Here is a 72,089-nt window from a genome sequence, read left to right as displayed (position 1 = left end):
AAAATTGGAGTTAACTTGGTCTTCCTAGAGAATGAAAAGAACCATGAATGATATTGTAGCAAGGGTTGGTAGAATCAAGAAATTCCAAGAACAACTCATAAGGGCCCAACACGAAATGATTGATGAAGCAAGGAAGTTCCAAGTTGAATCCAGGGAACAGATGTCCAAGTTTATGAGCATGATGGTTATTGTAATATATGGGGAGAAATCATCAGAGGACCTTATTATGCAAGAAAATATGAAGACTTTGAATTATAATCTGAATAATAGTGGTGCAGCCAATGCGATGGCAGAAAATGATCAAGAACCTGTTAGGGGATATGGTAATTCAAATCAACTCAAAAAATCAAGTATGATTACAAAAAATATTACAAAGATCATACTGGGAGAAGCAGAAGTTAAGGGTGAAACTTCTAATACGAAAGTAGAGCTGGACTCAAGGAAGAGAGGCATAGAAAAGGTTCAAATGCCAGTAAAGATGGCCAAAAAGAATAAAAAGAAGAAGAAGAGGATACCTCTGATTCCGATTCCGATCTCATATTCAGACTTGTTACCCTTTCTTTTTGAAAGTGGGCTCTTAATGTCTATTCCTCCAAGGCCTAATACTTATTTACGTCTAGATTGGCAAGGTGTCAAAAATTCATGCGGCTATCATTCTGGAGAGTTTAGCCATTCTATGAAAAATTGTGCGACACTGAGATTAAAAGTTCAAAACCTTATCACGGAAGGATTGTTATGCTTTGAAAATGGAAAACCTAAGCTCCCCGGAAGCTCAAAACTTATCGATAAAGAGATATCTGCAAACCAATGTCTCTCCCAAGACGTTGGTCAAATGTTGAACCTTCAAAATGAACATCTCAATGATCAGTCACAAGGTCTTCAATATGGTCATAATAATGGCAAGGAGAAAGTTTTTTTAATATCATGTCGGAGCCCGATGACACTTTATCAAGAATTACAGCAACTTCAAGCGACAAGTCCCAGATCTTTTAACTCATGGAGTTATAAAGGAGGATGTTAATAATTAGTCTGTTTCGGTCAGATAATTGGGATTCAGCTCCCCGAATGGTGTTGATAAGGTAATAAATGAAGTGTAAACGGAAGAGGGCGTAAAAAGAGGAATGCGCAAAATCAAGGAAAGCAAGATATGTGAGGCAGAAATAAATGATCCAACTTTTGAGACCTCTCTGACACTGAAAAATGAGATAACTGTGGGAAATGACAAGAAGAAGCTAAAGGAGAGGTAATCCGAGACTGGCCGCAAAAGATGTCTTGGGTAAATACGACCCTCAAGGTTTTTCAAGTGCTCATTTCCAACTTGCTATTCCCTTTAATCAAGAATCAGTACCTCACTCCAAGGCTTTTAAGAGTGAAGACTAGTTCATCTGCTTATGGCTATGACCTGAATAGTGCTTGCGATTTTCATCTAGGGGCATTGGGCCATCATACTGACAAGTGTATACCATTGATGGAAGAGATAGAAAGGCTTGTTGATAATGGAGTCCTGACAAGAGAAATGATCAAGAAATGGGGGGTAAATGAGGAAAAGGACCCTGGGCCGATTATACACCCAACATTATAGGAGTAAGGTGGCATGATAGATAAATACATGGAAGTTATTATCTACCACTGTAGTACTTTCTATTTTCAGCATCTTGTTTGAACTTATTTTTTGTTCCTTTCTCAGCCTTTTTATGATAAATAAATTTGTGTTGCTTTTATGGTTATGAGAAATGAATCAATTTTGCAATCTTGCAATTCTTTGAATATCAACAGGATTAAAAACTCTTTATGATTAGAGTTACACATCTTTGACAAATTATCAAGATTGAAAACTGGTAAAATAAGGACCTTGACTTGACTTCTGATGAAATATACCCAAACATCGTACCCTTCTACAAACATGAGATAACCTTCTCCAGTGCAAAGAATTAGATAAAAGGCTTGGTATTTACATATAGGAGCGTACAACATGGGCCATCTTTTGTGTGACTTTGCGAAATTGTCTAGATTACTTTTTATTGATGACGTTCGATGATGAAATCTTCACAATTAGGTAAAGTCAGTTTCTTGGGAATTGAACTCTAACGATGATATTTTTTGATTTCCGCCAAAACACCTAGACTATAACAGGTTTTTCTTTACAAGCTTAAGAAATTGATCCGTGTACCCAGATTATATTATTATATATACAATAAAGCTTGAGTTGTCCCTCTTGAGCAATTGGTTAATAGCCTCGGCTTTATGGATAATATTTAGCTAGCTTATTATATTATATGTATACAATAAAGCTGAGATATTCCGCTAAGGCAATTGGTTATAGAGGAAACTCGAAAGCCCAGGCTTTATGAATAGATAATATTCAAACCATGACCTTGATCGGATACTTGGCAATTCAGTGTATGCCCCACTGTGATTGTCAAGTCGAAGACTTTGTGATGAGATGAACTCTTCAGCTAGCCCGATAAAGGCAAATTACAATAAAGCCGATCTCATCTAGCCATGCCATGGCAAATTTTATAAATAAAGAGTTTCGGTAAAGATGGACTAAGGGAGTTAAGGAACACATGTTATAGTCAACTACACAAGAGCACATAGAAATTTCATTTTTAGATTGATATTTTCACATTGCTTTGGTTGAAGGGAAGATTTTAGAGAAGTGAAATAGAGGTAATCTAGATGGTCTAGTAATTGACTATGCTAGTTGCGTCATTTTGTCTGCATCCGTTTAAAATACCAAGTCAAGAAAGTGAGGCATGTGGTAATGTTCACAAAGAGTGAGAGAGGAGTGACATTGTAACATCCGCAATACCGGGTTAGTGACCAAATTGTAAAGTTTCAGAAATTGGTGACTAAAGTATAAGAATGAAATAATTCAATGATTATTTGAATATATATTGAAGGTTATTTAGTAATTATTAAAGGAAATTAAGGGTATTATGGTCTTTTCCTTTAAAAGATATTATTCCCCCTTTTATGAGAGTGAAAAACGTGGGAATAGAGCTATCTGGAAGCTTTCTTCTTCTTGCTTTCTCTTCTTCACGTGGGGCTAGCTACAAAAGGTAAGTTTAATTTCAGTTGGTTAATTCTTGAGTTTTAAGTTTGGTTTTGATTCTTTGGGTATTAAATAAGCTTAAGGAAAGCTTATATGTGATTTAAACAATAAGATAAAGGAATTATGAAGGAATTTGCAATATGAGTTTTAAGATGAAATTTTGATATGGTATGGTTGTTGAAGTTTTATGGATGAATTTGACTTGTCATCAATCTAATTAAGAAGTATGAAGTGTTAGAATTGGAATTAGAACACATTGAAAATTTGGTATGATTTTTGAATCCCATATGGAAGATAGGATTTTGAGGTTTAAGATGAAATAAATGAATATAGATTGGTTTAAGTATGTGTACTAGAGTTAAGAATGAAAAGGGGATAATATATGAAGTGTTTGAGAGGAAATGAAGTAATTTTCGGGTTGAAAATATGATTTCTGGGCAAGGGGAATCGGTACCCATTCAAGGGGAACCGATACCCCTTCAAACGAACAACATTTCCAGAATGTCATTAGGGAATCGATAACCCCATAGTAGGGAACCGATTCCCCCTAAAGGAAAAATGGGAATATTGGTTTAATAAGTTCGTTTAAGTTGTTAGTATCTAATTACAAGGTGTAGGTATCTAATGATTGCCTCAAAATGTACATTTATGTAGATTCTGCGCGTAAAGCAGTTCCGGAATCATTGACAAGTAAGATCGATTAAGGGGAAAGATAAGAGATTGGAATTTGACTAGTGAGGCCAGGTGAGTGCATATTCAATAGTATATGATGTGCGATGGGAATTAGACTTGCGATGAGTCTATTTCCTGAAGTGTTACACATGAATTCATGATTAAAGGCATGAGTTGAATATGCATGTATGTATGCTTGATTATATGGATTGATCTGTTCTTTTATGTGTTAGGTGATAAAGTATAAGTGATTACATAATAAAGGTTATGAATTATATGAGATATAAACTATGTGATCATAGTAAAATATAATTATATTATTAAATGATAAGTGAAATAAGCTAGATAATATTGATCTATAGGATAATGTGAGAATAGTACACTAACTAGGAGATTTGAACATAAATGATAATATGAGCATATAAGATAAGCTAGATGGGAAAGATTCATATGTTTAAATAAAACTATAACACAGGGGTTGTATGATAGAAATTTATGAAGCTATATGAGAAGATTATAAGAGTTATATGAAATTGAATTAAGTAAACAGATTAGATTATATATATAAAGAAATAATAGAAGTGAGATGTGTTTATAAGTCTGACATAGATGAATATGAATATGAATTATAAGAGTGCTATATGATTTATATTAGGATAAATCTTGAGAATATATATATAGATAGATATGAAATGAAATGAGTTATATGAATACATAATTATGTGATGAAATGGTGGATTACCTGAACATGTGAATATATATATATGTCTAAGAGAAGGCATAAGATTAAGATATAAGCAATGTGACTATAAGTATATGTGCTCTAAGTGATATGACTTATAGGTATTTCTATTATAATGTTACATGATATGTTATGTATGTTAAATGAATTATGTGAGGGTATAAGAAATGATATGAAATATATATGTGAAAACAAGTATATGTTATGAGATAAGACCTATGACTATAAGCTACGTGAAGGTGTTCTAGGTGTTTCTATATGTTATATGAAGTATATGATCTTATGTGAACAAGATATGATAAGTATGTTTACATGAATAAATGTGATTGGGTGAGAAATGATAGAAATTATATGATAACATGATATATGTGACATGTGAATTATATGGAAATGATCTACGTGTAAGTGAACTACGTGACTATGTGATAATATGAAAAGAAGTTATGTGATACGTGATATGTGATACGTGAATTACAAGTTTATGTGAATATTTGAAATGAAATAAATAATAACGCCCATGTTATGTGTCATGAGAGCTAGGGGTATAGTTGGCATGCCAAGAGTCGAGGGTCTACGCGGTCCTTCGGGACATATGTATATTCTTTGGAACATATGTGAAGTCTTGAAAGACACATACTTGATCCCTAGTATATGTATATGATTCTTAAGGAATAATATGTGGTCCTTATGGACATCATTATATGGCACTACGGTGCAATTCTACGCGGTCCTTCGGGATATATATATATTCTGTGGAACATGTGTGAAGTCTTGAAAGACACATACTTGATCCCTAGTATATGTATATGATTCTTAAGGAATAATATGTGGTCCTTATGGACATTTTTATATGGCACTACGGTGCAATTCTACGCGGCACTTCGGTGCAATTATACGAGCTGTGGTGACAGCATTAGTGCACAACCTCTATAGACTCACATATCGATAGTTCTCACATATGTACATAGGCTAATCCAGAGATATGAACAAATATATGTTAGTGGTATGATAAATGTTATAGAAATGATATGATGTTGTGTGTGTATAGTGTTTGATTGAAAAGGTTAACCATAAAAGTATGTGATTACATGATAAACTGTTAATGATGAATTATGTGTATGTATGGATTTACTGCAATTGATCTGATATGATTTTATATGATACGAAGAATGCATGGAATTTATATAACATGATAGAACAGAACATGCATGTATTGATATATGTTATAAAGTGCATTATAAGTTGTTATGCCTCACTAAGTCTTCGACTTAGCGTGTGATTGTTTCACACGTAGGTTTCGAGAAGAGTAAAGAGTAATGCGGAGCAAGACAGGTCAGTTTTCCATACCAAATGTCAGATCAGAAAATATAGGTACTGTATATAGAGTGTAGTTGGCATGTAGTCTAAAGACATAAATTGTATGAACTCTTATATATATTTTGTAAATGTTTTGAATAAGTTAAATGTTATCAAAGTTTTTAAATTACTCACTATTTTATACGAATAAATGTTTGAAAAGTCAATGTGACACTTCGGACTCGTATCTGGATTGGATACGGGTTGGGGGTGTTACATATAATGGTATCAGAGCTATGGTTTAGCCGATTCTCGGCATAAACCGAAGTCCAAAGTGTCATAAAAGGTGTACATGCCAACATAGATTGAAAAATTTCTGATCTGATAGTGTAAGGAATATGTTGCCTTGCTAATAGAATAAGAATAGTTTAATACAGTAGAAATCCGATCGTGATAATTTTGAAGTAAGTGAAAGGTGATATTCCTGATTGTGATAGCTATTCACCTGCCTTGGCCAGGTAGGATAAAGAGCGGACACCTCAGGAAATGCCTAGTAAGATCAAAAGTTGATTTCAGAAAGCTGAAATCATATCGGTATAATGATAGAAAGTTTTCATCGTTTGGAATTGGAAAAAACGATATACAGTAGTTTTGCTATTATGTGGATAAGATAGAATATGGTGAACAGGTGTCACCATAAGAAGGTTAAAAAGATCTAAGGACGTGATGAGTACGTATAGAAGAACTCAAGGATAAGTGCATCAGTGACAAGTGTATAAGATGTATAAAGTCAGAGCTTATGAGTTTGAAACGAAGTGATAGTATTGCGCATAAACAAGAGTATGTTTATGATAAGGGTTTGCAGTTAAGATGGAAAGAGTTAGTATGGGCTAACTAGAGTATGTGATAAAAATGTACTGGAATTATAAGATTATAAGATATTGTCAGGATATGATAACCAGATCTGCAATGGATCTGGATATAGTTGCATATTTGGATCATAGTAATGTGGTATAGTAAAGGAAAATGAAGTAAGAATTGGTATATTTAAGTAAAGCTGAGGATGGATAAGAAGAGTTTGAGAATGTGTATATCGATGATCAGATTATAGGACACAGGAAGTCAGAATGTTGAGTTTGAGTAAAAGAAATTTCAGGATGTATGAGAATAGAGGTGAAATTGATAAGTTGAGTAAGCGAATGTTGAGATAATTTAGATTGGAAAGGATGTATATGATTGGTATAATAGGGCTTGTGCCTAGATTGAACAAAAATTATTATCTAGCTGTCAGAGTAAAGGTGCTAGAGTTATAAGATTGGAGGAAAGATATAGTGGAGGTAATTGATTATGATGTTAATTTGAATATAGTTATATATTCTGAGCAGATAGCTATGATGTAGAAACAGAGATAAGTATTTGCAAGGAACCTTCAGGAAGGAAAATACAAGTATAGGAAATGATAAAGAATGAAGTTATGTATAAGAAATGGGTTATCAGAGTAATGAGGATGCAATGAAGATTGATATATAAAGATGAGTATAAGTGATAAGACAAGAGTATGTGAACATGAAAGGAAATGTATGATTTATATATAAGGAATAAGGAATAAAGAAATGAAAGGGATTGATTTAAAGAATTAGATACGATAAATATGGGAGTACAGAGGACAATTTTGATATAGAAATAAGACAAGTGTGCAAGGTGATGTGAAAATATTGTTTGACTCCTTAAAGTATATGTTTAATCACATTGAAGAAGATTTAAAGTTGTGTTTTAGTCAAATGATGACGAAATACAAGTTTGGTATGGTTATAAGGTAATTAGAGAGTTATAAAGAAATAGATGGATTTATGATATAGAGATGAATGTATAACCGAAAAAGATAGTTGGAAAACTAAAGGATTGAAAAGTAAGTTTCTGATGATGACAAGAAAGAATAAGTCAGGGAAGCAACATAAGAACATTAGAAGATATGTTCTTATTAAGATGTGCAGTGAAAATTCGAGGACGAATATTCTTATAAGGAGGGGAGATTTGTAACATCCGCAATACCGGGTTAGTGACCAAATTGTAAAGTTTTAGAATTTGGTGACTAAAGTATAAGAATGAAATAATTCAATGATTATTTGAATATATATTGAAGGTTATTTAGTAATTATTAAAGGAAATTAAGGGTATTATGGTCTTTTCCTTTAAAAGATATTCTTCCCCCTTTTATAAGAGTGAAAAACGTGGGAAGAGAGCTATCTGGAAGCTTTCTTCTTCTTGCTTTCTCTTCTTCACGTGGGGCTAGCTATAAAAGGTAAGTTTAATTTCAGTTGGTTAATTCTTGAATTTTAAGTTTGGTTTTGATTCTTTGGGTATTAAATAAGCTTAAGGAAAGCTTATATGTGATTTAAACAATAAGATAAAGGAATTATGAAGGAATTTGCAATATGAGTTTTAAGATGAAATTTTGATATGGTATGGTTGTTGAAGTTTTATGGATGAATTTGACTTGTCATCAATCTAATTAAGAAGTATGAAGTGTTAGAATTGGAATTAGAACACATTGAAAATTTGGTATGATTTTTGAATCCCATATGGAAGATAGGATTTTGAGGTTTAAGATAAAATAAATGAATATAGATTGGTTTAAGTATGTGTACTAGAGTTAAGAATGAAAAGGGGATAATATATGAAGTGTTTGAGAGGAAATGAAGTAATTTTCGGGTTGAAAATATGATTTCTGGGCAAGGGGAATCGGTACCCATTCAAGGGGAACCGATACCCCTTCAAACGAACAACATTTCCAGAATGTCATTAGGGAATCGATACCCCCATAGTAGGGAACCGATTCCCCCTAAAGGAAAAATGGGAATATTGGTTTAATAAGTTCGTTTAAGTTGCTAGTATCTAATTACAAGGTGTAGGTATCTAATGATTGCCTCAAAATGTACATTTATGTAGATTCTACGCGTAAAGTAGTTCCGGAATCATTGACAAGTAAGATCGATCAAGGGGAAAGATAAGAGATTGGAATTTGACTAGTGAGGCCAGGTGAGTGCATATTCAATAGTATATGATGTGCGATGGGAATAAGACTTGCGATGAGTCTATTTCCTGAAGTGTTACACATGAATTCATGATTAAAGGCATGAGTTGAATATGCATGTATGTATGCTTGATTATATGGATTGATCTGTTCTTTTATGTGTTAGGTGATAAAGTATAAGTGATTACATAATAAAGGTTATGAATTATATGAGATATAAACTATGTGATCATAGTAAAATATAATCATATTATTAAATGATAAGTGAAATAAGCTAGATAATATTGATCTATAGGATAATGTGAGAATAGTACACTAACTAGGAGATTTGAACATAAAAGATAATATGAGCATATAAGATAAGCTATATGGGAAAGATTCATATGTTTAAATAAAACTATAACACAGGGGTTGTATGATAGAAATTTATGAAGCTATATGAGAAGATTATAAGAGTTATATGAAATTGAATTAAGTAAACAGATTAGATTATATATATATAAAGAAATAATATAAGTGAGATGTGTTTATAAGTCTGATATAGATGAATATGAATATGAATTATAAGAGTGCTATATGATTTATATTAGGATAAATCTTGAGAATATATATATATAGATAGATATAAAATGAAATGAGTTATATGAATACATAATTATGTGATGAAATGGTGGATTACCTGAACATGTGAATATATATATATGTCTAAGAGAAGGCATAAGATTAAGATATAAGCAATGTGACTATAAGTATATGTGCTCTAAGTGATATGACTTATAGGTATTTCTATTATAATGTTACATGATATGTTATGTATGTTAAATGAATTATGTGAGGGTATAAGAAATGATATGAAATATATATGTGAAAACAAGTATATGTTATGAGATAAGACCTATGACTATAAGCTACGTGAAGGTGTTCTAGATGTTTCTATATGTTATATGAAGTATATGATCTTATGTGAACAAGATATGATAAGTATGTTTACATGAATAAATGTGATTGGGTGAGAAATGATAGAAATTATATGATAACATGATATATGTGACATGTGAATTATATGGAAATGATCTACGTGTAAGTGAACTACGTGACTATGTGATAATATGAAAAGAAGCTATGTGATACGTGATATGTGATACGTGAATTACAAGTTTATGTGAATATTTGAAATGAAATAAATAATAACGCCCATGTTATGTGTCATGAGAGCTAGGGGTATAGTTGGCATGCCAAGAGTCGAGGGTCTACGCGATCCTTCGGGACAAATGTATATTCTTTGGAACATGTGTGAAGTCTTGAAAGACACATACTTGATCCCTAGTATATGTATATGATTCTTAAGGAATAATATGTGGTCCTTATGGACATCATTATATGGCACTACGCTGCAATTCTACGCGGTCCTTCGGGATATATATATATTCTGTGGAACATGTGTGAAGTCTTGAAAGACACATACTTGATCCCTAGTATATGTATATGATTCTTAAGGAATAATATGTGGTCCTTATGGACATTTTTATATGGCACTACGGTGCAATTCTACGCGGCACTTCGGTGCAATTATACGAGCTGTGGTGACAACATTAGTGCACAACCTCTATAGACTCACATATCGATAGTTCTCACATATGTACATGGGCTAATCCAGAGATATGAACAAATATATGTTAGTGGTATGATAAATGTTATAGAAATGATATGATGTTGTGTGTGTATAGTGTTTGATTGAAAAGGTTAACCATAAAAGTATGTGATTACATGATAAACTGTTAATGATTAATTATGTGTATGTATGGATTTACTGCAATTGATCTAATATGATTTTATATGATACGAAGAATGCATGGAATTGATATAACATGATAGAACAGAACATGCATGTATTGATATATGTTATAAAGTGCATTATAAGTTGTTATGCCTCACTAAGTCTTCGACTTAGCGTGTGATTGTTTCACACGTAGGTTTCGAGAAGAGTAAAGAGTAATGCGGAGCAAGACAGGTCAGTTTTCCTTACCAAATGTCAGATCAGAAAATATAGGTACTGTATATAGAGTGTAGTTGGCATGTAGTCTAAAGACATAAATTTTATGAACTCTGATATATATTTTGTAAACGTTTTGAATAAGTTAAATGTTATCAAAGTTTTTAAATTACTCACTATTTTATACGAATAAATGTTTGAAAAGTCAATGTGACACTTCGGACTCGTATCCGGATTGGATACGGGTTGGGGGTGTTACAGACATCTTTAATAGATGTAGCCATAGAAAATAGGAAAGTCAACCTAAAACTCACCAATAAATCTTGATACTTGTCAAACAACTATAACTTTAAAACATTAAAGAGTTGTTAATTCTTTTGATATTCTTTAAACTCATGCTTATGATTTGATTCTATTGTGAACCTGTAAGAAATAATACTTTACAAAATTCTTTTATTCTTTGATAAAGAAAGGAGGAAAACATTTTCAAACAGGACAATCTCAAATGAGAAAGGTTCTTGAAGCAAGTTGAGGACTGTTATGCCTCTATTTGAGAAAAAGAATGAGCGATGCCAAAATGAGGAAGCACTTCACATTCTTGAAAGCAAGTAGTCAGGAAGATCAGGAGGGCTGGAGGAGAGAACTTGTAACACTCTCTTGTGAAATTATCAGCAACCTGATAATAAGATGATGATTGTATCATTCGAAAAAATTAGCACATATCCCAGTATGTAGCAAAAAGGCAAGAATGCGACCAGTCAAGCAGAAGATAACCACCTTACTCAGAAGAAGAACATATCTCAGTCATTTCTATTAGAAAGATTGATCGCTTCTTAAGTTGGTGAAGATAATCCCTCGAAGTTACTTGACAACACTGTTGTTTAGTAATACCAGAATGATAGCATTCAAGATAAACAAATTTGGGAAAAAATAGAGACACAATGATCCACAAATAGGGGCATTATCAAAGTTGTAGCTTGTGAGAATCATGAGATTCAAATTCAATGGACATCGAGAATGAATCTTTTGACTTGAAGAATAGGGCATTTTGAAGGCCCATTTTAAACAGAAATGATCCATGTGGGGGCATATTGAAGGCTCACACTAGCATGAAAAGGTTGGGATATTTTAAAGGTCCATTTTAATCAGAAATAGAATGTTGGGGAATTTTAAAAGCCCATTTCAGAAAAAAAAATTATTCATGTGAGGGCATTTTGAAAGTACATTTTGAACTTTCATATCAGCAAATGTTTGGGCATACTGAAGGCCCATATCATCTTGTGTCAAGATCATTTATTTAAGCAAATATTTGCAATGAGATAAAAAGATACGAAGAATGAAAATGATAAATCAGAGACAGTGGAGCTAACTATACATAATTGCTTTGCTCATCATGAAGTTGTATTATTCTGGTGATTTGATGCTGGCAGTTAAAGTATCCCACTTGCGGTCTCACTAAGCTTTGTTCTTAAGTGACGTCCTACAAAAGCTCTAAACACTATGCAAAGAGCATCACTGATTGAGAAGCTACAGGAAATGATGAATGTGTTGTCAAATGCTTTACGAACTAGTGATTATGATGTTAAACGAATGTTGAGATCATATGGTGTTTCTATTTGTGGACTCAAGATGAAGTTTGTCTTCTTCAACCCCAAGGTTAGAAGTGAGATATGATGAAGATTTATTTCCACGAAAGAGGTGATAAAATCTTAACAACAAGAGACTGGTGATATCAACTAAGGCTGAAAGATGGGTTGTTGTTAAAAACGAGCCTCATGTGATGTGTGACTAGATGTGGTGACAAGAAAATATGGATAGATCCTCCTGATGTCGAGTTTCAAGAGTCAAATCAGAATTGACGCAACTCTCCCTTTGATCTTTACAGAGTTTGGCATAGTTATACGCATAGTCTCTGAAAATAGGGCAACACAGTCAAATTTCTGATCGTAACAAAAAGTTGAGAAAGAAAATGTTTTCTCCGAAATGAAGATAGAAAACGAAGACGACGAGAAGAGAGAAGAAGATTATATGGATCTTAAAAAATGCAAGTTGGAAATTATGAGTTGCTACATGAATATTTATGCAGACTTTGGGAAGAAGTGATCAAGTAGAAGAAGACCGATATGGCCATTTTGAAGTCAAATGAAGATTGCATCAACATTTTTTGCATTCATAAGAACATCATTTGCATATAAAAAAGTCATACATTACACCTACATGAATTTGCATCTTTGCATCAAATATTCATTCATAATAGTTGCATTCAGCTACATTTTTGCAGATCTTTCAAAAAAAATAAGAGTAAAAGACAACAAGACATCCTCAGCAAGAGGGAGGAATCATTTTCAGATTCAACATTTTCAAACAAATTTTGTCTCGCTTGAGACAGTCTCATTTAATACCAAAGATTTTATCTCACTCAAGATTGTTTTTCCTTGAAACAGAAGATTTTATCTCATTCAAGATTGCTTTTCCTTGAAATAGAAGATTTTATCTCGTTCAAGATTGCTTTTCCTTGAAACAGAAGATTTTATCTCGTTCAATATTGTTTTTCCTTGAAACAAAAGATTTTATCTCGCTCAAGATTGTTTTTCCTTGAAACAGAAGATTTTATCTCACTTAAGATTGTTTTTCCTTGAAACAGAAGATTTTATCTCACTCAAGATTGTTTTTCTTGAAACAGAAGATTTTATCTCACTCAAGATTGTTTTTCCTTGAAACAGAAGATTTTATCTCACTCAAGATTGTTTTTCCTTGAAACAGAAGATTTTATCTCACTCAAGATTGTTTTTCCTTGAAACAGAAGATTTTATCTCGCTTTAGATAGTTTCCCTTGAAACAAAAGATTTTATCTCGCTTGAGACAGTTTCCCTTGAAACAAATTTTGTCTCCCTTGAGATGGTTTTTCTTAAAACCAAATTCGTCTCGCTTGAGACAACTTTCCCTTGAAACAAGAAATTGAATCTCACTTGAGATGGTTTTTCTTAAAACTTACTTCGTCTTGCTTGAGATAATTTTCCTTCAAAATAAAATTTATCTCACTCGAGAGATCTTCTCTTAAAACAAGTGTCTTATTAATTTTTGTCTTGTGTTAAATTTCTGACAGGAATTCAAAGAGCCAACAAAGATTTTGTTTCACGATTTCAGCAAAGAATTAATCCATATTTTTCACCATTGAAAGAAATAGATCTTAACAAAGATTCGAGAACCTTTGGGTCAATACCTTCGGGTACTTCAAACACAATTATTACTGACACATGATAATCTTTTGCAGGTCTGAAAATTTTCAAAGAGAATATAAACAGATCAACATTTCCAGTACAGAGTTCATAATGAGAAGAACCCATCCAACAGAGGGAGAAGAAGTTCATAATGAGAAGAGCTTGTTCGACCTATCACTCGATTCATGACATTTCGAATCAGTGACACCTCACTTGAGGGATTGACATTTCCAATTGAGAGTTCATAATGAGAACACATCCGAAAGAGGGAGAAGAAGTTCATAATGAGAAGAGCTTGTTCGACCTATCACTCGATTCATGGCATTTCGAATAAGTGACACCTCACTTGAGGGATTGACATTTCCAATTGAGAGTTCATAATGAGAAGAACTCATCCGATAGAGGGAGAAGAAGTTCATAATGAGAAGAAATTGTTTGACCTATCACTCGATTCACGATATTTCGAATTAGTGACGCCTCACTTGAGGGATTGACATTTCCAATGGAGAGTTCATAATGAGAAGAACTTATCCGAAAGAGGAAGAAGAAGTTTATAATGAGAAGAGCTTGTTCGACCTATCACTCGATTCACGGAATTTCGAATCAGTGATGCCTCGCTTGAGGGATCGACATTTCCAATGAAGAGTTCATAATGAGAAGAACTCGTCCTAAAGGAGAAAGTTCAAAATGAGAAGAACTTGTTCCTTTCAAATTCACCACAAAAGGGGTGAACCAACATTTTCAGAAGGGTTCATAATGAGAAGAACTCGTCCTAAAGGAGAAAGTTCATAATGAGAAGAACGTGTTCCTTCCAAGTCCACTGCAGAAGGAGGTGACTCAAGATTTCCAGTGGAGGGTTCATAATGAGAAAGACTTGTCCAATGAGGGAGAATAAGTTCATAATGAGAAGAACTTGTTCAACCTTAGTTCAAGATTTCTAGTTGAAAGAAAAACTCATCCAACGAGGGAGAATGAGTTCATAATGAGAAGAATTGACATTCCCAGTGAGGAGTTCGCAGCATGACAAGAAGAGACAATGATAAAATTGGTGCTTTATATCTTTGCTCTATTCTGGTTTCACAACAATGAGCAAAGAGGGGCAGTTGTAAGCACCAATATTTTATCCCAAAAAAATCATAAAATAAAGTTCATGCACCTAACTAACTTTTGATTTTCCAATCGCATCAGAGGTTGCATTAGCTTACCAAGTGTACTATTTTTGTTGTCATCAAAATGGTCCACTAAATGATGTTAGGACTTAGCACACACATGATCTTTGGCCTCTTGTTTCTCCTTCGGACCACTGAGTGAGTAGTTTTCACTACTGAGTCAGACTTCCATATTTCAATCACTTCAACATTATTATACCCCACCTTTTATTTCGTGGTCTCAAAATTCAAAGCTTTATTATATTTAAAGCTTTGGTTCCTCCAAAATTACAATGTTGGTTGGCGCCGGTTGGATCATTTTGAAAGCTATGAGCAACATTTATTTCTTTAATCGACCCTACTCACCTAACCAACTTGTTGCCCAATTATTGCCGCCCACTGCTACAACCACAGGATAAGATGCACGTCAGGAAATCATCAAGCACACCACAAGTTGCTATTTTTATATGTAAATATATGTAAAAATTCATGTATAAAAACTCGAATGAATGTAAGAATGAGGGGGGGAACCAACAGGAACAACGGAGGGGGTTTTCTTCGACCAGATAAAAAAATGTACTTGGGGCTCCCAATAGTCAATAAACAAAAATGGTAAGCAAAGGATTTTGCTCTCTTCGTTTCTTGTAAATTAACAGAAAGTAATAGTAATTTTTAAAAGTATTTTGAATTCATTTTCGAGTCCTAGCGTGTGGTGTGTGTATTTTATTTTAAAACAGAAGCAATACAAGAGTCATATCATCTTTTATTCTTCAATTTTGAAAGAACCATAAGCAATAAAAAGAACCAACATTTTTAGATTCAAAATCATTTTGAAACTCAAGTCTTTTCCATTGTTATTTTGAGACAACTAAACTAAAAATATTTGAATCGTTTTATCATTTCTTGGCAGCCTTTCGATCAAAATAATTTTAAAGATTAAAATCAGAATCATTCGAACATAAAACTAAAGTGAAACATGGTATGTTTATCTTAAAGACTAGGGTCATTTCCAGTATGTGGCTTGTGTGGGTATGTGTGAGTGATTTCGAAATAAACAAAAGGGGTTTAGAGTCGATTTACCTGAGTGGTGCAAGTTCGATGGAGTCTCGTTGACTCCATTTTCATCTGTTCGAGTTCAGTAATCAGAGATGAAAAATGGGCGTTAATCTTGGTAAATAATTTTTTTTGAAACAAAACGGCAAAGAGCGAGATAAAGAAAACTTACCTTGGCTGCGAGACAAAGCGTCGGGATGTGAGCGATTTCGTTTGGTTTTCAAGAGGTTTAGGCCTTAGATTTAGAGATTGATCGGAGAGTAGTGTGACCACCATGATGCGGTGGCCAGTTCGGTGGCTTTGGTTTAGGCCATGGAGGCTGTTTTCTGTTAATTGGAAAGAAACAAAGTAGAGAGGAGAAGCAGAGCTGTTTTTTTTTTCTTGGTTATGGGTTTTGACCGAGGGAGTGAAAGAAGAGAGTGGGGAGGGAAGTGAAGAGCGGTTGAAGGGTTTAGTTTTAGTTTACAAATAGATTAAGTTTATTTTTAGGTTAGGTTTTATATTAAAGTATTTGGGAAAATTAGTTCTTTAGCCACCGAGTATTTAGGGCAAAACTGTAGTTCTGTCATCTAATGTTTAGCGCCTATTTACATTTTAGTTACTGGTAAGGGCTAATTTCGAATTTATCCATTTGTGTTTGTTTTACTTAGTTATTTTACAAATTTAGATTTTAGTTATTATTTTTTGGAGTTATTTGTGGTACGTGTCATCGTAATTTTCTGTATATTTCATTTAGGTCATCAAATCAATTTTTGTGGGTTTACAATTTGGTATTTTTATTTTGTGTATTTAATTTTAGTCCTAATTATTAATTTATTTAATTTTAGACATTTAACCTCTGAATTGTTGCATGTTTCTTTTTAGTTCTGTTTAGGGTTTATTCTAATTTTAGTCCTTTATGATGTTGATTTGCTTTAGTTTCAATATTTATTTTGGTGTAATATTCATATGTCCATTTCAATTAATATTTTGTTTGTATTTAAAATAGTGAAGTTTTGTAAATATATCATTTTAGTCCTTGTTTTAATTTGGTTTAATTATGATTTAGCCTTCAAGTTTTTGATTTGTTGCACTTTAGTTCTAAATTTCATTTTTGGATTATTTTCATTTTAGTACCTGTGTTATTTAATGTTTGTAATTTTTGATTTTTGGTTTATTAACCCTTTAAGTTTTTGTTCTAATTTTTTTGGTTCTTATAAGTTTAACTACTTATTTTATTTTATTTATTTTCTTTAAGTTATTAATTCGAAGCCAATTAATGAATATTTAATAAATAGATCATATTTTAACTTTATATTCAACTCATAAATTCCACTATTTACGACGATACGTAAGCTACACAGTACCAATTTTGGGCGTTGTGGGGGTGCTAATCCTTCCCCACGCGTAACCGACTCCCGAACCCGTTTTAATCGAATCTTTGTAAACGCATATCAGCTTTTTGTCTTAAAACGATTTTTCTTAAAATTGTTTTTAAAAGACGTTTTTAAGTATTCGACCTACTTAACCCAAAGGTTGATGGCGACTCCTTTTTAATTTAATTCTAATTAATCCAAAATCACTCATTTTCCAAAATTAAAGTCGTAAATGTTTTTAAAACAATTAAACGATTGTTATGCCGAAAAACGGTTACGACACTCCCGATCCCATGGTTCGATTATCTTCCTAAAATTTTATAAACTCGCTACTCTAACGTAAAATCTTACATCTGTTTCTGTAAATAACATTAATGCATTTGCAGATTAATACATGCAATGGCATGAGATGTGGGGAAACTTTCGGAGGCCCCAACTCACCCAACAAGTCTTCCATGTGGACAGAAGACTGGACTTCTCAATATCAAGTATACGGCGGAGAGCCATACGTAAGATCTGCAGAAGATATTGCGTTTCATGTAGCACTTTTCATAGCCAAGAATGGAAGTTACATCAACTACTACATGGTAAGCCTGGTATATTTTAATGATGCATGCATTTGAATCAACCCTAATCAATGATTTATGTATAATATAGTACCATGTTGGAACGAATTTCGGAAGGACGTCATCAGCGTATGTGATTACAAGTTACTATGATCAAGCTCCTCTCGATGAATACGGTGAAATGGATAACCTTTTCTATCTGTCATTGGTTGTCATTAAGAAGTGGAATTGACGTTTAAGTTGCAGGTTTGCTGAGACAGCCAAAATGGGCATCTTAAGGAGCTGCATGGTGTGGTAAAGAATTGTTCCACACCTTTGTTGCAAGGAGTGCTGACCAATTTCTCCATTGGTCCACTTCAGCAGGTGAGGAATGCCTTTTAACTCTCTGTACTCAGGGATTTAAATGACCATCTGTTATCACAACTACAATTCAAAACTATAGAATTCATTAATTGATTAGTGATGTTTTGCTTTGGATTAGGCTTATGTTTTTGAGGAAGGGAGGGGAGAATGTGCTGCTTTTCTTGTAAACGAAGACTCCACAAAAACGTTACGGTTCAATTCTGGGACAGGTCGTTTGAGTTGTTGCCAAAGTCGATCGGCATTCTACCAGACTGCCAAAACATGGTGTTCAACACTGCAGAGGTGAGGACGATGCCGAATAAGAGAATTGCAACAGTAATCAAAGTGTTTGATGAAGTGAGTAGCTGGGAAGAGTGGAAAGAAGACATCCCCAACTTTTTAGATACATCACTTCAATCCAATTCATTGTTGGAACAAATGACTACAACAAAGGACGTATCTGATTACCTTTGGTACACATTCAGCTTTCAACCCAATTCATCTTGCTCCCAACCAGTGCTTCACATTGAGTCCCTTGGACATGCTGCACATTCCTACATCAACAGCAAATTTGTAGGTGCAAATTTCTAATTCCAATAAACTCTTTTTTCTTTTTCTTTTTTTAAATAAAAAATTAAAATTCATTAACTGGTGATGATCTCTACTTTTGGCTCAGATTCTGGACATGGCAGCCATGATACCAAAGGATTTAGCATGGACGTTCCAATTAGCTTAAATGAGGGTATGAACAATGTATCAATACTGAGTGTTCTGGTTGGATTGCAGGTAATCTTGGCCATATAATAAAATATATACATAAGCAAATAATTACATGAACTAATAATGGCAGCTGTTTATTCTATTTGAAGGACTCGGGGGCTTATCTGGAGAGCAAATATACTGGGTTGAATAAAGTGAATATTCAATGTTCAGGATCAAACCCATACAACTTTACCAATTATACATGGGGATATCAGGTATTTACATTATTTATTTCAAGGGTGTTTTAACATTTTTCATTGTTTATTCTATTAATCTTAACCATAGCATTACTTTTTATTTATTTATTTTGTAGATTGGTTTGAAAGGGGAAAAGTTAGAAATATATAAAGAAGAAAATTTGGAAAAAGTGGAATGGAGTGAGATTGATGATTCTACAGATACGTTACTCACTTGGTACAAGGTGAGCTTCAAGCCTAATTTACATGGTTTTCTGGTTAGTACATAAATATATTAGATAATGCTCATTATGTATCTTTATCAGACCACGTTTGATGCAACCGTCGGTGATGATCCAGTTGCCTTGAACATGAGTTCAATGCAAAAAGGACAAGTTTGGGTGAATGAACAGAGTATTGGTCGCTATTGGGTTTCATTCCATACCCCTCAAGGAAATCCCTTGCAGATTTTGTAAGTAATCGACATACCCTCAATGTTAGAATCTTTTTCAATAGTTTAAGATGATTATAAAATAGTCTCTTCAATAATTTAAGATGATTACAAAATAATCTCTGCTCAAAATTTTCTTAATTTACAAAGCGCGCATGCTCTACAAGCGTAGTTGATTGAATCCAACATTTCTTTTTACCGCTTAATGATTTGTTTAGTTTAAAATTTTCTAGTGATAAATGGTTTGTTTGGTTAAAATTGTAGGTACCATGTGCCCCGCTCATTCCTCAAACCGTCTGGGAATGTACTAATAGTGCTTGAAGAGTTGAACGGGGATCCTCTTCAAATTTCTTTTAACACCATTTCAGTTGCTAACTTTAATTCTTACGATCACCTCCCTCAGTTAATATAACCCTTCATCAAACTGTACTCTTCCATATATCGTCTTCAATAAACCATTTACAATATCTGAATTTAGAGCAAAATTAATTACCTACAGCCTTCTTTACTTATATTTTTATTGGAAAGAAGTGGAGAGGAAGTATTAAGGATTGGGGCAGTAAGTTGATGAGAGTAAGCTGGTCATCTTTCACCCAACAATGATTCAAGAAGAGCAGCTTCCTCTTCCTGCCCAAAATATAAAAATAAAATGGCAGACGAACCAATTATTTTAAGTCATTTCAGCAACAAGAGTGAGAACAAGGTAATTATTAAGGTGTCATACCACTAAGGCATTGAACTCGGTTTCCTCATCAATGGCACTCATAATAGCAGGGTCCTCCAGGAGATCCTGTTCCCACATGATAAACACACTACTTAGGTTCATACCAGACATGTAAGTGTGGTCATATATAACCTTCTCTTTACGAAAGCTAATATAAAACGCCAAAATGAGGGATAACAATACCGATGCAACATCACTCCTCTCAAGTGAGGAAGCACTTTAAGCGTATACAATCTATATCTGTATCTATATCTATCTATCTTCTACATATATATATTAATCAATGTAGGTTATGCGATAAACCATCTTGTATACTAGTTAGTAGTCTAATATAACACCAACTCTTTGAAAGTTATACAAGGATAACTACTAGGTAGTTTACTTATAATAGAAGACTTAATCCTAACTTTGTGTATAAAGATGCACTTTTCTCTAATCAAATACAGTTGAGATGTTTCTCTTTTCAACTCTGTCAATTACCCTTTACCAAAATGATATTAGTTAGGTGAGCGGTTCATCTTTACCCTAGCTGATCAAATTTTTTTAACATAACCCTAGCTGCCAATCATGACTTCCGCCACTTCTACGTCAGATGTCACCTCAGAAATCCCTCTTCATTCGTCCAATTCAAATCTCTCCGATGTTTCTTCCGCCTCTATCATATGTTACCGATTGAATGGTGACAATTATATACATTGGTCCCAATTTGTCTGATTCTATATAACCAGTCGGCGTAAGCAAAAATATATTTTGGAAACCACACCGGTTCCTACTACTACAGATCCTAAATATTCGACTTGGCTTAGTGAAAATACCATGATTATGTCATGGCTCATCAATTCCATGCTTCCTGAAGTGGGGGAAAACTTCCTGTTGTATGAAACAACTGTGAAATTTAGAGTGCTGCCAAGGCAACATACTTGAATCTGGAAAATTCAACTACTCTCTTTGGAATTGAATGTCAACTTGCCAACCTCAAACAAGACAACCTGACCATTACTCAATATTTTACCTTCATGTCGCGCTTATGGAAACGACTTGATTTGTTCGAATCCCATGAACGGCGGTGTGTCGAAGATGGCCATTTATTCAAGAAGATTGTTGAACAGCGTCGGATATTCCAGTTTCTGTCTGGCTTGCATCGAGATCTTGATGAAGTTTGTGGACGTGTGTTGGGACTCAAACCACTTCCTTCAATCTGGGAAGTTCTCTCTGAAGTACGACGCGAAGAAAGTTGACACACGATTATGCTTCCCAACTCGCAACACGCTGAAGGATGTGCATTGCTCACTCACTCTCAACCTACTGCTCGACCAAAAACGGGGAGGCCTTAGTGTGAATATTGTAAGAAGGTTGGCCATGTGAGGGATTCTTGTTGGAAGTTACATGGCAAGCCTACTGATGGAAAGTCTTCAATACAACATCAACAACGTGATACTAAGGACATTGCGTTGTGAATACTTGCAGGGCTAAAAAACAAATGGAAGAATTGCAGTAGCTTTTTAGTTAATTGAATACTCCTTCCCAATTCACACTTGCCACTTCCTCTCCTTAAGGTAAAATTTCTTTTGCTACTTTGGCTAACAAATCTGCCACTCCTAATTGGATTGTGGATTCTAGTATCAGTAACCATATGACAGGTGATCTTCGGCTCTTTCACACTTTTCATGCTAACTCGTCTATCTCCCATATTTGAACCGCGGATGGCTCTCTTTCTGGTGTTGCCAATCATGGGTCTATTCAAATACATCCGAACATCCATTTGTCATGAGTTCTTTATGTTCCTAATCTCTAATGCAATCTCATCTTCATTCGCAAGTTACCTATCGATTTATGTTGTACCATGCAATTTAACTCTGATTTTTGTGAATTTGAGGATTCGAGCTCGGAGAAGATGATTGGTAGTGCTAGACGTTGTGGGGGGTATTTGATTCCGACAACCTTCTTTTCCCAACTATCTACTTCCTTCAATGTTATACAGCAATTTCCTTTACTTGAACCTTCAACCGATGTTATGTTATTACACTTTTGTTTAGGACATCACAGTTTCTTTTATCTTGCAAAGTTGTTCCCATATTTGTTTATCAATAAAAGCCCTAAATCTTTTTCTTATGTTATATGTCCACTTGCTAAACAAACTAAAAGTGTTAATCTATCATCTCCATATAAATCATCCAAATCGTTTACATACATGGTGATATTTGGTGACCATCTCGGGTCGCATCTTTACATGGGTTTCAGTGGTTTACTTCATTTATTGATGACCACACTCGTACTACTTGGACCATTATCATGAAAAATAAATCTGAAGCTTGTGAAATATTTAAACGGTTCCATGAGATGGTTAAATCCAATTTCAATGTTTTATCCAAATGTTTCATTCTAACAATGGTAGTGGGTATTTTGCCAATGTTTTAGGTCCTTTCTTTTAGGAAAACGAGATTATTCATCTTACTTCGTGTGTCAACTCTCCTCAACAAAATGGGATTGTTGAGCCAAAAAACAAGCATCTTCTTGAGGTCACTCAGTCTCTTCTTATTTCCATAAATGTTCCTCGCTATTTTTGAAGGAATCCCTTTTAACTACCACTTATTTGATTAATTGTATCCCTAGTAAATCGTTACAATTGAAGTGTCCACGAGATGTGTTTCTTCAATTCTTTCCCACTTTTAAATCGACGACCTCATTATTACCCCTTAGGGTTTTTGGATGTACTGTGTTTGTTCATAACAATGTTCCTTCCAGGCCCAAATTAGATCCTCAAGCATTTTTGTGTATATTTATGGGTTATTCGTTGAGTCAAAAGGGTTTTAGGTGTTATTGTCCTCGTACTAAAAAGTTCTTTGTTGCCATGGACGTTATTTTCTTTGAAAAAACACCTTTTGTTCTTAAGACTGTTATTCAGGGGAAATCATATAATGAATATCAGTATGTTAACTCACGACAATTGTCACTTGATTTGCAGCCAACTCCATTTGACCAACCAGCTCTACCGAAACAATCAAACCATCCGATCAGCCCACTCCAGTCGAACCAAACAACATTTTCGAATTCATAAAATGCATCCTTGAAAACCAACCCACCAAAACACACTTACCTCTACAAGATCAACACATCACTTCACCTCAAATACCTCAATTTGAGTTACTAATTTACAAGAGACGACAAAGACCAATTTCCAAATCATTTCCTGAACCTAATCTCGAGCCTCCCACATAGCATGGACACTTTCATGAATCGGAACAAGAAATCCTTTGGAGAATAACGAAGGTAATCAAAGTTCTTCCACTGAATTATATGTTTTAATTGATGATAATGACTTGTCAATTGCTCAAAGGAAAGGAGTAAGAAAATGCACAAGTTATCCTATTGATAGGTTTGTTGCATATGGAAAGCTAATACATTGTTTTAAGAACTTTACAACCACTGTAGACAGCATTAATGTTCCAGATAAAGTGGAAGAAACATTGAAAGAACCAAAGTGGAAAAAAACAGTGAAAGAGGAATTGAAGGCACTGGAAAACAACAATACTTGGATTGTAGCTGATCTTCCAAAAGACAAGAAACCAGTCGGCTGCAAATGGGCATTCACGGTGAAATATAAAGTTGATGGTAGCATTGAAGGATACAAGGTGAGATTAGTGGCGAAAGGATTTACTCAATTTTTTAGAGTTGATTATCAAGAAACGTTTGCTCTGGTGGCAAAACTAAACACTGTGAGAGTGTTACTATCATTGGCGGTCAATAAAAATTGGGTACTTTATCAGTTGGACATCAAAAATGCTTTTCTAAATGGAAACTTGGAGGAGGAAGTATATATGTGAATTCTACCGGGTGCAAAGAGTAATACAGGAAAAACATGTAAATTATTTAAGTCCTTGTATGAACTTAAGCAATCTCTAAGAGAATGGTTCGATAGATTTACAAAAGTGATTATTCAGGATGGTTACAAGCAATGTCAATCGGATCACGTTATTTGTCAAAACATATTCGAACAACAAAAAGGCAATTTTGATTGTCTATGTGGATGATATTATTCTAATAGGTGATGATTCTATGGAGATAGAAATGCTGAAAAACTACTAGCAAAAGAATTTGAAACCAAAGACTTGAGTACCTTACGGTATTTCTTAGGCATGGAGATCGCAAGGTCGAAAGAAGAAATAGTGTTCAATCAAAGGAAATATATCCTTGATCTACTATCAGAAACTGGAATGAAGGGGTGCAAACCGGAAAAAACTCCCATGGAAGCAAATCTTAAACTAAGGAGAAAAGAATTGGGAAGCCCGTGAACAAAGATCAGTATCAAAGGTTAGTAAGTAAACTAATTTAATTATCATTTACTGGACCTGATATTGTGTTTCCTGTCAGCATAGTGAGCCAATATACGAATGACCCGAGGGAAAAACATTTAGAGGATGTGAATAGAATTCTAAGATACTTGAAAATGACACCATGACAATAATTAATTTTCAGAAAGAGTGATGATAAAACAATAAGAATTTTTTCGGGTTCAAGCTGGGCAGGCGAATTAACGGATAGAAGGTCTACAATTGGTTATTGTTCATTTATGTGGGGAAATCTAAATACTTGGAGAAATAAAAAATAGGTTGTGGTGTCTCGAAGTAGTGCAGAAGCAAAGTTTAGAGCAATGGCACTCATAATTTGCGAATGAATTTGGTTACAAAGACTGTTAAATGAGCTAGGGTTGTGTGAAAACAAGTGTTTTGAACTTCAGGGTCACAGTAAATAAGGAATAAGTATTGTAAAGAATCCAGTTCATCATGGCAGAACAAAATATGTGGAGATCGACAGACATTTCAACACAGAAAAGATGAATGGGGGATCAGCAAAGCTCAACTATGTTTCAACGAAGAATCAGTTAGCGGATATTATCATCAAGGCACTTCCAAGACTTACCTTTGATGAGATTACATCCAAGTTAGGTCTTTTAAACATCTACTCCCCAACTTGAGGAGGAGCGTAAGTTATGTGATAAAACCATCTTGTTTATTAGTAGTCTAATAGAAAACTTACTCCTGTGTGTATAAAATAAGATGTACTTTTCCCTAATCAAATACGATTGAGATGTTTCTCTTTTCAACTCTGCTGGTCACCCTTTATCAACAATAAAATTTTCATTTTTTACGCCTTTGGATGATTCCTTCAAAGCAAAGAGTTCCCTGCCCTTGGCTTTCAATTTTCCTAACTAAGCCCTCAAAACCACAAATTTTTCTTTCATGCGACATCTTCCCATACTGGAATTAATAAGTGGATAGATGGAATTTATGTGTATTTAATCACACCGGAAGATATTTAAGTTAGCGAGTTATGGCCTCTAGATGAGATTTGGTTCGAACATGCAAACTAACATGCAAGTGAACATCAAGAGCAAGAGCGTTACATTGCAAAATGATAGTGTTGATGACAGAAAATGAACAGAATAGACTACTTATTACCCTGTTAAAAACTAAAGGAATAGAGGACAAAGTATTCAAAGTCAAAACATTGATAATTTTTCTTGCAAAATGTAATAAGTTACTTACATCATCAGCAATTTGCAGAAGTCCATTATGATCCTGCAGAAACCAAAGCCAACTTCATCAGCATCCCAGTTCATAATAACCTCCAGGTTGATTCTTTCTCAATCTATTTATTGTATGCATCAATTTAAATACAGGCTTTAAACACATGAGCATACAATTCAATAAAAATTGAAACTCCGGCCACATTCAAGTCTGAAATAGTAATTCTCTCAAGTATACTTGTAGTTACCTTGACAGCAACGAATAGAAGTGGATCAGATGGTGTATAAATCATGTAATGAGAACCATCCTGTATAGAAAATCAGGATTGTTAAGAAATATCAAATTAAATAATGATGGTGATGACAACTGAACATGGTAATTAAATAATAATAAGGTTAAATAGCTCTTTTCCCTGCCATATCTTTAAGTAATTTAAAGCATTCTACAATGTAATTTGCATTCTAGGTCACTGAACTTGGTAATTGGTATCAACTTTCATATATGTCTCATATCTGTAAATTCACCACATTACATCACCAAACTTATATCATTAACAAATCAGATCATTTATGCTAATTTCGTTGAATACTTTGTTATGGTCCCTTGTTTACAATCGAGTCACTGGGTGATGCTTCACAGGGCTCTGTCCTTGATTATCATTTGTTCCAGGATTATGGCATATATGATTATCAAGCAGAACTCGTTGAAGGGAATTCCAAACCTCAGACTCGTTTTAGAGGGAATTTTAGGTGGTGTTTGTTTTTACTGTGTAAGGTCTGCAAAGCTCTTATGTCTACGCCGCGCAGACCACGCACAGACATTGGGCTTCGCAGACCGTTTATTTTTTAGAAGACAGAAGCTCTTCTAACGTCTGCGCGGCGTAGACGTGACCTTATGTCTGCAGACGTCTTATAACCTCTTCAAAGAGGTTTTATATTTAATTTTATATTATATTTGATTTTAATTTTAATATTAATTTTTTTAAATAATTTTAAAATTAATTTTTTAAATAAATTAAATATTAATTTTTTAATATTATATTATAGATATTTAATTTTATATCATATAAATTATTTTATATATTATTAAAATTTTATATTTATTTTAATTATTTTGACTTAAGTTTAAATATAATATTTTTTTGGATTTGTTATTTTTAAATTATATTTAAACTTTTTATAAAAAATGTAAGTATTTAAACCACATTGCTTAATAAAAAATGATTTCATTGTTTGATAATTAAGATTTTAAAATATAAAAAATTATAAATTATTTTTTAAAATTTTAAAATATAATCACAATTAAATAAAAAATAATAATAAAATAATTTTATAAATTAAAAAATATTTTCTAAAAATATCATATAATTATAAAAATAAATTATGAATATATATTTAAAAAAATTAAAAGTATTACATAATTGCATATTTAAAAAAATCATATAATTTAATGATCATTTATAAATTTTATTCTATAAAACTTATAAAACTAATAATACATGTGATTATGTGAGACTTATAATAGAATTAATAAGGTGGTGTTTGTTTTTCTAAAAAAATTATTATTGTAGTATGAATTATTTAAATTTCAGTATTGTAAAACTAAAATTATTTAAAATTTCAGTATTGCTTTTAAGTTTAAAAATCAATTTATTTATATTTCAGTTTATTTTAGCAGTCTGCAGACGTTAAAAAACAAACAGTCTTCTTCTTGCAGACTGCAGACTTTTGGTCCACCTCTTCTACTGCAGATGCCTGCAGATATGGTCCGCAGACTGCAGACCTTTTACCTCTGCAAAAACAAACACCACCTTAGACTTCTTAGGGTTTTTTTTCCTTAAAATTTTGACTAGTATTTTATTAATGATCATAAGCCTCTTTAACTAGAAGCTACATACTTTGTGAAAATAAAAGACCTATTAAGCAAGCAACTCTACTTAGGTAAGCCTTCTAAAATACTAATAAATAGGATCTTAATACTAATAAACTTCCAATAACAAACTGACTCCTAAATACTAATAAATTGATAAACCAATAATCATAAGCTAATGTTGAAAGTAGAGGAATTCTTTATTATTTTCAATATATTAAAACAGGTTACACGTTCCCTATATATATAGATGCTGAAACACCTAATTTCTAGGGATATATGCAACTTATCTAGAATAAGGTCAAATCTATCTAAAACAGAAAGAAATAAACAGGAAATAAAATATATAAGGATATGGTAACAAGCTACCAGAATCCCTAAAAATATGAAACAAAATAATGATTTGTTTAACTCTAGATTTCCTTAATTTCGGCCCTCTAACACGCAAACATATATGCATTCAAACTAAACTCCAAATAATTCTACACTCCCCCTCAAGCTGGATGGTAAATGTTAATTAACCCCAGCTTGGAACTTAGATCATCAAAAGTCTTTCTTGGTAGAGCCTTAGTAAGAATATCGGCTGTTTGAAGACATGTGGGTACATATAGCATTTTGATCATCCCTTCCTCTATCTTCTCCTTTATGAAGTGCCGATCAATCTCCACATGCTTAGTTCTGTCATGATGGACTGGATTCTTGGCAATGCTGATTGCTGATTGGTTATCACAGAACATCTTCATAGGTTCTTCACTAGAAATTCTTAATTCCTCTAGTACCTTTCTTAGCCATATTCCCTCACAAATACCATGGGATATTGCCCGGAATTCAGCTTCTGCACTGCTCCTTGACACCATTGATTGCTTCTTACTTCTCCATGTGACTAGATTTCCCCACACATAAGTACAATACCCTGAAGTTGATCTTCGGTCTTGTACTGATCCTGCCCAATCTGCATCACTGAACACCTCTATGTCTCTTCTTTGATTCTTCTCAAAAAATAATCCTTTCCCTGGTGTTAGCTTCAGATACCTTAGGATTCTATACACCGCCTCCATATGTTCTTCATTTGGATTGTTCATAAACTGACTTACCATGCCGACAGAAAAACCAATGTCTGGTCGTGTGTGAGAAAGGTAGATTACTTTACCCACTAGCCTTTGGTATCTGCCTTTATCCACCGGTGCACAATTTTCTTTAGTGCATAATTTTGTTGTTGAATCCATAGGTGTGTCCGCTGGCTTACATCCAAGCATCCAAGTTTCTTTTAATAGATCCAGTACATATTTTCTTTGGGAAACACAGATTCCCTTTCTTGACCTTGCATTTTCCATACCTAGGAAGTATTTGAGCTTTCCAAGGTCCTTGATTTCAAATTCCTTATCTAGAAGACCTTTGGTAGTATTGATTTCTTCCTCATAATCTCTTATTAGGATAATGTCATCCACATATACAATGGGGATAGCCAGTTTTCCAGCAAATGAGTGTTTGACAAACAAGGTGTGATCTGATTGACATTGAGAATAGCCATGATTCTTTATTAACTTGGTAAATCTCTCAAACCAAGCTCTTGGTGATTGCTTGAGCCCGTATAATGATCTTTTAAGTTTGCAAACTTTGTTGTCAGTTTTCGGTGTCTCAAATCCTGGAGGGATTTCCATGTAAACTTCCTCAACTAAGTCCCCATTTAGAAAGGCATTCTTGACATCTAGTTGGTGAAGGGGCCAATCAAGATTTGCAGCTAGAGATAGGAGAACCCGAACTGTGTTTAACTTGGCTACTGGGGCAAATGTTTCCTCATAGTCGATTCCATACGATTGAGTGAATCCCTTTGCCACTAGCCGTGCCTTGAAACGATTAACACTTCCATCTTCATTGTACTTGATTGAGAATATTCATTTGCATCCTGTTGGCCTTTTTCCCAATGGTAATTCTGATATTTCCCAGGTGCCATTCTTTTCCAGTGCATTTATTTCTTCATGCACAGCAGCTTTCCACTCGGGAGATCCAAGAGCTTCTTGTATGTTATTTGGGACCTGAGTGTTGTCGAGGTTGGCAACAAACGACTTGAATTTTGGTGATAGACCTTCATATGATATAAAGGTGTATATAGGATGTTTTGTGCAAGTTATAACCCCTTTCCTCACGGCAATAGGATAGTCACTGTCATCACCAGTTAGTTCACTCTGTGAGGGATCAGGATTAGGATTACCTGAAGGATCTTCACAAGATCTTGGACTAGGATCAGATTCTTGGTTTTGCTGCAGAGGTGTTGGATCTTCACAAGATCTTGGACTAGGATCAGATTCTTGGTTTTGCTGCAGAGGTGTTGGTAGTTCCATCTCCTTTTGGTTCTTCCTCCTCCGTGAATAGGTAATCAACTCATTATTAGTTGTTGATTTACTAGTGTCCAGATTTTGGTAGGAAGATTCTAGGGAGAGATGTTTAGAATTTGGTGATGGGTGAGATTGGTCAGGATTTGGAGAGAACTGAATTGATTCATCAATATCCCAAATTTGATATTCCTGGGTAAAATTGGTCTCCCCCTAAATATCAGATTTGGGGTAGTAGGGCTGGTGCTGAAAAAAGGTAACATCCATGGAGTGGTAGTACTGTTTAGTGACCGGTGAGTAGCACTTATACCCCTTTTGAGTTGGAGAGTACCCAAGGAAGATACACTTAAGTTCTCTAGGATTAAGTTTATCCCTTTTATGTTGATGGACATGAACAAAGACTGAACACCCGAAAACCTTGAAGGGAATAGTGGAGATGAGACGTGTATTTGGGAAAAACTGAAGTAAGGTTTGACAAGGACTTTGAAAGTTGAGAATCCTAGATGGCATCCGGTTTATGAGGTATGCCGCAGTGAGAATAGCTTCACCCCAGAAATGTTTCGGTACATGAGTAGAAAACATAAGAGATCTTGCAACATCTAGAAGGTGCCGATTTTTCCTTTCAGCAATTTCATTTTGCTGAGGGGTATTGACACATGAGCTTTGATGAATAATGCCATGACTCAAGAGATAATCATTGAGTATGAATTTGAAGTATTCTTTGGCATTGTCAGTTTTCAGAATTTGGATTTTGGCTTGGAATTGAGTTTGTATCATGGTGTTGAAGTTTTTGAAAATCTGACCTGCCTCTGATTTTTCTTTCACGAGAAAGACCCATGTAAGCCGAGTGTGATCGTCAATAAATGTAATGAACCAACGGGAACCAGTCACATTTTTTATTTTAGATGGCCCCCAAACATCACTGAATCATTGAAAAAGGATAGGATTCTTTGTAAGATTGGTTGGGATAAGAATTACGGACATGTTTGGAGAATTGACAAATTTCACACTTGAACTCATTTGGATTTTTATTATGAAATAGAGAAGGAAACAATTTCTCAAGATACAAGAAATTCGGATGGCCTAATCTATAGTGCCATAACATGATTGCACTATCATTATTAGAACAACTGACAGAAAAAGAAGTAGGATTACCAGACACTAGACAATCGGACTGATAAGTTGTGCCTTGAGGAGGATTTGTAACCTCGAGAAGATAGAGTCCCGAACACATTTTAGCACTACCAATCATCTTCCCCGAGTCCAAGACCTGAAATTCACACACGGTTGAACCAAATTTAGTCACACAATTCAGGTCTCGAGTAAATTTACTAATGGACAGTAAATTGCAATTCAAATTTGGCACAAGAAGAACTGATTCAAGTGTAATATTCTCTGATACTTTAATAGAACCTGTACCAACCACTTTTGAGAGTGAACCATCGGCTATTCTGACCGTTAAGTGTTTATCACATGGACTGTAAGTAGAAAATAAGTCCTCATTTCCAGTCATATGGTCTGAAGCTCCAGAATCTATAATCCATGGATTTGACGTCTCTTTTTTAACATTGAGAGCACTTAAAAATTTACCTTTTTGGGCTAAGGATCCAATACCAACCACAGTGGAGGTTTGGGCATGCAAAGACTGGTTGAACAGCTTCTGTAGAACCTCTAATTGTTCCTTGCTGAATGAAGTAGGTTCAGGTGAAGGTTTGTCATCCATTGAGACAAAATTGCCTCGCCCCTCTTTGTCATTGACAGGCCGGGAAGACTTCCAATCTGCAGGCTTACCATGAATTTTCCAGCAAGTGTCCCTGGTGTGACCAGGTCGGCGGCAGTGATCACACCAAGGGCTTCCTTTCTTTGGTTTGGTGTCATTGGTGTTGTAGGAGTTCCCTCTAACATCAAGGGCTGAGCTCTCAAGACTTGTCATTGGTTCTTGAGAGCCCATCATGATTTTCTTTCGACTCTCCTCTCTCCGGACTTCAGAAAAAGCCTCCCGGATATTAAGTAGAGGTTTAGATCCCAAGATTCTTCCTCTTACTTCATCTAGATTTTTATTTAATCCAATCATAAACTTATATATTCTCTTTCGTTCAATGATCTGTCTATACTTGATTCCATCATCTAGACAGCTCCAATTGTGCTCCTCGAACAAGTCCAGTTGTTGCCAATAGCGGTTGAGTGTATTGAAGTACTGGGCTACTGTTAAATCTCCTTGACGGAAGTCATGGAGAACACTCTCCACTTCAAACAGCTCAGATGTATTCTCATTGTTAGAATACGTCTCCTTTGCAGCCTCCCAGATTTCCCTTGTTGTTCTGTAGAGTAGGAAGTTCTCTCCGATTTCATTTGTCATGGAATTGATGAGCCATGACATGACCATATTATTCTCGGAATTCCAGATTTTGAACTTCTCATCATCCTGGCTTGGCTTGGCATCCACACCTTTGAGATAATCATCCTTTCCTCTTCCGCATATGAACATCATAACATAGTGGGACCATTGGAGATAGTTGTTCCCATTCAGTTTGTCCTGTAATGGGCATGAGATTGCTATCTCCACTACTGTTACTGGAGGCCATGGCTACCTGGTTGGAGGTGATTTGGGACACGAAAGCAGTTGAGTCACTTCTCCCGTATTTGGTCATATGAGGGATTTAGGGTTCAGAGAATGCTCTGACACCATGTTGAAAGTAGAGGAATTCTTTATTATTTTCAATCTATTAAAACAGGTTACACATTCCCTATATATATAGATGCTGAAACACCTACTTTCTAGGGATATATGCAACTTACCTAGAATAGGGTCAAATCTATCTAAAAGAGAAAGAAATAAACAGGAAATAAATATATACGGATATGGTAACAAGCTACCAGAATCCCTAAAAATATGAAACAAAATACTGATCTGTTTAACTTTAGATTTCCTTAATTTCGGCCTTCTAACACGCAAACAGATATGCATTCAAACTAAACTCCAAATAATTCTATAGCTAATTACTCAAATAATAATTATTCGACTTATTTGACATGTAGCAAACTTTAACATAAAAGCTAACTCGGCATGCATATTAATGGAACACGTTTTCTAAACAAAGACAGGTTTGGGATTTCATGCTGAATCATGTATATGAATATTAGTATTTAATAAAATTAAAGGGTTGTGACTTGCATGATATATGAATATCTGATGCTAAATTTAGTGACTCAATGTAAATGACAGCATTCTATCAACAATTCTGAACACAGTTAGCTAAAATTTCATATGTCACCTAAGCACCAAAAAACTCCCTTTTTGGAAAAATAAAACAAAAGAATATTGTTAAAAGTCGAGTAATTCACTGTAAAACTTATCTTTATTATGTAGGATTTGTTACATATTTATACACAGTAAAATCTTAACTTAAGAAACTCTTAAACTAGGAAAGTAACTAATTCTAGGAAAAAAATATAATCCCTTAAAGTTAGAGATTGTAACTACTAAAAGAATATTCACATAATCCTACATAATATTTCTAATTTAGGAATCTTTTTTTACAGTCCCCCTCAAGCTGAAAATGGATGTCCCCATCTTCAGCTTGCTTGCTAACTTCTGAAAATACTTCTCAGGTAGTCCCTTGGTAAGTATATCTGCAACTTGATCTCCAGTGGACACATAAGGAGTACAAATTAGTCCACTGTCAAGTTTTCCTTTATGAAATGTCTATCCACTTCTACATAATTTGTCCTGTCATGTTGAACTAGATTATGAGCAATATTGATTGTTGATTTATTATCACAGTACAACTTCATTGATCATTCCCATTTAATCTTTAAATCCTCCAAAATAATCTTAAGCCACAACAATTCAAAAATCCCAAGTGTCATTGCTCTAAACTCAACTTATGCACTGGATCTAGCCACCACATTCTGTTTTATGCTTCTTCATGTCACTAAATTTCCTCCAAGAAAGGTGCAATATCCTGAAGTTGATCTTCTATCAACCATTGACCCTACATAGTCAACATCAGTATAGGCTTCAAAAGTCGAATTTTCTCCCATTTTAAACGTAATTCCTTTTCCTGATGTACTCTTCAAATACTGTAGGATTTGAGTTAATGCCCTTAGGTGTGATTCTTTAGGATTGTGCATAAATTGGCTCACAACTCCAACCGTGTAACCAATGCCAGGTCAGGTGTGTGATAAGTAAATCAGTCTTCCCACAAGTCTATGATATGAGCTTCTATCAATTGTTGCATCCTCTATCGAATCTCCAAGTTTGTGATTAACTTCTATTGGCGTTTTTGTTGGCCTGCATCCTAGTTTGTCGGTTTCTGTCAACCAATCTAGGGTGTATTTCTATTGGGATATGAAGATTCCTTGCTATGAATGTGCCACTTAGATTCCAAGGAAATATTTTAGTCTTCCAAGATCTTTGACTTCGAATTCCTTCACCAAAGACTTCTTTAAGTCATCAATCCCTTTCAAATCATCTCCTATAACTATGATATCATCCACATAAACCAGTAAAGCAGTAACTCCCCCTGAAAAGGAATGTTTCAAAAATAAAGTTTGATCACATTGACTTTGTTTGTAGCCCATTCTCAGCATCACATTGGTAAATCTCCCAAACCAGGCCCTTGGGGACTATTTCAGCCCGTACAAAGCCTTCTTTAATTTGCACACTACCTGCCCACTACTTGGACCAAATCCAGGTGAGATGTCCATGTAGACTTCCTCCTCAAGGTCCCCATGCAAAAATGCTTTCTTAATGTCATACTGCTGTAATTTTCATCCTTGATTGGCATCTAATGACAATAAATTCTCACAATGTTCATCTTTGCAGTAGGAGCAAATGTCTCAAGGTAGTCATCCCATAAGTTTAAAAGTACCCTTTAGCCACTAACCTTGCTTTGTACCTCTCTAAAGAACCGCCTAATTTGTATTTTACTGTAAACATCCATCTACACCCAATTGTTTTCTTCCCTTCTGGCAGATTCACTAAGTCCCATGTTTTGTTCTTCTCAAGTGCTTCCATCTCAGCTCACATGACATTCTTCAAATTCTCATTTTCTATTACCTCAGACCACATTTTTAGGAATGGAAATGGTATTTAGACTAGTAAGGAAGGCCTTGTGATTGCTAGATAGTTTCTTGTAGGACATAAATAGGTAATGAGGATTTTTTGTGGTGCAAGTTCTTTTTCTTTTTCTAATTGCAATAGGAAAATCAAAATCCCTGTGCCAGAAACAAAATCAGATTTTTTAGTGCCATTTAGATTAGAGATAGATTCGATAGTTACCCCATTTTGTATAGGAGAGGAAGAAGATGATTACACCTGCACCGGTGCCTTCTTCCTCGAGTACCAGCATAGGACGAGTAGTGTCCTGAGGTTTTTGATGAGGGCTATTAGGATCAGATTGTAAGGTGGTAGGATAGTCAAAAACAGGTTGTTGATCAAAAATAGGTTATTGGACAGGTTGGATGGGTTGATAGACAAAATTAGGCTATTGGGCTGGTATAGGAAAGTCAATGAGAGGCTGAAGTAGGAAATACCTATCCTTGTATTCCCTAAATGAAATCTCCCCTGAACATATTGGACTGCTCGTCTATTGCAAATGAAAGTATTGACTTTTGGAGGAAGAAATGGTTTAAGGGAGTAGTCTTCAAGGTGGAATTTAAGAGAGCCTACGATTCGATTGATTGGGCAATTTTGATGAAAATAATGAGCAAAATGGGGTTTGGTGATAAGTGACGATCATGGATGTATCAATGTTGTCATCATCTTCCATTTCGGTTCTAATAAACGGGTCACCTACAGAGAAATTTCACACAATGAGGGGACTAAGACAGGGATGTTCATTATCGCCTTTGTTGTTTAATTTGGCTGGTGAGCTGCTGCATTTGTTGCTAACTAAAGCAGTGGATATGGGACTATTTTCGGGTTTCGATTTAGGTGTTCATGATCGGGCATTTAAGTTATCGCATTTGCAATTTGCGGATGATCTTATAATTTTCAGTAAAGGTTCTATTTGTGATTTGAGGAACGTTAGAAGAGTTATTAATCTATGAGCTATTGGTGGGGTTGAAGCTAAATCTAGTTAAGAGCAGAATTTATGGTATTAATGTTGAGGATGGGGTGTTAGCTATATGGGCTAATGATATTGGCTGCTCGATAGGCTATCTCCAATCAGAATATTTAGGCTTACCTTTGGGGTATAAGAGGAATTCGACTGCTATGTGGGAGCCAATAGTGAAGAGATTTCATGCTAAGTTGAGTGGTTGGATGGCTAATTCCTTGTCGTTAGCAGGAAGGGTGGTGTTGGTCAAATCGATGTTGTGCTCTCTCCCCGTTTATTTTCTTTCTATCTTCCGAATACCAGCTTCTGTGCTATAGAAACTAAATTCTATCATGGCTTCATTTCTTTGGGGGGTGCGGCAGATAAAAAAATATCCACTGGATGAATTGGAATTCGGTTAGTAAACCAAAAAGATTGGGGGGGTCTAGGGATCCCGAATTTATCTCTTGAACAGAGCTTTACTGGGGAAATGGGTATGGAAATTTGCATCAGAAAATGAGTCTTGGTGGAAGAGGGTGGTGTGTGGCGTATACAACAAGGATCTGAATTCCATAATGATGGGGAATTCGTGGTCAGCCTGTGCCTCGTGGATTTGGAGAGGTGGTTAAAAACTTCTTTACCAATGATGGTTTTGGGGATTGTCTTAGAAAGAATATGCGTTTGAAGGCAGTGAATGGGAAATCTGTGGAGTTCTGGAATGATGTATGGCTGGGAGAGGTTCCCTTGAAAGTTCAATTTCCTAGACTCTATGTTCTTTCGAGCAATAATTCTGGTAAAGTGATGGAGTTTACGGTGAATAATGCCTCTGGTTGGGTGTGGGACATTCAAATGAGAAGAAATTTGGCGGATTGGAAGGTTGATCAGTGGCTTCAGTTGATTTCTATGTTGAACAATATCTCTCTATCTACATGTGAGGAAGACTGTTGGATTTGGTCAGGTAATGGAGAGGGCAGTTTTTCAGCGAAATCTTGTATCAACATTTTCTTTAACCAAGATGGTATTGAGCAAAATCATGAGACTTGGGAGAGGCATATTTGGGTAGGGACTGCACCTCCACGGGTGGAAACATTTGTTTGGCAAGTTGCTCATCAGAGAGTGACGATTAAGGAGGAATTATTGAAGCGAAGAGTGGCAGAGATTGATGATCTTGTATGTTCATTGTGTGGTAGGGAGGTGGAATCAGTTTCACATCTTTTTGTGCATTGTGAGGCAGTATGGGGCCTGTGGTCTAGATTTTTGAATATCTGTAATTTGTCCTTGGCGATTCCAAAGAATATCGTTGAATTTTTCATTTTGTGGGATGATTTACTGCCGAACTCTTTGATCTGGAAATTCATTCCAAGGACGGTGATGTGGTCAGTGTGGAAATGTAGGAATGAGGTTATTTTTATGAAAGGAAAGCTGGATGTGGTGAGACTGTTCTTTATTGTTCGATTTAGAATAGCTTCCTGGTTTGTTGCAAGGTTAAACGATGTGCATATCCCTTTAGACTCCCCAATGGGTGATTTAAAACTTGTTGATTCAGTGGGAAGACAAGGAAAGGGTCGCTCTCAACCAACTTGTTGGGTTCCTCCTCCGGATGGGATGGAGCGATGGTAAAGGGCTGGGATAAAGGAGGTATTGGTGGTCTGATTCGGGACAGTAGTGGTGTGTTACTTCAATGGTTCTTAGAAAGAGTTGGGGTGGTCCTCCTATCATGGCAGAATTATTGGCGATTAAGAAGGGACTATGTCTTCTGGAAGACTTAGGTTCTGTTCTTAATCAGAGGTTTATTTTAAAATCAGACTCAAGTAATGCTTTGAAGTGGATCAAGAATTATTGGTGTTTTAGCAGTTTGTTAGGATCTGCCTATGTACTATTGTTCATCTTAATAAAATTTTAGGCACTCTTTTCCTCCTTCCATTGTCCATGTTACTGATATAATATGGCGGGTATGAAGGGAGTTTTTAATAAGGCCTAATCTTCTATAAAAAAAAACATCAGCCGAAACAAAGTGTTTCCTTGTAGGTGGATGATAACACTTATACCCCTTTTGAGTGGAAGAGTAACCAACAAAGATGCATTTTAATGCTCTTGGATCAAGCTTGCCCCTATTTTGGGAATGTATATGGACAAAGGCTACACAGCCAAATATTTTAGGTTTAAGGTTAAGTGGGGCTGAAATTTGGGAAGAAATCGGTTAAGATTTGAATAAGACTTTGAGATTCAAGGACTTTAATAGGTAGTCTATTGATCATATATGCGAACAAAGCTTTCCCCCAATATTGTTTAGGGACAATTTTTTTTTTAAATAAAAGAGCTCTTTTTATGGCAAGGATATGGCCATTCTTTTTTTCTATCACACCATTCTGTTGAGGAGTATTCACGCAAGAGGACTCGTGTATGATGCCTTTTTCTTGGAAATAAGGAGATAGGACTTGGTTGAAATAGTCTTTAGCATTGTCTGATCGAAACATTTTTATGTCTGCCCCAAACTGAGTCTTAACCATGGTATAAAAGGTTTAAAGGTAGAGGGTATATCTAATTTCTGTTTTAGAAGGAATATCCATGACACTAGGGTACAATTATCTAAGAATGAGACAAGCCATCGAGCCCCAATGATGTTTGGGGAGTTATATTTGGAATAGTGGAAGGTCCCAAACATCACTGTGAATAAGAGTAAAAGGATTGGAGGCTTTTTTATTACTTGCTGAAAAAGTTCTCTTATGTTTTGCAAGTTCACATATGTCACAATGGAATAATTCAATATATAAGGATTTGAACAAAGAGGGAAACATAAGTTTTAGAACTTTAAAGGATGGGTGACCAAGGCGGAGATGATGAAGTCATATATGGTCCTTATTGTTTTTGGATTCTGATAAAAGCAAAAAAGGTGGTGAATTCAGGGCACTGACTTGTTTAGCATGTCCAATCATCTTCTTCGTTCCTTGTTCGTGAAAAATGCATTGAGAGGAATTTAAAAGAACACAGCAGTTAGTGTCCTTGGTAGTTTTCTAGATAGATAGAAGATCAGTAAACAATTTTGATTCATGAAGTACATTTTTTAGTGTAAAGTTTTTGCTTATAACAAAATCTCCTTGGCCAGCAAGTATTATCATAGTATAATCTACAACTATTATTTTTTTGTTGCTAGTATAGAGTGCATAAGTGAAGAATTGGGCATATGGTCTATAGCACCCGAGTCTATTACCCAGGAGCTTTGGGTATTTGAGGCCTGAGAAGAGGATATACATGAGAAAACCAGACTACATGTGCCTGTAGAGTATGTGTTTTCTAGTGACCCTAGCAAGTTCTTCAGTCTCTCTATTTCTTCTTTGTTGAACTCAAAAGGTTGTTCATGAGTCTTGACAGTCCTCAACCAAGTGTTTGGTTGTATAAGCTCTCCCTTGTCCCCTTGATGATCCTTCTTTTTCAAAAAAAAATTCTACTTGTTTGTGGCTTTCCATGAAGTCTCCAGCACTTGTCTTTTGTGACGAGGTTTCTTAAAATAGGTGCACCATTGAGAGTCCCTATTCACTGTTTTTGCACCTTCTTGTTTATTTTCTTTAGTGATATGCCATTCCAAACCATTTTTCCTCTTGATTATAGCTTTAGTGACTGAGGTTGAACTCTCCACTTGACTGCTTTTAATCATTACTCATATTCTTCCTTCCTCAGCACGAATGATTGCAATGGATTCATTTAGTGAGGGCATTTCTTCCTTTCCAAGAATCTAGACTCTCGCTGCATCGAATTCAATATTTAGTCCAGCAAGAAAATCGTAAATTCTATCTTTTTCAACAAACCTCTTTAGGGCTATTGCATCTTCACTACACCTCATTTGGATACACTGGTAGTGATCCATTTCTTGCTAAAGATTTTGCAATAGATAAGAGTACTCGGTGATTAATCTGCTTCCCTACTTGGTGGATGAAATCTTGCTCTTGATTCCATAAATTTGGGCAGCATCTTTAACCTTTGAGTAAGTTTGTTTTACAGCCTCCCATATATGTTGGGCAATATTGAGAAACATGCAAGTATCACTGATCTCTGGCACCATTGAATCCTGTTCATCCCAAGAATCAAACCTAGGATCTCCCTCTTTAGGTCCAACTCCAAGAAGATGGCTTAACTTACCTCTACCCTTTAGGAATGTACAAACTAGCTAAGACTTTTTAAGGTAGTTTTTTTCATTCAACCTATAGGCAGTTTGTATATTTTGCAAATCAGCCACCAGGTTAGAATAACTTTCTTCACTCATTGTGCCTCCCTGAACAGTTTAAGAACTGTTGGTATCGACCACCTCAACCATGTTTTTTGTTGCTAACAATACACACTTAAGGGAAGGGTTTAGGGAAAAGAAAAAGTTATTAAACCGAGATTTACAGGACCCAAAAATAAGCTTAGAACAACTTTGATACCATGTTAAAAGTCGAGTAATTCGCTGTAAAACTTATATTTATTTTGTAGGATTTGTTACATATTTTATACACAGATTATAATCTTAACTTAGGAAACTCTTAAACTAAGAAAGTAACTAAAAATTTGCTTAATCAACAACAATAAGAGAAAAAAAGTTAATAGATATCTTTTAGTACGAGTGAGAAAGTTAGAGAGAGAGAGAGTGAGAAGTCGTTTGGAAGTGCTTCTTCAGACAAGGATAGATATGTGCCTGGAGGAGTTTCTTGGGTTGCTTTTGTGGACAACCTTAGTAGGAATGTGACTAGAAGTGCGTTATGGGATCGTTTTAGTCGTCAGAGCAAAGTGATTACGGTGTTCATTCCGTTAGTGAATAAGAGACCAAATTATAAGTATTGTACGTTTGCTTTTGTGTATTTTGCAAGCAGAGAATATCTGCTTTATGCTAAGGACAGGATGAACAATGTTTTAATTGACGGGAGGAAGATTTCGGTATCGATTGCAAAGTATCAGAGGAAGAGTAACCAGAGGAGTTCGGAACATAATAGAGTGGTGGGGCTTAGGGGTGCTGGAACGGAGGAGCAAAATGGAAGAAGTGCAAAAACTCGATTTAATGATGGTGAGAAAAGATCGGTATTTGACGATGGAGGGAAGAGGAAGCAGATGAGCAGGTTTTATGATGGTAGATCATACAAGGATACGGTTGTGGGATTGGAATTAATGGAGAATCAGAAAGCGAGTAGGAATGGAGAGAAGAGGGAAGAGAAGAAGTCTTTGCAAGTATTCGGCAAAGAATGCAGTTTTGGCCATCACCGGAGATACTCAGATGAATGAGGAGATTGTTAATGGACAGAAAGATGATCTGATTCAGAGGCTGTATGTTGGATAGAGTAGTGGGGACAGGAATCATGTTTCCAACAAATTAAGTAAAGGAAACCAGCAGTTGGGGGTTAAAAATGATGTACAAAGGGATTCAGTTGTGAACCAAGGCGGGATCAGTTCATTGTTACCTATGGTGGATAAAGGCAAATCAGTGGGAAATATGGGGATCTGTTTTAAAAACTCGGTCCAGTTTCTTTCTCGCCCAAGAGGCATTGAGAATCATAGGAAATTAAGGATTGCTTCAAGTAGGTCTGGAAGTGATTGCTCGGAGAGTGAATTCTCTGTTAGTTTTCACGAAAGAGTGTATACAAGGGTGGAAAGGGGTTTGGTCAGGGATGTTCTGGATCAGGACACTGTTAATTCAGAGTATCCTCAACCTGCAGATAGTGCTAGAATTGAAGCCGCGGCCACCAGGGAGGTTTGTGATATGTTGGGAATTTCTTTTATAGGGGGGCAACATGTTTTGGAAGAAGAAATTTTGAAGATGGAGTTGAAGGGGTCTTCCTTCTGAGGGATTTTAAGATTTATTATAATGTCAAATCTTAAAATTATTTCTTGAAACATAAGGGGTTTAGGGAGAAAAGAAAAAAAAAGAGCAGTAGCTCGACTTGTAAATAGGAACAAATCGGTTTTCTTATTCCTACAGGAGACGAAACTGAATCGAAGATCTAATGGGCTAAGTAGAAGATTAGGAGGTAAGTTGCTTCAAGGTGAGAGTTTTTATCCGGCTGATGGGTCAGCAGGAGGATTGATTTGTTTATGGAATGAATCTTTTTTTCAAGTTACAAGGGAACAAAAGAACAGTAGATTTATTGCAATCTCATGGAAGTTCAAGTGGAATATGTTTGAATGTGTTTTAATTAACGTGTATGGCCCATCTATTGAGGAAGAAAAGGAGTTCTTTCGGGAGTGGTTGAGTTTTGTTTCAAACGTAAACCTCCTAGTTTGCTTAGGGGGTGATCTGATACTGAATGCTTATCTTAATCCATCAGAAAAATTTGGATTTACGCAGAATTGGCATGCCTTAGATTTGCTAAGATCCTTTGTTCAGCAAACAAACCTCATCGATCTCCCTTTAACAGGGGGTTTGTTCACTTGGTGCAACAATAGAGAGCAATCTACATGGGTGAGATTGGACCGTTTCTGGTCTGTAGCAATTTTCTATAGGGGTTCCCTAAGTTGATACAAAGAATTTTACCCAAATCTCTCTCTGATCATAATCCTATTGTGTTGGAAGAAGATAGGCAAAACTGGGGCCCCAAACCTTTTAGATTTTTTAATTATCTATTAAAGGAAGAAGGTTTGACATTTTGGTTGAGAATTCATTAGCTGATCTGGAAAAGAAGAAAAGGAGGTAGGGGAATTTTCAACAAACTAAAAGGTACTAAAAAGAAGATAAGAAATTGGTCCAACAATAATCATATGGGGATCTCAGAGGCTATCTCAAATATTGATTCCAAAATTAATGATTTGGAATTGAAGTCACAAGGTGCTGCCTTTTCTCAGCAAGATAGGGACCAGTTAATGTTACTCAGAAGCGAGTTATGGAGACTGCAAAGAATAGAGGAGAGCATTTGGTGCCAGAAGTCTCGAGTGAGGTGGGTAAAAGAGGGTGACAGGAACACGAGGTTTTTCCAAAGTGCCTTGAACAGAAACAGAACTAATGCTATTAACTACTTGAAGGTGGAGGGTGTGGAATTGACAGATATAGCTCAGATTAAGTCTCATGTCTTGGATTATTTCAAAAGAGCATATAATACGATTACTACGCTGGAAGTGGGGGAATTTGATCTGATTTTTGCAATGCTATCTGTGGAACAAAGAGATAGTCTTGAGGAGAGGTTTTCAGAACAGGAAGTCTGAGCAACAATTTCTTCATCAGCTAGTGATAAAGCCCCTAGACCTGATGGCTTTACTATGGGATTTTTCAAGAAGTATTGGCCTTTGTTAAAGGAGCAGATCATGAAATTCGTCTGTGACTTTTATAATGGCAGAAAATGGGATCACAGAGTTAATCATGCATTCATCTCCCTTATACCTAAGAAACTTAATCCATAAAGTTTAGAAGACTACAGGCCAATAAGCCTTGTGGGCAGTCTATATAAGATTATTTCTAAAGTTCTATCCAAAAGGTTGGTTTCTTGCATAAATGACCTCGTAAGTCCTAACCAGTTCGCTTTTATTCTGGGTAGACAACTGCTAGACTGTGCATTCATAGCTAATGAAGGTATTGATTATTGGAGGAAGCAAGGGAGGAGAGGGATAGTCTTCAAAGTGGATTTTCGAAGGGCTTATGATACGGTGGAATGGCCGACTCTTCTTAAATTATTGAAAGCTATGGGTTTTGGGGAGAAATGGATTTCTTGGATAGAATATTATCTTTCTTCGGCATCAATTTCAGTTCTTGTTAATGGGTCTCCTACAGAAGAGTTTCCAATAATGAAAGGGTTAAGACAAGGCTGCAGTCTTTCCCCTCTATTATTTAATTTAATTGGCGAACTCCTTTATTAAATGTTGACTAAAGCTGCTTATTTGGGACTTTTTCATGGGTTTGACATCGGTAGATCAGTTAATCCTTTCCACTTAACTCACCTTCAGTTCGCTGATAATCTTATTCTATTCTGTCATGACTCTCTGTCTAATATCCAGAAAATCAAAAGAGTGCTAAGGATCTTTAGTTTGATGACAGGGCTGCACTTAAACCTTTCGAAGAGTATTATGTTTGGTATAAATGTTGAAGATGCTACCTTATATGAATGGGCGAATGTAATTGGTTGCTCAGTGGGCTGTTTCCCCATGGAATATCTTGGCTTACCTATAGGTGCAAAGAAAAATTCTGAAATACTTTGGGAACCAGTTATACAGAATTTTAACAATAAGCTAGTTGGTTGGAAGACTAATTTATTGTCAATGGCGGGCAGACTGGTGCTTATTAAATCGGTATTGTCTTCGTTACCGATTTTCTTCTTATCCATGTTTAAAATGCCGCTCAAAGTCAGGCAGAAAGTTAATTCTTTGATGGCTAACTTTCTTTGGGGGGGGGGAAGATCAAACAAAAATCGTATGCATTGGGTTAACTGGCAGACAGTTTGCAATCCTTTGGAGGCTGGTGGTTTGGGAGTTTTGAATATGAATATCGCAAATAGGGCTTTATTGGGTAAATGGGTGTGGAAATTTGCAAATGAGAAGGAATCACTTTGGAAAAAGGATGATATGTAGCAAAACTCATGCTAGTACCTTATCCTTGTCAATTTCTAACGTTGTTTCGAATCAAGACTCTTAGATTTGGAAAGGTATTGTGAACAATTATTTGAAAGATGATGACATTGGAGCTTGTTTGAGGTCTCATACTAGGGCTCAATTGGGGGATGGTAAGTCTATTTCGTTTTGGAATGATGTTTGGGTAAATGACTTACCCTTGAAGACGCAATTTCCAAGGATTTTTGCTTTATCTAACAACAAAAGGGGTCAGGTGGCAGATTTTGGTGGTTTTGATGCAAATGCGTGGGTGTGGGATGTTCAAACTAGAATGAGCTTATGTGATTGGGAATTGGAACAATGGGTCGAACTTTTGGCAACAATAAATTGTTTTAATCAATCTGATTCACTGGAGGATTTTCTTTCTTGGTCTGGGAAGGGGGATGGTATGTTCTCAGTGAAATCTTGCAGGTTGGCCTTATCAAATAGTCAAGATGAGGGTTTTTCTTGGAAGAGGTTAGTATGGACAGGTTTGGCTCCTCCTAGAGTAGAAACCTTCCTCTGGCAATTCACTCACAAGAAATTGGCAGTCAAATTAGAGTTAAAGAATAAGGGGTTCCTATGGAAGACGTTCTTTGTCCACTTGGTAAAATGAATGAAGAATCAGTTCAGCATCTTTTTTCTCATGTTCAGTTTTTCTCATGTTCAGTTGCAAGGGATCTTTGGAACAGATTTCTAAGGATTTGGAACATCTATACAGCTTTGCCTAATGATCCACTAGTTTTGTTGAGTTCTTGGTCTGATTTAAAGAGACTCACCAATTTGGAAGTTCATCCCAGCCGTAGTTCTTTGGTCTATTTGGAAAACAAGGAATTCAATTGTGTTTGAGAATTATAGCCTTGATATAACCTCTCTTTTTCATAATAAGATTTAGGTTGACTAAATGGTTTCTAGCTAAGTTTCCACTTATTAAAATTCCAGTGGATTGCTTGATAGGGGACCCCTCAATTGCAGATAGGTTTGCTCTTAAGAATAATCACAGAAGTGAGACTCATTGTTGGCATCCTCCCCCGACAGATTTCTTTAAGTTTAATGTCGATGGGGCTGTTAGGTCTGATGAGCTGGCTGGAGGAATTGGAGGTCTTTTGAGAGACTCTAATGGTATCATTTTATCGACTTTCTCTGTTAATATTGGTCCAGGACCTCCTCCGTTGGCTGAACTGAAAGCTATTAAAAAAGGCCTAGACCTTTTCCTTTCATCAGCTTGGGCTAAAAAAGGAAGACTGGTCATAGAATGTGACTGCAAATCTGCAGTAGACTGGATATTGCTACCGAATTATGTTCCTAGTTTTTTCAGTTCCCTGGTCTTAGATATTGTGTCCTTAGTTCGAGTGAGGGCGGTCATTATTCGTTGGATTCCTAGGGGTTATAATTGGGAAGCAGATAAATTAGCTAAGGATGGGATCGGTTAATTGTAAGGTCTTTGGTGTACTGTTTTGTAATAATCTCTATATTCAATAAACTAAGGCACTCTTTTCCTCCTTCCGATAGTTACTCTTTTCAAGAGGTAACTAAGGGAGGTTTTTAATGAGGCCTATTATTCCTATCAAAAAAAAAGTAACTAATTCTAAGGAAATATATAATCCCTTAAAGTTAGGGATTGTAACTACTAAAAGAATATTCACATAATCCTACATAATATTTTTAATTTAGGAATCTGTTTTCTGACAAATATATTAAGGATCAAATAAAATAACATAATTGCATCCAACAATACAAGTTGGTGGATCTCATCTGGATAATCCATCTCACAAATGTATGGAGATACAAGCTAAACCAAAATCTGCTTATGCCAGAAAACCTTAAACAACTATCGGCTCAGCATTTTAAATTGAGATTTTAGTATAGAGATTAAACATAAAGTCTTGGATTTTGGAAATGAGACTATTTCCTAGGGAAGATAGAGACTAATTGTTTGTATCACAAACTCCATATGGTCAATACAAAATAGACTGTTAAGAATAGGCAAATAAGATAGTGTCATAAGGAGATTGACAGAGAATCAAGATCAATTGAGAGTTCTTACCAGATGGAAGCATGTAATCTCTATGCCTTCAGTTGGCAACCCATCAATGTCTTGGCCGTCATCTGCAAAATTAAGCATCAGGTATAATAATATTATCTCATACAACAGAAAACAACATGTAGTTAAAAGACAATAGAAAAGCAATGATGGATTCGGCTTTAAAGACCCTAAGGCTTTCTTGATATTTCAATCCTGTTATGACAACTTTATACATAATAAGGATTGAAGTATGAAATCCAAAAGCGAACACAACTTTACAGACCACCCTAAGCCTAACCCCTTCACCATATTTCAATTGTAACACCATAAGAAAAACAACCCTCCACAGTGGCACTTAAAATCCAGAATGGAAAATGTTGTTCTGTTATCTTAATTTAAGGTAGATTTTAAATTAATCAACAAGGATAACATTTCACAATTTGAAAGCTTCACTAAAATAGGATTCTGCCCCCAAGTCTCTACAATTCAGAGGAAAAAGAGGAAAACAGAAATTAAGTGGTAAGATGCTGCTACCATTCACTTGCCTTCTGAAAGAATTACAAACAAGTACTAAAATACCCTAACCTCTAACACGCTTTGCCTCTCCCTTTACCCACAAGGACCCACGGGGGAATCAAATTCAAATTTGTTTTCTTATACAAAGCTAAATAGGGAAAGATGGGGCTTCATATTCAATGCTCCTTTTGGAAGTAAGATTCAGCAACTAAAGTTATTGCCTCAGTCATGATCAAATTTTCTACAATTCCAAAACTTAAAAGCATACTTTTCTCCCTTCAGACTGCAACAAAATATGCATAGCGTGATTTCTTCAATTCGTCATACGTTAGAACTTCAGAGAAGTTCATCCTCCAAGTTTAAGGGAAAAGAAAAGTTCAGAGAAGTTTGCATGACTTCAACTTTGGAGAATGTCCAGTTCAACCTATGTTATAAAATTGTAAAGAGCCAAAAGCAAAATAGCAAAGCTAAATGAGGAAAGATGCCTGTGCGGAAATCGAAGATGTCATCTTCTGAGTAGCAGAATCCTCCACGAGCTGTATAACAGAATCTGATGCAACATGAAGAAATTGGAATATATATCATCAATATATCAAGGAAAAACAAGCTATACTGATTTTATGAACATACCCACTGTGGACCAGATGCATATGTATTTTGGCAAGAGCATATACTGCTGTAGGAAGAATAGCTTCAACATCTTCATCACTGACCTGAAACAAAGAAGAATGAATATTGGTTTGCAAGGTTGTAAACGCCAAGAGGGAAAGATGAGTTGATTGTTCTTGCCGTGGGATGCAAATAAACAAAGACAAATGAATCCTATATACTCAATAATCTGGAGAATGGTTATTAAGAAAATTACTCCCAACTATATCTTTCACAGAAAAAATTCCACAGTTTAATAACAAATCAAGTCTAAAGGACAATGTGGAAGAGGAAACATACAGCGGCCCATCCATCCATGTTTGTGCTCTTTAATATCTGAACAGGCCTGCAGAAACCAATCTCTTATCAAACATCTAGAACAGCAATATTGATGTAATAGTTTTTGATCAATTAGATACCACAATAAGAACAACAATACATACGTGTCAACTGGGCAGAGCAGCATACATTCTTCCCCCCGAGAACTTTGGAATACCCTCCTTATGACACACTCTAATGAGTTGTTGACAGAATCAACCTGCCCATAATTTCTTTAGCCTTCTTTACTCAATAAAATATTTAAAAGAACAAAGAAGAAGAGTTTAGAACAAGTCATGAAGTATTTTACTTAATGAACATGAAGAGCATCAGAACAAAATTAGTGACTTGCCTAAGCCAAATGACTGGAATCAGATAGAGCAGAGTATTAGAACATGATAGGAATGCAACAAGAGGATCTAATCTTTTAAGCAATTGGCATCTTAAAACATATGATAAAGAAAACATCACGGCTGCTATCACGCAACAGCAACTAGCTGCAGTTAAACTGATACAGGACAAAAAGAGGCTTACCAAATAATTATATTTATTTAAGGCTTTATTTAATTGCCGTGTTAAGCTTTTTAAGGGCCTATTTCTAGAATTTAGGATATTTTGCTCCCAAAGTTCCATATTCTATTCCCACATCTTTTTTGGAATTTGGCATTCACATTTCTTCTAGGAACACCTAATACTATTATTTTTCTCTATTTGACAAAATTGTTTCTTCATTTTTCTTTTACTTTTTGGCATTAACAATCTAAGAACGTCAATTTTATTAAAGAATTAAAATATCAAGGTCAAGTTTTTCCTTAAACTCCAAAAACTCCAAATAGGGAAGAAGGACAAAATGTCCAAGGGATTATTTCAATATTCTATTTGTATTTAGGGTAAAAGCTATAGTGATTCATGACATTTTAACTCTTGGTAGTTTTGGATATGGATTATTAAGCGGTGAAAATATTTAATCTTCGTATTTCCCTCTCCCTTGGTTCTATCTGTTACTCTCCCCATAAATTCCGCCATTGTAAGCATGGTCTGGTTAGGGCATTTATGTGGCCAAGTTGGGGCATTGCCTACAGTAACAGACACATGTTGTACTCAGACAATACCACATTCTGATTTCTATGTTGAGTCAAATCAACAAGAAAATCGGCCCAAAAAATGTGATTCTGGAGCATATTTATTTGGCTTTCATTCAGCTAGTCCTTACTATTTTCAATTGAAGCTAAATCTCTTTCTTTTTTTTATAGGAATTGAAGGCCTCGTTAAAAACCTCCTTCTTGATTAAAGGAGTTTTAAACAAACTCCTTAATCATCGGAAGGAGGAAAAGAGTGTCTTAGGATTTCATTGAACATAAGAAATTACCAGATACAACCAGCAATCCACCCCCAACATAAACAGAACACCAGAAGCATTCGAAAAGAAACCTAAAAAACAGCAAAAACTCTGCCTAATCCACCTTAGCTAGAACAACAACCTCAAATAGGACTGACCACACTTAAAACCTAAGCTGGTCCCGAAAGACACCACAAAACCAAACAACTATAATATAAGCCAAATAAAACAAACGACTCAATCCATATACACCAAGATCAACCACAAAGGCCAAGAGTTTCCACATAAAACGGATGCAGAGGAGCAAGCATCAAATCTCCTCCTAACTGCCACATATTGCTCATCTTGTCGACGGAGAGCAACCAAACTTCCAACTCCAAAAACAAAGATCATATGTAATTCATCTGCCAAAACTGCCACTGCCGTAATCATCCGGAAACAGAACTACTACTGAGCCTCCAAACTCAAAATCCAAATCTTTCCCTAACATTAAGGAGTCTGTCTCTACCTTCTTTAGATTCTGCCCCAATGCTGGAAATTCCAAATCATAAAGGAATCTGCCTGCAGGATCCTTGCGTTGCACCTTATTCTGTTTAAACTTGCTTCGGCAGTGATAATTCTTCCTTTGAGGAGCCGAATTTTTTTCATGAAAAGAATGGAGAGAGGTAAAATTATTATAATTCCCCTCCTTAACTCTGTGTTTATGCCTGGAAATGTGCGAGAATGAATCATCCCTCAAAAATCGTGCACCACCTTTGATGGGCAAATCAATTAAAAAATCCTTCATTCCCTCCTTAGCACGTGCTGTCATACAATAATTCTTGTTGGCATTTTCTGCCTCACTCCCCTAAAAAACCAGCACTATCTTGTGTTCCACCTCCTTTGTTCCCCGGTTCAGCATGGCCTCACCATTTAATCTATTGAATGCACTATTATTTTTAAGGCCCTCTTTAAGCACATCCTCCACCACCTTTGACTCAACTCGACCATCCAACATGGGGAAATCTGAAAAATAATCCTTCGAACCCTCATAGCCACGTGCAGACAAACACCTATCCTTATAGACATCCACTGCTTCTCTCTCCGCGTGCACCATCTCTGTCTCGTGTTCCTCCACCTCCTCAATTTGCGAATGAACCGTCCCCTGACTCACAACAGCGCTCCTCAAACCCATCATCATTTCCTCACCTATGTTCCTGTCGTCCTCGCCCTCACCCAACAAGAAGCAACCTCTATACCCACTCCCCATACAACAGAAAGCATTTTCTTCTTCCTCAGAACACCTCCCGGGACACTGCACCTCAGATGAGTTAACGTTTCTACCAGCTTCTTCAGTACACACCTCTAACTCGGGGAACTTAACTGGAGAGACACCAACGAGCTCCCCCACCTTGGATAACGGGGATGCGACTGCCTCTTCCAACGAAGACGACTCTACCCACTTAATAAAAATTCTGCACCATTCTACCAAGCTGTTTTTGAGAGTTGAAAGCTTACTCTCATCAACAGAACCAACAAAGGGAGCCTCCGTATGACTAACCTCCTTCACCACACTCTTGCCCTTGACTGGAAATGGACTAGAGAACTTCTTCCTCCAGAAAACATCACGAGGATGATATCTCGCCATGAAAACTCTAACTTTGTTACCTTGAATCCAAGAACTATCAACACAGTTGATAACCTTCCTCGCGTCCTCCAGTCTGGTGAAACGAACAAATCCAAACCTACTTCCTCCCTTGCTTCTTTTATTAGGGATGAAAGAATCAACCACCTCACCATATTTATCAAAAAATAACCAAAGACCTTGGTAATGAAAACTCTCGGGAATGTTGAAAATGATTACTGTGACACAATTTTGCCTAACAGGAACTCTCACCTTACTCGCCATCAAGAGAAATGAAAAGGAATAAAACAAAAAAACTTATCTATAACACCTGATTTTTAGAGAGAAGGAGGAGCTTCTCTCACTTTATGGCATATCAAAGCTAAATCTCTTTCTTTCCAACTTATAAGCTTCGAGCATGATACTAGGCTGGTCTGACTCTACTTGTCTACAGCACAAACCACAAATGGTCAAGCTCGTCAGTCATCAATAAGTAACTTCAAAACCCAATGTAGATTCTGTTGTAATGATTAACGCTTATCATTTCAAAATTAGAGAACCGTTACTTAATTTCCTAGTGCTAGAAGTATCTTCATGATAATAGAGTTTAACAACATTAACTACAATATTGATATACCTGTTGAAATATCTAAGATTCATTTGCCCCATATGTCATGCATTCATCATTCATATTTACATGTACAAAAGAGCAACCTTATGTACCTTAATGCTTAAAACAGTCAAATATATACAGCGTTGTACTAAATAGATATTTACAACATAATTAGTTCATCTACATAAAAAAAAGTTTTGCATTACAATACTAATATGAAAAAATTATCCAAATTAATTATGGTGTTATTTTTGGGAACATGAATTTGAAGGTTTGGATTTTAACTTCATTTGCTACATAAATTGTAAGAAAAATATGTATACATTGCATATAAATAAGTTGAGATTCAATATAATTTATAATTTGAATAAATTAAAAGCATGAATCAAATTCATAAATTTTATATTTCAAACAAAATACGCATATCTAACAAATTAATGAATTTGAAAGAAAAACGTGAATATTATATTTATATGTGTTTTATCAACAACGTACAATATTTTTGAAATCCAAGTTACCTATAAAAGTATTTCAGTTTTATGTTTTATTCTTCTCACTTTCAAAAGTTACAAATTCAAGAAGCCAACCTTAGCTAAGAGAAACAAAATTACAAACGAGAGCTTAGAAAAGAAAGCTTACAACGGTGGCAATTCTCTTGTTTGAGGCCATGAGAACCCTGCCAGTGTCATCGACCACAAACCCAGCAGGCGGTTTGGGAAGCGGTGAAGGATAATAAGCTAAAGAACGCCTACTAGTCGTACTAGTAGAAGAAGAAGAAGAAGAAGACCCTTCATCAACAACAACATCATCGTCATCTTCCACAATCTCAACATCCCTCAAACTAAGCCCCTTCAAATTATCATCATCATTACCGCTTTTCCCCTTCCTCCTCTTCTTATTCCCAGCTGCCGAGGACGATCGTTTCTTGACAGGTCCACCCGTCTGGGACTTAGCAGCAAAGCAGAGAGGGAATAGCACAGATGCGGAGCTTTTGCCTTGGTTTCGACAGGAAACCCAGATTGGAAATGAAGGGAATGGATTTTTAGAGTGGAAAAAAGGGGAAGCGGAAGGGGGTGTTGAAGTAGAGGAAATGGAGAACGTCATTTATTTGGTAAGGCTATGGTTATCTGGCTTTGTGTTTGTTGTTGGATTTTTTTTAAAGATGCTACAACTCTGACTGTAAATTTACAGCGAGGGCTGAAGGGAGAACCGGAGAAGAGAAAGCAGTGAGTGTATTGTGTTTGTAAGAAGGCCAATGCAACGGCAATGTATAAATTTAGACCTCGCCTTCTGCAGTTTCGTAAGCAGATATTTTGGAGGTTTAATTTGGACCGGTTGTAATTGAGCGGTTCACATCGTGTTCTATAAAACCGGATCCATTTCCGGTTCAATTAATCATAAATACAGTTTAGGGCAAACTGCATATTTAGTCACTTAACTATCACTTTGGTTTCGTTTTGGTTACTCAACTTATTTTTTCTCAAAATCATAATCATAATTGTGGAATGACCATGCTCATATGAATTATGAAATTTGTTGACATTAGATAAAATTTTAAGTTACCAATGGAATTATAATCAATATATTTACTATAATCATTATCATAATTCATAAATAAAATATATAAATAAAATTATAACTACAATCAATTTATTTATATAACTACAACTAAAATTAATCATTATGATTAATATATGAACAATCAAAATATACTCAAATCAAAATTAGAATAAATCTTTAAGTAAGGTTTATATCACAAATAAATATCTAAAGTATATCACATTTTTCATTTAAGCACCTAAAATATCTTTGATCAAAATAAATATTCAAACTTATCTTTTTGGTCAAAATAAGTACCTAAAATATTTTTGGTCAAAATAGGTATCTAAAGTATTCAATTTTTTCATATAAGTACGTAAAGTATTCTTTAATTAATATCAATGTCTCCTTTTAGAATTTATATGAAAAAATGAATACCTTGAGTATTTATTTTGACCAAAAAAATACTTAAGGTACATATTTTGACCCAAAAAATAACTTTAAATACTTTTGACCAAAATGCTTATTTATAATATAAGTATCAAAATTAAACTAAAATAATGAAAATATTTATAATTGTTTAATATTAAATAATTCAATTTTAACATTAATAACCTCAACTGAATTTATGTTTGGGATACGGTTGGTGCAACACGGTGAACTAACGTACTAACCCCAAAAAAACCATTTTTACACCAATTTCTAATGTTTGTTTACGTAACGATGAATTTTAAAATATTTATGTTACTTATATGATGTTTATAAAGTTTGAATATTAAATATTTATAGTTTTAATTTCTATGTTTCATATGTATATTTTATTGATCATCTCATGTCGTAACCGGTTTTTCAAGGAAAAACCGACTAGTTATGACAATGAGGTTTTTGAAAATATTTTGAAATGAAAAGTTGAAAGTCGTCATTAATCACTTCAAGGATTGGAATACCAAAAATTGGGTAATTTTAATAAAATTTTTATTTTAACAAAAATATCAAACTTGGGTATGTAAAAAATCAGAAATCAGGTTAGAGAGCCAGTTACGTGTAGAGAATGACTAGCACCCCACAATGCCCAGAAATTGGTGCCTAGTCGATTACTAGGGATGTGAAATCAGGTAATCGTTCAGGTTTTAGTTGGACTCTGTCAGGTCAAGTCAAATCAGATACAAGTCGTGTCAAGTTAATTTGATGGTTCGACTCGGATCAGGTCGGGTCTAGGTCAAATCAGATATGGTCATTTTCAGGTTGATTTGACATCAGATCCAATTTGGGTTTAGGTCAAGTTAATTTTAGTTTGGATCGATGTCATTTCAGGTCAAAACGGTTCAAGTCCAAAGTAGTTAAATGTCGGGTTAATTCAAGATCGGATAGACTTCAGTCGGATCTCGTTTATATCGCATCACATCATTGACATAAAAAATTCAGGTCAGATCTTACCAGATACGGATTGACTTCAGGTTGTGTCATTTTTTATTTTAGAGTAATTATTTTTCACCTTTCATGAATGTTGAATTGCAATTTGTAATTGTATATGATTTAGAGTAAATTACAAAAAATATTATGGATCAATTTGATAAAAATATAATTTTAAGGACTAAATTCAACAAACATGAAATTACATACAAAAAATTTAAATAATAAACAACACGCATTGATGAGGGATCAAATCGAAATAATTTTAAAATGTGGAGTTAAAATTAATATAAAATTGGACTAAATTGTATCCATTTAAAAAGTAAGTGAACAAAAGTTTATAGGGTTTGGAGATTATAATATAATTTATAAAATTTGTGAAGTTTATTATGTGATTTATAGGGTTTGAAATAAATTACAAAAATATAAATAATTAATAAGTATGAGCTAATTTCAGGTATAAATATAATTTTAAGGACTAAATTGAATAAATATGAATTACAAATTTAAATTTAAAAAAATTAAACAACATAGAGGGATCAAGTCAAAATAATTGTAAAATGGGAAAAAAAATTCTAAAATAGACTAAATTGCATTCATTTCAAAAGTTAAAGAAAAATTGAAACAATTATACTATATTAGTATATATATTATATAATAATATAATATGTATAGTGAATGTTATGATAATATGATGCATGTATATATATTATAATGTACATTATACTTATGCATACAATATAAATATATACTTATATAATATATAAGTATACATTATACTTATAACATATATATAATAATTTATTATATATAAAGTATACATATAAATACATAATATATATATATATATAAAATATTTAAACTATATAAATTATATAATATATAAACTATATAGTATATATACATATATATAAACTATATATATAATATAAACTATACAGTATAAGTATATAAATTATAAAATATAATATATATATATATATATATATTATATCGTATATGTTATATATGTATGATATATGTATGATAACACAAAAATCCCTCCTATTTAAAATTATAAATATGTATGCATATGTTAAACTTATATGTATATATATGTTATACTTGTATATATGTGTGTGTATATCTATATATATATAAGATAAATTATAAATAATAACATTTAAAATAATATAATTTAAGATTAAATTATATTATTTTAAATGTTGGCAACACCCAAACATTTAAAACCAAAATATTATGGAAATGAAAAAAAGGCGGTGGCCCAAATAACTAAACCAACATTTCCATTTCCTTCCACTAACATTAATTCTTTCTCTCCAATTAATTCTTTCCCTATCCCCAAACAACACATAGCATCAACGATTTGTTTCCTCTTAAAAGAAGAAACCCCCTCTTTTCACTGTTACGATGCAGAACTGAAGAAGATGGCAGGCGGATATAAATCCAATCCACCAAAGCCTAGGAAGAGAGTCGACGTGGCTTCAAACGATGCTCCTACCACCTCTCTTGTCCGCGCCAAATGGTGATATCATTTATCCTCAATTTAGGCTTTTGCTTCGATTTCCTTTATGGTATTTGCATTCTTTTTGATTTTTTTATGGATTCATTGTTGATTTTGATTTTTGGTTCTGAACTTTGGATTTGCAGTGATGAATGTACAAAACTGTACCGGTGGCTCTCATCAGTATGCATAGCTACTGCCTTGAAACTAAAATCAAAATGAATTTGGGTTAGTCAGTTAGTATCCAAGTTTCATTCAAATGGTTGAAATGAGGTTGTTGGTGGTGGTAATTTTTCCTTATAGTTTGTACTTTATTTCTTAATTTAGAGGATCAAGTTATTGAGAAGTCTGTTAAAGCAAAGAAGAAGCTTGTAGAAAGGTTTCATCTTTTTAACTTTCATCTTGCTTTCTAAAGGTTTCATTAGGGTTCATTTTTATCTATTTTGTACCCTGAAAAACCATCCATGAAAAAAACTGTGAATGTCCTGCAGTGTTGTCCATTAATGTGGCTATGTGCGACAAGGGGAAATTATATTTAGGGCTAGCTCTGTTAAGATCTCTTTAATTTATACACATGCAAAAAATTTCATCTTTCTTTGGAACAAGAATTATATTGGCTACCCATTCAGGATACTTAGCCTTATGAAGGAATCCTGCATCAATTTGCTTTGTTATTTCCTCCTTGATCTTTAACAACATTTATGGCATCATTCATCTAAGCTTTTGTTGTCTTGCATTCATGCCTAATTAGAAGTTTTTGCACTACTATGTATGTACTCAACCCTGGAATTTCCTAATAAGACCAAGCGAAGATATCCTTTAACTCTTGGAACAAATATATTAATTCACGTCTTAGTTTTGCTGACTAAGTAGTGCAAATCTTCACTTCTCTTCTTTCTTCCTTAGTTCCCATATTTACAATCTTAATTTCTTCTTTATGAGGCAAGATTTGTTTATCTATCTTTTCCACCAACCTTAACAATTCGTCAGAAACATCATATTTTGCCTCATCTTTGCACTCATTCACTTCTTTCAGGAACATGGGCCACTTGAAATTTATCTCATGATTGAATTCGGGAACATTCATGTTATTAACATTATGACACCTGCAAAGGAAGTTTGGATCAAAATATACTTGGATAGAAGAGACCAAATTTATAAAATAGATGTAAAGAATGAAGAATAAAGAATGTAAAGAATGAATAATAAATAATGAAGAATAAAATATAAAGGTTGATTGCCATTTGAGAAATAAAAAACATATTTATTTAAAAACAAGTAGAGTTAACATAGTTGCCCTTACAAAAAATCCCTTAATGCTAGCGGGCAAAAGGATAAAGGTTGGTTCTGAGTATTACTCTTAGTCAATTTTAAAAACTATAGGGAGATCCTTTGTAGTCTGTTGAGCTTTCGCCAGGAAGACAGAGGCGAATTCCATCAAAAAACTTCCATGGCTTGCTACCTCCAACAATCATATTGATGAACAAACCTTCCACAATTTTATCGAGCATATCCTAACCTTTAATTTGTTCCTCTAGCAAAGTGCATTTTTTAATTGTTGCTCCACATCATACACACCTCTAAATTTGAAAGTATTCTTCAGGTGTGGAAAAGACATAAGCTCCCAAGGAATATCATACCCTCTCAACCTAATTTTCATTTCTTCAATTTTCTTCCTTAGTTATTTCCTTCCTTGCTAGAAATTAGACTTAAATCTAAGTCCAGAATGATCTTTCTTCTGTATGACAATCTTCGGACGCAAAGTTCCTTACAAATGGTTTCCAAAACTTTTCCAGTTCTGGCTCTTCTACCTAGAGTTTCTCGTATCGACATCTTCGTGAAGTTAGATAATATCAGGTGTGTCATTTTACTTCCCTCAATAATGAAAGTTGAGTTAATAAATTCTAGTTCTCAGAAAGAACATTCAAAAGCATCTTCATTTGTATCAATGTAGGAAACATCAGTTTTTACAGAAACTATGATGTCTTGCTCGGCTCCTTAACTAATCAACTGACCATCAATAACAAATTTCAATTTCTGATGCAAGGATGAAGAAATTGCACCCTCAGAATGAATCCAATGTCTTCTCAGTAAACAATTATAGGTTGGGTGAATATCCATAAACACAAATTCAACATTGTAAACCATGGGTCCAATCATCAATAGAACCTCTATTTTCCCAATACATCTCTTTGGGTTCCATCAAAAGCTCTAACGACATTTTGGTAATGCTTCATATGTGAAACATAAACTGACATCATTTGTAGAGTAACCAATGGCATTACTTTTAGAGCAGAACCATTATCAATCAAAACTCTTGGCAAAGCCTGGCCATTACAGTGTGTTATAATATTCAATGTTTTAATAGACCCTATTCCAATATCCAAGATCTCATCATCAGTGAAAGTGATATAATTATCAGCAGCTATGTGTCCCATAATTTGGTCGAGCTTGTTGACGGATATATCCTAAAGGACAAATTTTTGGTTTATCACGTTCAACAAATCATTACGATGCACCTATGAATTCATTAATAAATTAAATATTGAAATTCTTGCTTGTTGCTCGTGTAGTTGCTCGACTACACTATATTCACTAAGCTTTAAAAATCTCATAAACTCATGTGCTTTAACCTTAATCACAGGTTCATTAATCACTAGTGGTGGTTCATCCTCAAATATTTTTAGTGGCACCACCGCTATTTTCTTTCCTTTCACCTTCTCGACTTCTTTGGATGTTTTTGGAGAGTAACATCTCATTCTCCTTATAAAGAGACCAACCTCATTCACTATCTCTATTTCTGACTTTCCTTCTATAATGGTTTCTAATCTTTTCAACTGATTCTACATTCTCAATAGACCATAATCCTTTTGGCATAGATACACTAGCAACATAGTTTCAAGGAACATTTATGGTTTCTTTGAATGGAAACGATGAAAGATTACCACTTTTGGGGTTTTTAACATTGATTCACTATTTTGGGTCTAATAGTAATGATTACTGGTTTACCTGCTCCATAAACAACCCTGGAGTTTTCTTATATGCAAACGCCAACTTCTCTTATTCCTTCGTCCTTATCAAAGAACTATATTTCTTTATTTTCCATTAAGCTCTAGATTAAGTCCTAAAACTCACAGAAAAACTAAATCCCATATTCTTCCTCATGGTGGTATTTATAATACAATCCACAATCAACAGGCCTTAGTTTGGGATTATACTTGATCGTATCATCTTCAACTCCTTAAAAACTCAGTTGAGAGGATATTTAATTTTTGAGATATCCTTCTTCAATCTCTTATTACCATCCTCACAAATCCTATTCACTCTTTGTCCTCCATGATTTGGTAATGGGTGAATAGCTGCACATGGAGAGTTGAATTCTAAATTCTTGGTGTTGATCAAATTTTGCACTACTTTTTTCAAGGATAGGTAATTCTCAATAGTAAGCCCAAGGGCACCGACATGGTAATCGCAATGTGAATTTGCATCGTACCAACGAGGATACGGAGCCTAAAGAGGGGTCAAGTGATATGGTCACACCATATATGCCTTTAACAACAAAGTATATATTTCTAAATATGATACTATCACAAACATGAAAGATAATATCATAGATACTCTCCTAGGTCCTCTATTCTCATTTGTACCTACTCTCTCAGCTCTGGGTTGAGTGATCGTGACGTTTGTTGCATTATTCTTGTTATAGGTGCTCATGTTGTTAACTTCATTTTCCTTCTTCTTGTAAATGGGCCCATCTCCTCGTTCAATTCTACCACTCTAAATAACATTTTCAATCAATTCTCTAGAAATAAACATGTCAACAAAATTCTTGGTTACATTTCTTAGCAGATATCTAAGGTATGGGGACCTCAAAGTATTCATAAAAATTACAGTTGCATCTTTTTCCAACAGTGGAGGTTGGACCTGGACATCTATATCTCGTCATCTTTGGGCGTACTATCTAAAGGATTCATTGTGTTTCTTATTCATATTTTGGTGAGTCCACTTATCGAGAACCAAATAAGTGACATGACGGTATTACATTAGAAATGCCTTAGCCAAATCCTTCTATGACTTAATGTGATTTCTAGTTAACTGATTATACCACTTGGCTACAGATCCAGATAAATTGTTCTGGAAGCAATGTATCAGTAACATCTCATTATCAACATGTCTAGACATCCTCTTGGAAATCATCGTGATGTGGAACGAAGGGAAAGTATTCACATCATATTTTTCGAAGTCATGCACCTTAAATTTAGACAGAAGAACCGGACAGGTATCAAACTTAGCTCTCTAGCATCTAACCCATAAAATAATTCAATCACCTCCACATACTTTAACCATTCTTCCAGATTCTTCACATGTTGAGTGAGTTCATCATTTTTCTTTCTATTTTTTAGATAGCTCATTCAGATCACAGACTTCATTTTCAGTATTGAAGTCTCCTAATTTTTCCCTAGAAGTAACGAGATTGTTGACATGGGATGAAGCTCCAGCTTGATGATGTAGAGATTTCTTAGTAAATAAGAAAGCATGTGGGCGAAATTCTTGGTGTACAGGGGTTCACATAGGGATTTGAATAGGTGTGAAATTGGGAGGATGTAGGGTACCTTTGCTTTTCTTTTCACTTCATCATGCAACTCCTTTTGATCTTTCTTCATCTTATTCATTATGCCTTTTATATCCTTAGTTACTTTCCTTGTACAGTAAGGGTATAGGGTACCTTTGCTTTTAACATGGGTCATTTGTGCTTGACATGAACCGGTCCAGCTAGGGTTTGCAACCCTAGCTCCTCATCATCCTCAGTGCCGCATTTCCCACCCCGAAGACTCCTTGCGTTCAACCGATCGACCGATTTTCTCGGCACAACAACGACGTGCACTCGTGGGACATCAACAAGCAACAAACATAAGAATTCAAGTTCGAATAGGATTCTAAAAATATTATTTTTTTTATTATAAATAAGCATGTAACTAGACATTCGAAACACACGAAATAAATACAAAAAAATTACGGTGAAATACACAAAAGATCGAAACTTTTTGTACGAACTCGAAGCTAAATAAAAAGGTGAAATTTTTACCTGTCTCGTTTTTATGATTGCATGTTTTCTTTTCTTCGTTTGACTCGGAAAAGTGTTTGGTCGAGGACCCGGGGAGGGGTTTTTTCAAAACATCCTTTTTAGATATGCTCTCCCCCGAGGCCTATTTTCAAAAACCGACCCTATTTTTGGAAAGATGAGGAGAAGCTCTATCGAAAGCTGAATTTTTTTTAAAGGGCCATCGCTGATGAACGGTGGCCGACACCGATGTACGACGGTCGGTGAGGTAGTGGTGTCGATTTTTGGGTTTTTACGGCTGCCGTGTTCTTCCTGAAGAAGAACACGTTGAAGGCTTTCAAATGATTTTGTTGGGAGGCTTTTGATCTTATTTTGGGGGAGAAGGATTATGAGAAACTGTTTAAGGGTTTGGGTTATATACCCAACCCGCTGGCCGACCCGTGACCCGGTCCGACCCACACTGAATCCGCGTGATTTTGAGATGAAAGGGGGAATTACAAACCCCCCCCCCCGTTTTTAAAGCTTTAATTTAGCCCCCTTTTATTCAATTTAAATCCAGAATTTATTTTAAAAGTGACCCCCGATTTGTTTTTTCTTTTAATTCAATCCTTTAACATTTTAATTTTTCTTTTATTCATTATTTTTATTTATTTGAATATTATATTTTATTATTATTATATATATACATATTTTTCCCTTTCGTGTTTTACTTAATTAATTTATTTTAATTTATATTAATATTAATATATATATATATATATTTTAGTTTTTTGGTTTGTTTTTATTTTGTTAAACTATTTTTACTTTTATATATATACATATTTTTTTATTATTTCATTTTTCTTTTTTTTTTATTTACTGTATTATTTTTTCCTTTTCCTTTTCTTATTTTATTTAAATGTTCTTCAATTTGTTTAGTTTTCATTTTTTATTTTATTTTATTTTATTATTTTACTCTTTTTATTTACTTTTCATTACTTTATCTTATTTCTTTTACTTTCCGCTTTTAGTTTATTTATTTACCTATTCTTTTTCCTTTTACTTGGTTCTATATATTTATTCTTTTTTATTTCATCTAACACTTTTCATGACCTCTTAAGGGTACACGTTTAAATTCGTCAGAGGTAAATAATTCGGATCATGTTCTACCTTTTAATTTAAATTGTAATTTTCTTAATTAAAGACAACTAGAAAATAATTAGTACCGAAAGGGCAATTCAAGGGTGCTAACCTTTCCTTGACTATAACCGACTCCCGAATCCGACATATTGCTGGTAAGATGCAGATCAAGTAAGAGATCAAGGTATTCGATCAACCTGTTTGTTTTAAAATAAATGACCGGTGGTGGCTCTAACACATTTCGTTCAAGTTGAAGCCCAATTCTGGGCCCACCCGAAAGACGTCCGTGACAACTTGGCGACTCTGCTGGGGACCAAACTCAGAATCTCTGGTTTGTAGCTGTAGACACACCATTTCGTCATATGTGTAACACCTTTATAATATATATTATATTATATTAAACATATATTATATATATTATATTATTTATTTCTGTTTTATTACACATTACAGGCCCAAAAGCCATTACAGCTGGTGACCCAGACCCAACGAGCCCATCAGCAGCCCAGAAAAAGTGGAGACCCTTGCAGACCCGGGTCTTGGAGCCCCAAACCGGATCTATTTGTGCTTGACCCAAACCGATCCAACTAGGGTTTGCAACCCTAGCTCCTCATCATCCTCAGCGCCATATTTCCCCTCCTCGAAAACTCCTCGCGTTCAACCGACCGACCGATTTTCTCGGCACAACAACGGTGTGCACTCATGGGACATCAACAAGCAACAAACATAAGAATTCTAGTTCGAATAGGATTCTAAAAATAGCATTTTTTTATTATAAATAAGCATGTAACTAGACATTCGAAACATACGAAATACATACAAAAAAAATTGCGGTGAAATACACAAAAAATCGAAGCTTTTTGTACGAACTCAAAGCTAAATAAAAAGGTGAAATTTTTACCTGTATCATTTTATGATTGCATGTTTTCTTTTCTTCGTTTGACTCGAAAAAGTGTTCGGTCGAGGACCCGGGGAGGGGTTTTTTTAAACATCCTTTTTAGATATGCTTTCCCCCGAGGCCTATTTTCAAAACCCGACCCTATTTTTGGAAAGAGGAGGAGAAGCTCTATCGAAAGGTGAATTTTTTTTATAGGGCCACCGCCGATGAACGACGGCCGGAGAGGCGGTGGCACCGATTTCTGGGTTTTTACGGCTGCCATGTTCTTCGTGAGGAAGGACACATTGAAGGTTTTCAAAGGATTTTATTGGGAGGCTTTTGATCTGATTTTGGGGGAGAAGGATTATGAGAAAGTGTTTAAGGGTTTGGGTTATATACCCAACCCGCTGGCCGACTCGTGACCCGATCCGACCCACACTGGATTTGCATGTTTTTAGATGAAAGGGGGGAATTACAATTTTGGTCCCCCCATTTTTTAAAGCTTTAATTTGGCCCCCTTTAATTCAATCTAAATCCCAAATTTCTTTTAAAATTGACCTGTGATTTGTTTTTTCTTTTGATTCAGTCCCTTAACATTTTAATTTTTCTTTTATTCCTTATTTTTATTTATTTGAATATTATATTTTATTATTATATATATATACATATTTTTTCCCTTTTGTTTTTACTTAATTTATTTATTTTTATTTTATATTAATATATATATATATATATACTTTTTTAAGTTTTTTGGTTTGTTTTTATTTTGTTAAACTTTTTTTATTTATATATATACATATTTTTTATTATTTCATTTTTCTATTTTTTATTTACTGTATTATTTTTTCTTCTTCATTTTCTTATTTTATTTAAATGTTCTTTAATTTGTTTAGTTTTCGGTTTTTAATTATTTTTATTTATTTAATTATTTTACTCTTTTTTATTTACTTTTCATTACTTTATATTATTTCTTTTGCTTTCCTTGACTGTAACCGACTCCCGGATCCAACATATCACTGGTAAGATGTAGATTAGGTAAGAAATAAAGGTACCTAATCAACCTATTTGTTTTAAAATAAATGGTCGGTGGCGGCTCCAACACATTTCATTCAAGTCGAAGCCCAATTTCGGGCCCACCCGAAAGACGACCGCGACAGCTTGGCGACTTCACTGAGGACAAGTAAGTGAGTCAGGCTAAGGTAATTTTCAGTTGTCTTTTTAATGAAAAGGGTAAGGTTAAATTTTAAGGTAACTTTGTGATCCTTATTACTTACTTTTGATTATATTTTTCAAATAAATAGTTGTACTAACAGTTTCTTTCGATGATTTCAGCCTTTTAATCTTTTTTTCATCTAAGGCTCTATACTCGAGCTCCAAATCCGTTTTAAGTGGGGGTAAAAGTGACGCTCTCGTGAGAATTTATTCTCCGTATGGGCCTAGCAAGTAACCTTCGGGATTCATATACCTTATGCCTTCGTGTGAATTTATTCTCCGTATGGGCATAAGGGAATGTATCCTCTCGAGTTTAACTTAGTCCACACAAGCTTGTAATGGGCTTAGGACTAAGGGTCTAGCAAGCCCAAGGGGGCAGCGGAAGGAGAACTCGGGTACCTTTTTTTAGAACCTAAACCGAGAGACTATGGAGAATTAGAGCCTGCCCCAAAACCCCATTTTAAAACCTAGCATATTTTTTTACCCTAACCATGCAGTTTGCTTTTCTTTCTACTTTTTACTTTCATTATTATTATTCTTACTTTACTAACACTTTTCTTTTATGTTTGTCTTTTTTAGCATTTGCATCATAAAAAGAGGCTATTGATCCACTAAAACGTGTTCGTTAAACCCAAATAATCTGCATTAATGGACAAAGGTGTTATAATGCAAGAGATAAAAAATGTTGAGGTACGACTATGGTTTGAGAAGACTTATAAAGAAAAGAGAGACAATCTTTAGGGAAGCTATCTGTTAGAACTGGTTAGCTACGCCTCTGTCAGCCTAAAGTAGAATAATGTCCAAGAGCTACAGAGCATTTGGGACAGTTGGAAGAGTGACCAAAAATAGAAGTTGAGCTAGCGGTGTGGTGATATCTCACTCCTACTCCATGTCAAGATCGATGAGCCATTAATCAAAGCCTTGATTCAATTATGGAATCCAGGGTACAACTACTTCACCTTTAACCAGGAGGACATGGTGCCCACGATCGAAGAATATATTACACTGCTACACTGCGAAAGCATCAGATTGGAGCGAGCCTATATCAAGCATATCAAAAGTCAGCCCTTCAAAAATGGGTTGCCAAAAGTTGCAGGAGTGGATGAGAAATGGGTAACTGACCGGACTCAACGCAGAGGTAGCGGGGAAGGAATTCCTTGGTCTGACATCAAACAACTGATGAAGAATCAACCTGATGAATGGAAGGCTATAGATCTTTTTGTACTGGGTCTTTATGGTTTGATTATCTTCCCAAAGACTTTGGGGTGAATCGATGCAGCTGTGGTACAATTGTTTGAATAACTCCCAAGGTGAGTAAATCCAACACCGATAATCTTAGCTGAAACCTTCCGCTCTCTCAACCACTACAGAAAGACTGGCGGAGGTAGGTTTGTAGGGTGTGGTCAGCTTCTCCAAGTTTGGATTCACAACCATTTATAGAAAACTAATGGGATTGCCCACCGCCGATTCAGTACCACTTATTCACCTTTAGGTGAATTCATCACTCTGAAATGACATGAAGGCGCCTCAAAGGAAAAATGGATAGTCTTCACACATCTTCAGGATCGAGATATTGCTTGGAGAGCCCCTTCGTTGACCCACAGGATAGTCTTCACACATCTTCAGGATCGAGATATTGCTTGGAGAGCCCCTTGGTTGACCCACAGTGACATTCTCTTTCGATGTGGGGATTCTGACACTATAACCCTACTTGGACTATGGGGTGGAGTTGGGATTTCTCTGCTTTTGGCGCTTCGACAATATAGGGCATGTCAGTTTGTCCCAGTGACGTATGGACTAGCTGGATTAGAATTTATATACCATGGCAACAAATATAAGAAAAGAATCAAGGAAGTAGCTAAGTAATGGAAGAAAGTGTTCTGAATAGATGTCGTGGCTGCCAAAGACATGCTCACTCCTAACTATTTGGAGTGGCGAAAGTTAAGAAAAAATGACAATATCCTAGTGCCAGATTGTGAGGACACCCGGACTATGGAGGAATATCTCAAGCCTGTCACTTCCGAGCTGGAAATAGCAAATGAAGAGTTTGATGCTGTGAAGAATGAATTGAAACTGCGAAGAATGAATTGAAACAATGAATAAGGGAACTTGAGGCTGAACGATACTGGTGGAAGTTAGATGTCGATACTCAGAAGGATCGGGAAGACAAACTGGAGAATGTACAAAAGAAAGTCCGTTTTGAGTTTGAGGATTTGAGAAAGGGATACCAAGAGTAAGTCCATAATAACTCTAATCTGAAAAGGACTTCTGAATACTGGAAAGGCGAAGCTAGTAGCCTGAAGAGGAAGTTTGAAGGGCATGATGAGAGAGAGACTCTGAAAGAACAGCTAAAGAGTGCTCAGAGACGTTTGATAGACAGTCAACATCAGGACAAGCATATGAGAATCCAGGTAGTTGATTTAGAGAAGTATTTTAAAAAACAACAAGAACGGGATGACAAGACCATATCTGAGTTAGAAGAAATTGTGGATGGAATCAAGAAGCAAGCAAGCGAGCTTCAGATGGTTTCCTTTGATTGAGGGTTACAGTGGCGTTTCTATTGGGAGCAAGCTTAGTAAAGGGTGAAGGCTAGAGATGTAGTCATCCGTGACTTCCTGGAACAAGTACATAAGGCAGCTTACCATTTGCATGGCTTAGCAAGGGAAGCCAGAGTGGTTCGACAAGACATCCAACCAGTGACAGATAAAGAAAGAAGACTTGTTAACTTATTAGAAGTTGTTCGGGGTCTAGAGGATTTAGTTCAGATGTACGTTTAGATTTTTTTTGTCTCTTAAAAGATAAATCACTTTTGTTTAAATAAGGATTATTTATAATAACATACACATTTCTGGATCAATGCCTCTAAATTTCATACATTATGCATCTCATACTTTGCATTTTATATTTTATATTTCATGTTTATTTTTATATTTTCCATGTTTTTACATTCATATTAACTAACAGAACATGTCTAATCAGAAGAAAGAACAAACATCGAGTTTACCTCCACAAACTCTAGACATGCATCATCCCACAATACTCGAACGAAGAAAAGACAAATGGAGGCCAAAATTGCTCAAATCGAGGAGAACAAGTTGAAGCTATAAAGAGAACTGGAGGATAAGATAACCCAAAATAGTCAGAGTACCCTGGATTCCAATACGAAAAGCCAGAAGTCCTTGGTCGATCAAATCGTTGCCAAGTTGTCTGGTTTTCAACAAGCAAGTGCACCAGGGGCAGGTTTGTTCGAGGGAGTAGCTATACCACCAACCCCACAGGTGGTTATCTCACCTAGAATATTACCCGGACTACAAGGGACTTGTCTGCAGCAAAGGGGAAAGCCTCATCTATTGCAAAGATATAAACTTCTGCAACCAACCCTGACAATCATCCGGACTATTACAATATCCCGAATTTTGATGAGGAAGAGAAAAAAAATAGAAGAAAAGATTAAGCTACTGGAAGACCAGATGAAGGTGGTCAAAGGGGACCACGACTACTATGGAGTGGAAGCAATGGAGCTTAGCCTGGTCCCAGATTTGGTACTTCCACTAAAGTTTAAAGTTCCCAAATTTGAGAAATTTGATGGAAACAGTTGCCCCTCAGCCCACATCATTTTGTTCTATCAGAAAATGATAGGCTATGTGGGAAATAATCAACTCCCGATTCACTGATTCCAGGAGAGCCTATCTGGTTCAGCTATCTGGTGGTACAATCAGCTGAACCGATCTCATATTAAGACATGGAAAGACTTAGCCAAGTTTTTCTTGGAGTAGTTTAAGCACATTAATGATATGAGACTAGACCGAGTAATGCTGAAAAGCTTGGAGAAGAAGCATAAGGAAAGTTTTCGACAATACGAACAGAGATGCAGGGATCTGGCTGTTGGGACCGTCGGCGCACCCCATGGCGCAGCGAAAACAAAACTCGACGGTCTCACCAGCGATCCAAGTACAAAAAACTAAAATTGGGAGAAAGAGATGCGAATACTTACAGCGGGTTCCTTGAAAAATAGCAAGGAAAACAATGAATTCTAGTGGTGTAGATCAGTTTGAATCGTAAGCCTCCACGAAATCACGTCTCGGCCTCTACTCAGTTCACCCGATTGAGAGCAATTTTGTTTTTCCCCCCAAACAGTTTTGAGAGAAAGTGGCTGACAGTTTTATGTGTGTTCTAACAAAAACGACTACTAGACCTAACACACCCTTTTATAGCCAAGTTACCCTAGTCATATTAGGGTTTTTATTATTTCAAATTAATTAAATCTATATTTAATTAATTGGAATTTAATAATCCTTTTATATCCAAGTTACCCTAATCATATCAGGGATTTTATTATTTCAAATTAATTAAATCTATATTTAATTAATTGAAATTAAATATTCGGGATTATTAAAATATATACTTAATTAACTCTAGATATATTTTAGTAACATACAACAAATTGTACATCTTTACTCGTTTCAATCTTAGGGTGTGACCCTGTAGGTTCTTGTAACATTAGAAGTAATTATTAGAACAATTCTAATATTACATACAATGAGTGACATCTAGAAATATATCATTGTCACCTAAGTTACAAGAAAATATGATTCGACATATCATCTTGGTGATTAACTCTTTTATATATTATATCCTTATGTCCTTTATATCTAGAAAAGGCACAAGTCTTGGAATAGTCACACTTGTATAGCCCATCTATTGTTTCTTGATTTCTAGAGTAGACTTTAATTAACGAATAGTTTATGATATCTCATATCAACTTATTCGAGCATGGCCATGCGTTTCTAGTCTTACTCAATCAAGTGGCCTGTGATATATTTGCTATTATGTAGGAAGGACATATCCTATCTTAATCATACACACCCACTATATATATTGAGATATATTCAATAACAACCTTTATAGAGCAACCAGTTACGGAGCTTGTTTAGCTACATCAAAACATACAACAATATATGTTGGGATAATATTGATCTCAAGTTTGAGGATCATACATATAGTCATCACCATGAGCAATGTTATGACTGTCACATAATAATCCAAGACATATGCTCATGGTGGGTCAATCCAATACATTGTTCTCTAACAATATAATCATGTATCAATTCTGACATCTCTATGTCAATGACAACTCGTTGTCATCAATCAATAACATGTTAGTCTTAAGCGTATTATTATTGTCCATGCCCATAATAATACTTGACTAGGGATCTTTTAATAATAACAATTATGTCATTATATGGACTTTATTATCTTCCAGTTTATGTTAAACACATATATATAACTGAAAATAATAGCGGCAATGCCTTTATTCAATAAAATCGGTAAATAAAAGTATTATTACAATCATCATATGATTGGTGTTTGGGCATACTCTAACACTGGCTATGCAAGTTCATCCACCTTTGGATGAAAAGGAAACTAGGAAGATTTTTGTACAGACCTTGAAGGCTCCTTACTTCAGGCACCTAGTCGCAATCATGTCAAGAAGTTTTTCAGACTTAGTTATGGACGGTGAGATGATCGAATTGGCCATAAAACAAGGCAAAATAGATGGAGGGGAATCCAGCAAGAAGCCTCCCATGAAGAACAAGGATAGAGAGATCAACAACGTTAACACCTACAGTGCCAAAAAAGGTGTTACGATCTTTGGCACAAAAACCACTACAGTTATACCGTCAGGTACTTCTAAACAAAATCAGAGAGAACTGAGGAAAGAAAGAGAAATGGAGCAATTTGATCCTATTCCAATGACATACAAAGAACTCCATCAACATCTTTTTGACATTAATGTGGTGTCACCTTACCCTATAGAGCCAATAAAGCCCCCTTACCCTAGATGGTATGAGGAGAACGCTCACTGCAAGTACCATGGTGGTGTGTAGGGGCACACGATCAAAAGTTGTCTCGCATTTAAGAGGCTTGTATAACAAATGTGAAACAAGAACTGTATCCATTTTAACTCTGGAACACCAAACGTTACATAGAATCCTTTGCCTAATCATCAGGAGACTGAGATTAACATAATCACTACCGAGAAGGGTAGGAGAGTCAAAGCTAGTATTTCGGAAGTAGAATCTCCTTTGGCTTGGATATGGAACCAAATGGTGAAAGCAGGGCTTCTCGCACCACAGTTAGATACAACAAGGAGAGAAGAGGGTAACCACTATTGTTACCACAACGAATAAGGGCATGAGGTGCAAGATTGTCCAGAATTCAAAGCGTTAGTCCAACTCATGATGAATAAGAAAGAACTGGAGTTCTATGAAGAAGTTCAAGATTCCCCGGAAGCAGACGTTTGCGCTATCAGAGAGTTATCAGAAAAGAAATACGGCAGGGGTAGTCCTTTGATAATTACCCCTAAAGCAAAGATAACAACAATGACACAAGCAAAGGTGGTGATCACAACACCTAGACCTTTTCACTACAAGGATGATCGACAAGTGCCATGGAAGTATGCATGTCAGGTGAGCACTTCAAGAGAGGACGATAGCAAAGTGGGGCAGAGACCACTTGATCCTTTCAAGGAAGATGTGATGGCTATTAATGAGCCTATAAAAGATGAAGAAGCTAGAGAATTCCTCAAATTCTTGAAACACAGTGAATATAGCATCGTAGAACAATTGCACAACCTACCAACACGTACTTCAATGTTGGCGCTATTGTTGAACTCGGAGGCACATCGAGAGGCACTGTTGAAGGTCCTGAATCAAACGTTCGTGCCATAAAACATACTAGTTAGAAAGATGGATCGACTGGTAAACAATATCCAAGCTGATAATCTCATCTCATTTTCATATGATGAGATTTCGTCTGGAGGGAGAGGCCGAACAAAGGCATTACATATCACCACCCACTGTAAGGAGCACATTTTTCCAAGCGTATTAATCGACAACGATTCAGCCCTGAACGTGATGCCTTTAGGTACACTGAAAAGGTTGCCAATTGATACCTCTCATATGAGAGCTTGCCAGAACATGGTCTGAGCATTTGATGGGACTAAGAAGGAGGTAATTGGCAAGATTGAGGTGCCACTAACAATCAGACCGACCACCTACAACCTTGAGTTCTTAGTGATGGATATCACACGTTCTTATAACTATCTTTTGGTTAGGCCTTGGATTCATCAAGCAGGTGCAGTACCATCCACGATGCATTAACAAGTTAAGTTTGTTATCAACGGGGCCTTAGTAATTATTAATGCTGAGGAAGATATTATGGTAAGTGTGACCACGGAGGCCCCATACATTGAAGTAGACTAGGAGGTAGTAGAATGTTCATTCCGGCCTTGGAATTTGTGAATGTCACATTCGTGGCCGAAGGAAGGAAAATTTCCAAACCCCGGTTTTCTATGTGCACCAAGATGGAAATAAAGCAAACCTTGGGAAGAGGCGTCAA

At 35.3% G+C, this 72,089-nt stretch overlaps 2 protein-coding genes across 2 annotated transcripts; one reads left to right on the top strand and one right to left on the bottom strand.

Moving 5' to 3' along the window:
• Nucleotides 1–18,656: 18,656 nt before the first annotated feature.
• Nucleotides 18,657–20,278, top strand: LOC120195529 (beta-galactosidase 6-like). The gene is made up of 5 exons (XM_039197529.1): nucleotides 18,657–19,263; nucleotides 19,347–19,454; nucleotides 19,553–19,660; nucleotides 19,742–19,887; nucleotides 20,131–20,278. The coding sequence occupies exons 1-5, from the start codon at nucleotides 19,132–19,134 to the stop codon at nucleotides 20,276–20,278; spliced, it is 642 nt and encodes a 213-aa protein (XP_039053460.1). The 5' UTR covers nucleotides 18,657–19,131.
• A 3-nt stretch (nucleotides 20,279–20,281) lies between these two features.
• On the bottom strand, nucleotides 20,282–53,206 carry LOC120195465. Its single transcript, XM_039197484.1, has 10 exons — nucleotides 52,602–53,206; nucleotides 48,533–48,627; nucleotides 48,390–48,435; nucleotides 48,072–48,154; nucleotides 47,927–47,991; nucleotides 46,947–47,008; nucleotides 26,366–26,425; nucleotides 26,137–26,169; nucleotides 20,591–20,656; nucleotides 20,282–20,493 (listed from the first exon to the last, which is right to left on the bottom strand). The coding sequence occupies exons 1-10, from the start codon at nucleotides 53,064–53,066 to the stop codon at nucleotides 20,449–20,451; spliced, it is 1,020 nt and encodes a 339-aa protein (XP_039053415.1). The 5' UTR covers nucleotides 53,067–53,206; the 3' UTR covers nucleotides 20,282–20,448.
• Between the last annotated feature and the right edge of the window lie 18,883 nt (nucleotides 53,207–72,089).

Source organism: Hibiscus syriacus, unplaced genomic scaffold, assembly GCF_006381635.1.
Source record: "Hibiscus syriacus cultivar Baekdansim isolate YM2019G1 unplaced genomic scaffold, ASM638163v2 tig00117016_pilon, whole genome shotgun sequence".
In the NCBI taxonomy this organism is placed as follows: Eukaryota; Viridiplantae; Streptophyta; class Magnoliopsida; order Malvales; family Malvaceae; genus Hibiscus; species Hibiscus syriacus.
This window is presented reverse-complemented; position numbering and strand designations above follow the sequence as displayed.

Excerpts from the sequence above, each read along its gene's own strand:
- LOC120195529 (XM_039197529.1), top strand. The coding sequence starts at position 19,132 with ATGATCTCTACTTTTGGCTCAGATTCTGGACATGGCAGCCATGATACC. Across the intron at positions 19,455-19,552 it reads ATTATACATGGGGATATCAG|ATTGGTTTGAAAGGGGAAAA; the intron begins GTATTTACATTA and ends TTTATTTTGTAG. Across the intron at positions 19,888-20,130 it reads GGAAATCCCTTGCAGATTTT|GTACCATGTGCCCCGCTCAT; the intron begins GTAAGTAATCGA and ends TTAAAATTGTAG.
- LOC120195465 (XM_039197484.1), bottom strand. The coding sequence starts at position 53,066 with ATGACGTTCTCCATTTCCTCTACTTCAACACCCCCTTCCGCTTCCCCT. Across the intron at positions 26,426-46,946 it reads AGATTACATGCTTCCATCTG|GATGGTTCTCATTACATGAT; the intron begins GTAAGAACTCTC and ends TTTTCTATACAG. Across the intron at positions 20,494-20,590 it reads CCGAGTTCAATGCCTTAGTG|GAAGAGGAAGCTGCTCTTCT; the intron begins GTATGACACCTT and ends TATTTTGGGCAG.